Below are 72089 nucleotides of genomic sequence, written 5' to 3' on the forward strand. Positions count from 1 at the left end.
GTCAGTTAATACAGAAACACGTGACTTGTCACAGAGCAGAGGATGTGTCAGAATGCATGTCAGTGAAGGGCTAGCCATAACTATCCATTTACTCCATTCCCTTTCCTAAAGGCCCAGGGACTCTGAGAGTGCAAAGACAGAAAGAGGCAGAGGTCATAGAGGACTTGAGCAAAACAGTGTTTTCCAGGCATGGCTGTTGACTGCACACACAAATCCACAGCCTCTGACTGCTGATTTAAGATCTACACAAGAGGAGGAGGAAACCCCTAGGTGTTTTAGTATGGTGAGGATGGGTACTCAAGAGTCCTCACATCTAACAGAGGGGTGACTGACAGGTGATGGTTTCTAGCAGAAGCAGTTTTCTTTAAGGGTGTGGTCATGGTGGTAGATTATACTCCTTCATTGAACCCCACACCAACCTGAGGTCTGTTCTCAGCACCAGTGTGATAGCTCACAAGCATCTGCAACTTCAGTTTCAGGGTGTCTAACCTTCTGATGTCCATCAATACCAGGCACACATGAAATACACTCATGCAGGAAAATACTCATATACATTAAATGAAAGAACATAGATACAAAAAGAAGACTTGAAATTGGGTAGTTGGGAGGAGGGGGTTAGATTTTGGAGGAGTTAAGAGGAGGTGTGATGGACTCGTATGATCACAGTTGTATTAAACTCTTGCAGAATTGTAAAACTGTGGTGTACAAAGAACACGAGCTGGGTGAAAGATTTGCAGATTCAGTTATGGCATCTGCAAGCACCTATACACCCATGCACACACACACACACACACACACACAGATGCACATAAATAAAGAAATAGTCAAAATCCCTTCCTTAAAAACAAAATGAAATAATAAATACCAACCTAGTGTGCAAACAGCATACATGAGGACTCCGGAGAGAATTCAGCTATGAACAGAGTGATGGATCCACACATAAGAACAGGAAGAGACATTTCCACTGCCTGAGGATTTCAGTAACTTCACAACAGTAGAAAGTGACTAAGACCACAGAAGACCTGCACACAGTCAGTCACCTGCACCTGACCAACGTGTTCAGATTCTTATCCAAACAGCAGAGCACACATCCCTTTCAAATGCAAATTGACTAATCCCCAAGATAGACCACAAGCTAGCCATAAAACAAAAGATGTAGAGGCAATGTTTATGTTTATGTTTATGTCAATTTAAATTATATTATGTATACTCCTTTACCAAAATGAGATTAAATTGGAAATTAACAACAGAAATTTGAAGAAACCTTACCTTCTTGGAAATTAAACAACACACTTCAGATGGTAACTTATGAATCAGTGAAGAGACCACCAACCAAAACAGACCAAACAAGATTTATGCCTGCACAAGCTCTGCAGGGCTCAGCCACTGCTTGGTAAGTGGGTTTTCTTCTTTCAGGACCTCATGAATGTCAGGCAAGTACTAAAACGGGGAGCTAAACTCCAAGACCATATTGTATGATTATATTGTTATCTGAGAAGAAAATCAGAGAGGAAAAAACAATAAACTCAAAGTAAGAAAATAGTATAGAGAAAAGGAAATTCAGTAGTCAGCTCTTTGAAAAGATGAATAAAACCATTGTTAGCTAGAAAAGAGAGGATACAAATTATTTTTAAAAGAATTGTAACTGGAGACATTGTTACAGAACTTAGATTCTTGAGATTTCTGGGTAGAGGTTGATGTCAACAAATAGACAAAAATCTCAAACAGCAGATATTACCAAAATTCATACCAACATAGATCAAACTGATTCTATAAAAGTTAAGGAAATTGAATTTTTGATTTTAAAAATTACTTTTCTTACTGCTGTGGCCAATACCAAAGAGGCATGTTTTGGGGTTGGTCACATTGCAGCTGCAGTCAGGAAACAGGAAGAAACAAGAAGAGCACTGGGTTATGAACCCTCAAGGGGGGGGTCACTCTCTTGGCACATCCTGTGAGTCTCATAAAACCTCAAGGCCCCCACACACCCAGTGACTCACTTCCACCAGCAAGGATCTTTCCCACAATACAGTATTGAAGGGGAACAACCTTTGAAATCAGCACCACAGATGAGGACCAACTGTTTGAAACTGGACCCTACTGGAGAGAGTTCAAGCCACAACAGTGATGATGAAATACCTCTCCTGAAGGAAAACAGAGCTGTCCTGATGGGTTCTGCCATAGTTTAGAAAGCAGCAGAGTAGTCCCCCTTGCTTGTGTATTCAAGACCTTCAGTGGATACCTGAACAGAGGGCACTTGTACACTGCAGAAACAAGCTCTGGAGTTTAGGTTGCTTCTTCAAAGAGACTAGCACAATTTTTTCTTTTCTTTTTTTTTACTCTTAACAATTTCATAGATAGAAAAATTATTCATAGCATAGTTCTTGGCATACAGGTTTTTTTCCTTTTTGTTTGTTTGGTTTTTGGTTTGTTTCACTAAATCAAAAACTTTTTTCTCCCTCTCTCCCCCTTCCTTCTTCATGTCTTTCCTTCCTTCCTCCCTGTCCCCTTCCTCCTTTCCCCCCTTCCTTCTTTCCTTCCTTTCTCCATTTTTTCTTCCTCCATTCCTTCCTGCCTTCTTTCCTTGTACTTAAAGGAAACATGCTACAGATGTTATTTTGGATATCTGAACTACTAGAATCAGTATTCTCATGCTTTGTGGGGGGCATTCCTGTATAAATACCGGCTATTTATTTAGATATAAGAGCCAGCTTATGCAGATGACCTCATAATGCAGCAACTGAATAGTACAGTGACTTTATACTTTGGATACACTAAGAAGAAGTTGTTTCACATCCTGGGTGGGAGAAAGCAAGGAGATCAATATTTCACTGCACCATAGAGAATAGTACACAGTTATGAAGTGTTTCTGAAATTGTGTATTGTCTAAAAAAAACCATACATTTAAATTCTACTATTATATTTAAAGGTAAAAACTTTCCCTTTGAGATTGGGAAACAAACTATCATGTCCATTCTTCATACTTTTATTCAAGAGTGCAGGTTAATCAGGGAGTGTAGAAAGATAATATCCTCATAAGACATACTAGTTTGTTACCATTTGTTATTTTCTTTTCTTTTTATAAACAGGATTTCACTATGTAATTCAGGCTGGCCTTGAACTCCATATGCATCCAAGCCTAGCCTCAACATACCAACTGCTGCCTCAGTCTCCTGATGATCTATTAGATTCACAGGTGTGTGGGATCATTCATAGCTCAGGGAAATGAGGCATCTAACTCATTATCACGTGCCTGTGCACACATGTGGATGCTTCTGTTATGGGATCTGGACATGGCTAATCCAGAGCGTCAAGACTCTAAGCAGTCACCTTTCCCCTCGCTGGATCTTCAATGCCATTTATATGCAAACATTTCCATATCATTTTACAAGAGAAACTACTAGGATCAATTTACAAGATTTGTGATGTGTAATGAAGACTATATGAAAATTCAGTTTTATTTCTCTATAATGACTTTAGACCATCTCAATGTAAAAGTGAAATAACAATTCCATTCCAAATTATTCAAAACTAATAAAACATTAGAAACACATGAACAGAAATGTTTGTGACCAACCCATACAAAACTAAAACCTGTGGGTGTGAGTCTTAAGATGTATCTGGACATATGGGGAAATACAGACTACTCAATATTCAAACATGAATCTTCTCATTAATAATGTCTATGAATTCAAACTTAATCTCTATAAAATTCTATCATGCTTTTTTTAGTAGTAATTGAGAAGTTGATCTTAAAATTTGTATGGAAACATGAAGGACTTCTTAGAATATCATAAAGTGTATGAAAAATGAAGAACAAACTTGGATGATTCAGATCATCTACTTTCAAATTTTATTATTATGAAGCTACAAAATCAAGGCCATGTGATATTGGCTTAAATACAGATGTATTTTATTGATACTTACAATTCAATAGAATAGAAATAAACCATAAAATTATAATCAGCAAATATTTAACAGTATTTTCCAGGCAATTTTAATTAAGTATAGTTTTGTTTTTTGTTTTGTTTTGTTTTTTTTTTTTGCTTTTCTGATTGTTTGTTTTCTTAACAAATGGTAGCAGTTGTGCATTTTACTAAAAAAAAAAAAAAAATACATAAGGCATCGGTCATACCCCAAACTAAAAATTATTTCAAAATGGATCTATGACAGAACTAAAACTATATCCATTTCCAGAAGGAATTGTTGCAGAGAACTTTGAATCTTAGCATAGGCAAACATTTTTATATACGACATCCAAAGCAAGCAAGATGCATTAAAACCTCACTAATTATAATTTTATTACAATTTAAAATTTTGATATTTAGAAAATATCACAGGAAATAAAAAGCCACGTATTCTGAAAGCAGATTAAAACATTTATCTGGTGTGAGTTCTATCTGGAATAAAAGATTCTATTACTCAATGATAATAAGGCAATCCAATTTTAAAAGCTTGAAAGGACAGAAACTGCAGGATACAGATAGGTCAAAGTTGGTTTTGCTCCCGGGGGAAGAGGTGCTGACTGCTTTTGGACAAATAGACTTTATAAATTAATGGGAGTGTTCTAAAGCTGGAGTACACAGTGTCACTTAATTGTACATATTTATCAAAATTAATCAAATTGTACATTTACCATAAGTAATAATAATAATAATAATAATGATATTATTATTATTATTATTAAAATAATGTTTACTTTGTTTAGTCTAAAATGGCCAGTTTTACCTTCAATTGTGGATACTAACAATACTATACTTGAAATAATAACTAAAAATATAAATATTTTCATAATTTATTGGCATCTTTTTTGGAACAAAATCAAGAAAACTTTCTATAATTTTGGTTTTTCGTTTTAATTTTTTCACCTGCAATATCCATAGTTTCCCTGGGAATTTAAATAAAATCATTTGTTTTTCGTTCTCAAATACATGATTTCTTAATGTCAATGATTTCTTAATGTGAAAACATAATCTGATAATAAAATACACCTTCTGGAAACATCTATAAAGATTTTCCCTCTAGTAACTAGAATTATTTTGAAATTATCACTGGTGAAATTATTTCACTTATTTATACTCATCAATAATTAAATTTCAAAGGAAATAAGATCCTAATTGTAAGCGGTCAGCTAATGCCCTGTGCAGGCTACATTACACATCTTAAAATGTTCAGTATTTTGCAGGAAAAAGAAAACATTCATGAAAAAGACTTCTTTTGTTGGCTAGGCAGGAAATAATCTAACAATTAGGAAGAAATAGCCACAGAAATTCTTGGTTAAAAAAGGCACAAAGTGGGCAAGTATAGCATAAGATAGAAGGGAAAAAATTGATGTACATTTTGATTCCTGTGCTTTCATAGCAGAAAGAAGGATATGAACAGTTTACAAAGTTAACCATCTATTTTTGAGTACTTAACAAGGAGAGGACAAGCTTTGGAGTACCCTGTCTGTGTTTGAGGGTGAAGATATATATATATATATATATATATATATATATATATATATATATATATATATATAGAGAGAGAGAGAGAGAGAGAGAGAGAGAGAGAGAGAGAGAGAGAGAGCGAGCCTATATCACACTATAGGAATTTTGTCAACAGGGGATAAGGTAATCATTCTCCCAGCCTCGCTGACTTGTGGCTGTTCCCTGGCTCCACAGTCTTCTCTGGGTTAAAAGCCCTCGAAGCTTCCTACTGCCCCCTCCCCCATAACTTAAAAACAAACAAAACCACCTGATACATTCCTTTGTTCTTTTTGGGCTTCTCTCCCACTTACTGGGAGAAAGCAACTAATCACAGTCACTCATAACCCAGATTTTGGATCTTCCCGTGAGTGGACCTGGCATGCATAATCTTTCCTTACTTTAGTTAGATTTCTCATATGGATTACGTCAATCACCTACTTTAGATGGATCCCGTCTCTCCCTTGCTTCCTGTTAGTATGAAGGCACTGGTGATATCAATATCTGCATTCTCCACTCAAATTTTCCAGCTATCTCCTCTTAGGTACTGGTGATACACTCATCATCCCCACTCCAGGGGTTCCACTGATCACAACTTACTGTATCAATGAAAAGATTTGTGCATCAGCCTTTTTATGATTCCTCAATGTCATTAAACGCATTAAGACTCATTCCTAAATTCAGCCCGATGTAACTCCTAGGTCAGATCTCAAACCTTTCCTGGGTGTAGTCCAGTGTGTGTCCCTGTTTTCCTGTGGGTTTTAGGGTTAGGTGGTGGTGATCTCTATTAGGTGTGAATCGAATACTTTAGAACCTTAAAATAGCTGTTTGGTAAAACTAATTTCTGCTCTTTGTAAACTCAACCCACTTGCGATCTCATCCGGGTTAAACAGCAGCTGCGGTTGCACAGACTCTCTGTGTTGTCTGTGCCTCTTCGTTACTAGCTGCAGAACTAACCTGTTGGGCGGAGCTGAATCCCCTTCTTTTTTCAAGGTATACATCTGTGCTGTTGAGGATTGAATTCAGGGTAGATTCAGAAAGATAAAGCCCTTAAACAATGCTGCCAGCAAACACCCTCCGCGGATCAACAATAGCTTCTATTTAACCTGCCACTTTATTAACCATAATAAAAAAATAACCATTTTATTAACCATCTTAAACATCAAAGCATAAGACGTCTAGATGAATATTTTTGTCTACAGGAAATGCAGTCTGAGATACAAAGGGACTCAGTCTAGTCCCAGTTCTAAAATGTATTCACTTCATCCTGAAAGCTGGGAAGAGAAACTTTGCTGAAAATCTCACTTTCTGATAATTCAAGAGCACCCCCAGCCTAACCTCTCCGGAGGTGGGCACGGGCAGGACAGCCCTAGGAATTTTGTCTTAGAGCCAATCTCAAGTAGCCTAGACTGAACAAACTTGCCATGCAGTCCAGAATGATCTTGGATTTCAGATCTTTCTACCTCCACCTCCTCAGTACAGGATTACAGCTTGTTGGATTGCTAGTGGAATCACACACTGTTATACCTGTTTTTATGTGATGGAGATGGTACGCAGGACTTCCTGAAGGTTGGGTAAGCCCTTCTTCGCTGACCGAGCTATATCCCCAGTCTAACTTCCGGGCTTCCACCTAGGGGAAGATTGTTTTAAAAGTTCCGGATTAGATTCTCTCCCTACCCCCACCTTTCTCTCTTGTTCACTCCTCCCTTCCTGCCCACTATGAGAGGCTGTTTTTGTTTTTTTGTTTTGTTTTTTTTTTTTTTAATTTTAACAAATTTGCACTCCAATTTGCAATTGCTCTGTGATCCTCCAAAGTGGGGGAGTCTGGGCCAGATGCTCACGCGGTTTTTTTTTTTTTTTTTTTTCCGGAGTTCCGCCTGCTACTTCCTCTACAAGTAACCCAGGCTGGACAACTCTTTTCAGAAGTTCCCTCCTATCCTGCAGGCAGAACCGGGCTTTTTTTTTTTTTTTTTTTTTTTTTTTTTTTTTAAGCTGCAGGGATCTCTCCAGCAGAGCACCGCTGTAGGTTTCAAGCCCTGCTCCTGCTCCAGCTTCCGGTGCCCTGTCCCTAGGTGCCGCCTTGTGGAGAGCTGCTGCGCCAGCGGGCGTCCAGGTGGAGTCAATGAAGCGCAGCTTGAGGAGGATTCTGTGCCCAGAAGAAAGGAAGGAGGTCCAGGGCGTTGTCTATCGTGGCGTGGGAAAAGACATGGACTGCTCCAAGGAATCCTTTAAGGTACTGGGGAATCGGTGGTCTGGAGCATGCTGGGGCATTGTGAAAGGAGGGAAGGCTGGAAAATTCCTCGCGTACAGTTTTCTGATACTTTTGCACTCAAGTTTAGGAAGTACCGAGAATGGAAATGGCAGGAGACAGTATCAGGGCATCCAGCACCTGTAACTGCTACCTGCGTTCCTCTGTTTTTCTTTCTTGTTTGCATAACTCCATCTTGCCAGGGAATGGATTGATGCCAGAGAAGATGTTCCCGCGAAGTACTTTTGATGTTTTACAGAACTGGAATCCAGGGACTGCAGAAAGCCAGGATAAATTCAGAGTGCTTGCAGTTCCTCTTCGACGTTTAAGAAGATTTTTCGTTTAAACTGAAGTGGAACTGCGGCAGCTAAGGATCTGGTGGTCAGATAGCGATCCAACAAGTGTGTTGGGATGCAGAAAAAATTCTATCTAAAAGTGAAAAAACGAGAACTCAGCAGATGCAAATGATGCCTACTAGAGACAAGGAGGCAAGACTAGCAGCTAGCCCAATTGGGAACTCTGCAAGGGGAGACCTAGTGAGGGTCGGAGGTCCACTGTGATGGGGGCTTCTAATTCTCAGTTCTCTGGATGTTCTGACCTATAAGAAAGTCGCACTGCAAATTTGATGCAGTGGCTGCAGCCGCTCTGAAGGGCAGAGGCAGGCTATTGGACGCCTAGAAAATCATTAGCCTTCAGATAGCAAGAAGGAAAGGACTCTCTCTCTCTCTTGAAATTTCTTGAAATTAACTGTGGCTTCTCAATGCCCTCTGCAAATTCTTCTCCACCACGGAACCATGTTAACAGATCCTTATACTTACTTTTTTTTTTAAAGAGGAAAATGAAATGCTTGTGCAAACACAAACTTTCAGAGAGCCTTCTTTAACTTATAAAATTATGACCTTACAGAGCTCTTGCTTTAACTCCACATGAAGTAAATTATTAGAATACTTTTCAGTTCAGTACTTGGAAGTTTACCTGTTTCTTTAATAATCAATTCACAGCATTTCATGACTTATTTAACTACTTATGTACTGATACACACGTAGGCCATTTTTGTTTGTAGGGTTTTCTGTTTTATTTAGCGTAGATGTTTTAATCTATGACTGTAAATGTTCAGTCTGTGTGTCTAGTGTCTACTGGTAGCTTGGTCCCAACAGAGTCAAGACTCAAGAGGTATATATAACTTTAGTTTTGGCAGACATTACCCAACTGGATCTATCTGATACCACTGCGAATGTGAGTCAGAAGCATCCTACCTCACACAAACCCATGTTCCTCCAGATTCAACATCGGTGCCCACCCCACTTAAACATAGCACATTAACCGTGGCTTCTGCTTTAGTAGGAAGAACCATATCATGAGTGAATTTCAGTATTAGGATGCTATAGTTATAATTAATGTGGGACAGAAAGAAATTTTAAGATTTGAAAAAATCCTTATGTAAGTTCAGTTTTCTAGAGATTTGTGGAACACTTTCTGCTATCTAGTCTGAACATTTTCTTGTAGTTTTATTTTAGTATCTTTAGTTTCATTGATTAGGTCAACAAATTAACTCAAGTTAATACTTTTTAAAAGTACTTTGAAATTTAACCATTCTTTGGCAATATATAGTCTTTTATCTTGATTTTCTTTCCTTTCTGACCTTATTATGGTTAGACAAATTTCATTCAAGCAAACTAAAACAGATGGGTCTGTAGTCTCTAATTTAAAGGGCTTAATTGAGAAATAACTTCCCCCAAAATGATCTAGAGCCTGTTGTCTTGAACATAATCACAGAACTCAGAATTCAAGAGCTTAGGGATTACTCAAAACAGAAAACCACTAAACAGACTAAATTTATGTGTTAATCCACCAGAGTGTTAAATATATAAAATAAAAAGAAATAATGAAACCACATTACAGTTCTGGGATGGCATTGATATTAAGATAAGTGTGTTTTCCAGATGTGAAAATATGCAGTCAAGTAAAGCATTTGCCTAAATTGTTTTCAAAGATATAAATAAATAAATACCATTGCAAAACCCAACATAAAAGTATTCTACAAGGCATTTTATTTTATCTAATAATTTCTCTATGTGCATACCAGACCTGTCTTAAGACATTTCCTTAATGCCTGGTGACTCGTCAGGCTCTGGGCAGAGACAGTTTAATACCCTTTATGAGTTCATGTGACATGTTTGCAGGCTGTTCTATCACCATGAAGTCAATAGTATCTTCTACACTTATGAACCTAGTTCTTTCTCTAAAGAGTATAGAGGGTTTATGTCAACTACTTATCTATGAATGGACTTATACATTGCTCTTTTGGGCACTGCTGATGGGCAGTTACTATCTATCCAAAGAATGTCACGGTCAAGTGCTAAGATGCCTCTAAATTGATTTAGGTGAGCGCTTTCTTTGCCAAGGCAGGGTATGAGGGAGAGTTCCTAATTCTTCAAGAAATTCAGTTTAATTATTGAATATGTGTAACTCAGAGAATGACAGGATGCCTCTGTCCTATCCTGTAGTAACTAAGAGAACTTGGAAATGTTTTTTTGGGGGGGGGTTAGAAAGTGGCACATTTTGTCACTGCCAACATAAGGAGGTTTTATTTTAAGTTCCATTCTGTGACGAGAGAAGTCAAAATCAAAGTTGGAAATTTAGAGATTTTAATTTATTGTCCTCTTGTTTAGTGAATTAATCCTAATATGCTAAATTCATCTCTGCTTTATTTGATAGCTTTCTGCACAATAGTGAAAAGGGTTGTAGTTTCCTTTAAAATAACAAATCAGATTTTGAAAGCTATCTTCCATGACAAGGCAAAGAGGACCGGTCATAGTAAAAGGAGAACTCAGACAACTTTCTTGATCTTTGGAGATCTATTTCTGTGGTTTGAGGAAAAATGAAAGTGTATCATGCTGCCTTAGTTCTGTGCAAAGCTATTGCCTTGTAAAGCATTTTGGCTTGGGTCTTTGAGATGAAGTAGTTATTGAGTAAAAGCTTTTTCATTGGTTACTTTATTTATTTACATTTCAAATGTTATCCTCCTCCCCAGTTTACCCTCTGCAGCTCCCCTATCTCAATCCCCTCCTCTTTCTTCTATGAGGATGCTCCCCCACACCCACCCACTCCTGCCTCTGTGCCCTAGCATTCCCCTACACTAGGTTTGATGTCTGCAGATAGGATGGATTCCTAGGTAAGGCAGTCTCTGGATGGCCTTTCTGTCAGTCTCTGTTCTACTCTTTGTCCCTTCATTTCTTTTAGAGAGAAGCAATTCTGAGTTAATATTTTTGAGATAGGTGTGTGGCCCCATCCCTCAACTGAGGACCATGCCTAACTAACTGAGGTGTTCTCTACAGGTTCTCTCTCCCCTTTGCTGGGTATTTCAGCTAATGTCATTCCTGTCCAGTCCTGGGAACTTCTTGCTTTCCTGGGATCTGGGACTTTCTAATGGCTACCCCTAGTTCCCCATCCCTAATGCTAACACCTGTGCTCAATTTCCTGACCCTCTGTACTTCTCTCCCCTCCCATCTCCTCCCACACCTGATCTTGACCCCTTTTCCTTCCCCATCCTCTCTCCCTCCCAGATGCCACTCCTTCTGTACCTCCTGTGATTGTTTTATTCCCCCTTCTAAGTAAGATTTAAAACAATTTAGGCAAATGTTTGTAGTTGACTGTTTGTTTGTAAATCTGGAAGGTACAATGCTAAATAATTTGAATCTTGCCGCTACCTCAAAACTGCCATGGACTTCTGTGAATTCTTTCTGTTTTGTGTATTTAAACTTCTAGGAAACCAAAAGGCACCAAGTAGCCTAGTGCTTATAAAAGTCTGTAGGGGACAGAAGGGTGCCTTATCTGGCAGAGTACTTGCCTAGCATGGATGTCGATCTGGATTTTAATCCCAGCATGGAATAAACTTGAGTGGTTGTCCACACCTGCAATTTTAGCACTAAAGAAGTAGAAATGAGACAATCAGAAGTTCAAGGTCAACCTTAGCCATAAAGCAAGTATGAGGCCCACCCTGTGGATACCTGAGACTGTCTTAAAGGCAAACAAAAATCTCCATGTTCCTCTATGTTCTGTGTGAAAGCCTCTTTCTTCCATTCCTCTATAGAAAAATATTACACATAGGACTATCCTGGAAAGTAAAGCAAGAACATGTGTAGCAGACATTGAACACAGTGCATAGAAGGAAAGAGGAGGAAAGACCCACGGTGTGTCTCAGCGTCTTGTCTTAGAGTCCATTTGGGCTTGAGTACTGTCCTGGGAAGGCCCTGCTTGTGTGAGACACGGCTGCAGTGTGTTGGATTAGACAGGGAAGTGGACAACCCCTAAAGCCATTCCCAGGTGGTGGCTCACGCTCACATTCTCCATACTAGGGAGATAGAAGAAGAAGATAAGAGCTTTGATGCCAGCCTGAGCCATACAGCAAGACTGAGGCAAGCCTGGGCTATCTGACACCCTGTCTTAAAAACACAAACGCAATCAAGTAAACAAGAGCCTAAAAACTCTCACAGCACACATCCACAGCCACAGTGCACATCCCGAGCCCACGCTGCACTGTGGGTGCTAGAGAGTGAGAGGCTGCAGTAGAGGACAATGTGGTCCTGTTGGACAATGGCTTCCAGGAAGCAGCATTGGAGGGCTACAGAAGGCTGGGTGGTAATACCTAGCCAATTACTTCCAAATCCATTAGTGATTCTAGATCTAACTGTGATCAGAAATCTCATCAAACAGTTGGCGAGTAATTAAATACTTCAGTAATTATTGATTTTGAGACTTCTTCATTTCCTGTGTATAAGGCAATTGTGTGCAACTTACAAATAGCTGAGCATGGAGATTGCTTATTGCCAGGATGGATATTAATTGAAAATTATTTAATGAATTTCGTCAGGAATTGCTCATTTTCAAGAGTAGGGCAGCTGTCTTAGATGTTTGAACAAGTCCCGCAGGGGACACTGCATCAAGATGGTCCTAACTTCAGTGTGTAAGGGGAGGTTGGGTGGAGATTGACTGAAGACGGGAAGGGCCAAAAATATTTTAGATCCCTAGACTTCGTCACCCTCACATTCAAAAAACCTTCCCTTCTTACTACTTTTGTCAAGTGCCTATTAACTGTACAAGATGAGGACTTTCAGATAACATTTCTACACCTGCGTGCTTTGATCATTTTTTGTCCTCTTACTTGATGCTTCTTGCTCTACCTGACATAAACACGTCTCACCCAGCAAAACAAAGGCCCCTGGTTTTTAATATATTATTTCTTAGAGCACATTTTGTAACAGTCCTTCACAACTTTTCTCCTTTATTTCCAAGACAGATGTAAGATAATGGTCAGGAATCCAAAACATATATTTAATGTATTTATCAATGCATAGCCGTTAGCCTACTTTGTGTCTATATGTACCATGTTCTTTAAGGAGGGTATTTGCTGTAAGCTCGACCATTATGAATAATAGTAAAGTGTAAGGCTATAAGATGACTAATCTTATATTTTGAAGTTTTACACATGTTTGTTTTAGGTAATGCACTTTACATATTCCTCTAGGTGGACATTGAAGGAGATATGTGCAGATTAGAAAACTTCATCAAGAATCGAAGAAAAGTCAGCAAATATGAGGATGAAAATCTCTGCCCTTTGCATCACGCAGCAGCAGAAGGTCAAGTTGAACTAATGGAATTGATCATCAGTGGTTCTTCCTGTGAAGGTAACCGAGTGTTGCCATGAGGATTCATAACAGCATCATCCTCTTAGATTTGTGACCACCAGGAAATTTGTACCTATGTCATCAAGGGTGCTTGTGGGCAGGCTGAATATGAAGAGTGTGTCTGGGGAGCTGAGCTAAATTTGTGAGTTCTACTTTAGGAGATTAGGTGAAGAACATGACCAGCCACGCCAAAGAGAAACAATGTCAGTGTGAGGGAGTGAGATTTGGTTACTCTGAGTTTGCATATCTTGGACACATGCACAGTCAGACCTGGGAGGAGGGCCTTTGCCTAAGCGGTAGATGAGACTGAGGAAATGAATGGACATAGTTTAGGAGAACAGAGATTTCTAGTAAGAAATAGCTAAGGGGATTGACCGAGAGAGACAGATGGCAGAAGCAGAGTGGAGAGGACAAGAGAGTGGTGGGACACAACCAGGAGAGCAGTCACTGGGGTGATAAGTTAGGTGATCTGTTGCTACAAAGGCATCAAGCAGAAAGGAGGTCACAGGAAAGTCCTGCATTAGAAAGGCCCCATGTTAAAGGAGCTCAGTTATGAAGTGTTCTAGATAAAAGTCGTTTTCAAGTTGTATGCAGTGGCGTGAATCTGCCTAATCGTTTGATGCTGAATAGAATTATTGTCCTGCTTAAACAGAATGGGAGAGGGTTAGGATGTGCATGTATGCATGTGTGTGTGTGTGTGTGTGTGTGTGTGTGTGTGTGTGTGTGTGTGTGTGTTAGGCTGAGAATTAAGAACTTGGATGAATGAGAAGAGCAGTGAAAGGGATTTTTGACAAAGAGGAATCTTGGCTGCCTAAGGCTCCCACTGCTGTTGCTGGCTCCCAAGTGCGACTCACATGCGAGTGGTTATCTTTTTCCTCGGACTTAGTAATATATCACCAGTCCTACCTTATCATAGCTAGTGGGCCATGAAGAATGAAGGGCATTCTATTTTTATGCAGCAATCACAAGGCAAATAGCACCACATGTCATGGGGAGCACATTTTGGGCAATTGCAAGCTTAAGTAAATACAAGTCACATGGTACCTAGTTATGATCCGTTATAATATAATTAATCAGTTTTAATATACAGATTTAAATTATAGTAACAAGAGGATCTGCTTTTATAGATACTATATTAAACATTAACCCAATTTTTAGAGCTATAGGTACTTTCACATGATTTCAAATGGTGTCCATTGAGTAATTCTGACGTTAAAACTTTATTCTATTTCTATAGTCCAAGATAATATACCTGGCTTTATAAGTACTTGACACTGAGTTTTGGAGTGGTTAGCTATTCAAGAGGTATTAAGTACATCCTAAACAACATTTAATGTATATTTTGTTTCTTATTTAGTGCTGAATATAATGGATGATTATGGAAATACCCCACTGCACTGCGCTGCTGAAAAAAATCAAGTTGAAAGTGTGAAGTTTCTTCTCAGCCAAGGAGCAAATCCAAACCTCCGAAACAGAAGCATGATGTCACCCCTTCACATAGCTGTGCAGGGGATGTACAACGAAGTGATCAAGGTGAGCCTGGTGGCCATGGCAACGAGGCTGGCCGTGGAGCAGGGGCTAGAATCCACATCTGATACACTTCCTGTTTCAGAGTGGCTGAATTTCAAGTCCCCTGTTATGGCAAATAAAACATAACAATTATATTTATTTCTCAACAAATGATTGTGGTGATGATGAGGAGGAGGAGGTAGAGGAGTGATAGTCATGAGACAGGATAAAGTGATTGAGATGGTAGCAGTGGTGATGATGATGGTGATGATGATGGTGATGATGTGACACCAATGAGGAATATGATGATGCACTGATGAGGAAGATTGTGATAATGGTTGTCATAGTAATCACAGTTCAGCTCTTCTTGAATTTTAATTTATCAGGTATTTTAAAAAAGAGCTGTGTGTCTTTTTTTAAGTTCCCATTTAAAAAATATAAGTTAAGATAATTAGCATCTTCACTTCATAGCTGAGTGAGAAGAAGCATAGAGAGAACTGAAAAACCTTTCTAACACTGACCTACTCTTTACAGGTCCAGGCTTTGCCATTTAGTTGTCCTAGATTCTGTGACTGAAATGCAAAGGATGACTAGAATCTGAGTGAAGGCAAAACCCATAGTTAGCTAACCCATGGTCAGTTTTGTCAGATGGACAGCCTCTCAAAAGACAGATCAACATCAGACACAGATCATATCAGGGAATTTTATTGTATATTTTGTTTGTTTTTCAAGACTTGAACTTCCTCACCTAGAAGAGTCCCTGGTAAATGCTTAAAGGGTAGGTCTTATCCCACAGCTTTTAAAATACACCACATAGATTCACAGGCACACTGGAAAGTCTATCAGCTTCATCAAAGAGGAATGGCAATTACAGATGAATTACATTCTAGAGCAGTGATTCTCAATCTGTGCTTTCCAACCCTCTTGGAATCAAGTGTTTCTTTCACAGATAGCATATCAGATCTCCTGCATTCCAGATATTACATTATACATCACAACAGTAGCAAAATTACAATTATGAAATAGCAACAAAATAATTGTATAGTTCAGGGTCACCACAACATGGGGAACTGTTTTAAAGGGTCACAGCATTGGTAAGGTTGACAACCACTGTTCTAGAGTGTCATTTTTAAGTTAAGCTTTTTGGAACTTAACAATAGGTTTTCCTGTGGAAATACTACTGGAAATGGTGAACTTTAGCTAATGTGCTAACCCACGCCCGAGCCAATTGTCAATAATCACAAAAGGGAGTTCTAAGTTCCTTTTATCACAAAAATTTATTCTCAGCTGTTGGAATAGTCTGGATTGTAGCAAATGAACATACATGGAGCCCCTTTCATTTTACCCTCTGTGCTTTGGGTTTAAAGTCCACCTTAATTTTTATGGCATGATACTGTCGTTAAGTGTTGATATGCCCTCCTTCCAAGATAAGACAATGTTGTATATATTTATCTAAAAATTGTAGTTATTGATGCTGTCCTGATAAATGGTGGTTATTTGAATGAAATGGAACAATGATTGAGAAGGTGTTAGAAAGCGTCCATGGAAACAGGCTGTTTGCCTTCTTCCTAATACCTTTTTGCACCGTCATTACCATGCACCAGGCCAGGGCTTCTTCCATCTAGGCTGCTGGGTCATTAGTGCTCACAGGGACTGCTCAGTGGTGTCATGCATATCCCCAGGGAGCCCTGATGCTTTCTCTGAAGGCTCTTTTCATCCATAAATGCTCATTAACTTAATTTATTTTGGCTTTAAAAGCATGGTTTGGGAATTTGCAGGCAGGTAGTAGTTGAAAGAACTACAATTAATTGGAAAACTCTTCAGACGAACAATGGAAATAGAAGTTCAGAAATAAAGCCCGTAACTAATTTGTGAGATCAACGTATAATAGAAGCAAAAGCAACAGCAAAAAGCTAGTTGTTCTGAGTGACAACAAAACAAGTAGAAAGAGAGAAAGAAAGAAAGAAAGAAAGAAAGAAAGAAAGAAAGAAAGAAAGGAAGAAAGAAAGAGAAAAGAAGAGAAAAGAAAAGAAAAGAAAAGAAAAGAAAAGAAAAGAAAAGAAAAGAAAAGAAAAGAAAAGAAAAGAAAGCTAGGGCATGAGTGAGTTGAATTGTCTGTGCCTTATGTTCTTTGTTTTACCAACAATAACCATGTTATCAGTGTTCTTAAACACCACGGCTCATGACAACAGAAAGAAGAGGAGGTTTGCTTATAGACAGTAATTCTATCCCAGCCTACCTCTCTAGACCTTTCCCAGTTCAAAAGGCATTTTCACTGTTTGATTTACCAGTTTGTCTCCAAAATGCCCACCATTGTGTGTGGTTATAAAGTTTAAAAAAAATCTCTGTCATCTCTGAATCACCTTAAGATCTTATATACACAATATTTTCTGGGACATTTTCTAATGGCTAGGGTACAACCTTATTTCTTGATGCTCTTTGTCCTTAGGGCTTCAGCTAGCTCAGTTGCCTGAGCCATTCCTTAGATTTTCTGGATTCTTATCAAAGGGTCTTGGAGAGTCCTGTGGGGCTTCTGAATAAACATGTCTGGTCATGACTGATTTGAAGTAGTTACAGGATTCGATTGCTTTCTCTGTGACCACTGCCATTCAGAATTTAACTCAGCCCTCTGAAAGATTATGGTTGTGACAGTACAAATACATGCTGCAGATCTGTGGTCTGCAGGTAGTTCTATGAGATTGGGGAGAATGCTTATAATAGACTCAGTGGGTTCCTTTGCATTTGAATCTGGATTTGAAGAATGGAGCCTGAAGGTGCCTGAAGTCTGTGGAAGGATCTTCTCCTTCTAATTTCTCTTTACCTATAAAGATTTGTCTTGCTTGTCCTTATGCATTGAACTTCAGGTCAAGTTTCTCTTATGAATAGAACTCACTAGCAAGCCTAATTCATCTGCAGGGTACAAGGTTGGAACACTCTGTTGGGAAAGAGTTCTCCTAAGAAGCTATTGATTATTTTGAATAAGTGGAGAAAATCAGGAAACAGCCAGTTGGATAAGCTTTACCAAACAAACAAATAACAATAACAAACCCAATTCAACTGCTAGGGCAGTGGTGCATGTTTATAATCTAGCTGCACAGAGACTAACAAAGAATTGTAAATTCAAGTTTTTCCAGTATTGTTACAATATAAAGGCAATTCTGGGCAATAAGACCCTGAATGCACATTGAGAATAAGTCAACAAATAATGAAGAAGAAATGACTCAGTGGTTGTACATGCCCAGCAAGCATGAGACACTAGGTTCAGTTACCAATACAGAAAAAAAAGACTCATGTTGACATGTATCATAGTATTACCACGAGAAGAAAGCAGTTTACCAGGTGACTTCACCTACTGGCTGAGAAGAAAGTGAGTTCTTTTATTCCAAATCTTAATTACAAATATAAACTCTATTATACAGTATGCAGTAACTATGTTTATATTCATGTTATTATAATTATATATTATACAATGAATACAAGTTAAAGAGGCTGCAAGCAAACTTCAAAATGTTTCTAAAATGTATGTATGTGTGTGTATATATAGAGAGAGATAGAAAAACAGAGACAGACACACAGAGAGAATCTATATTAATAAGACAATGAACCAGGCCAGTGTTAGGAAAAAGCGCTTGCTGAGCTAGAGTTTGTGAAGCTATCGGGTGAAAGGCTGAATCTTAGGCCAGCAAATGACAAGTTCAGATTAGGTCCAGATGGGTAAAAAGATGGACAGCCACAAAGTCAGGCAGGCATCATTAGCTGGGGCCAAGCCATGCTGAGGCTTGAGGGAAGGTTACGAATCATCTGCTTGTCAATCCTTGATGCACACACCAGGTATCAGGTGCTACACTGCTGTGTGGCTATGTCATTCCAGTGTTAAGTGCCCATCATCGTGTGAGGTCCAGGAAAGGGAGCTACATCCTCTACTTGGTCTGGGATGTCTGATAAGTCCTTCTCTAATACAATTTAATGCCCCTGTGTACTCCTCTAGTCTCAATTTATCTTGATAAGATCAGCTTTCTTTTTATTTCCAGGAATAAGTAATCTATCAGTCTGTGATGGATGGGCAGTGCCAAACAGATGGAGTAGTCAATGGGCCCGATCAAGAGCTATAGTTATCCTTTTCTCTCAAAAGGGAGAAAGTACTACTTCTAAAGTTGAGACACTAAAAGCAAGGAGCGGTGTGAAAAATCACTACTTCACCCAATGCGGAGTCGCGTGGGGCATGGGGGAGGGTGGCCTGATGTCAAAACTCACAAAAAGTACATATTGTTAACTTTTATGTGAGACTTTACCCCGGTTGATGGACAGTAGTCTTGGCCAGTAATGAGCTGGTAGTTACATGGTACCAAATTTCATGAGAATGACTAATTGACATTTAATCAGAATACTAATTTCTTCAATTCTAAACCAAGTTTGAGTTAATTTATACCGAAGGCAGGTCTACACAAAGCTTCTCTGCTAAAGAGAATAGGGTTCTCGGTGGCATTCTGCCCAACTGTAGAGATAAAGAAGCCATTTCCCCTTTGTCTCTTCCTCTTGTCATTTTCCCACATCTTTCCCTCTCTCGATCCCTTCCCTCAATCCACATATTACGATGTCTTCACACATTCATTTCTGAAGACCTCAGCTAATATAAATCCTTGAGAGTACTACCCTTTCAGGGAAAGTCTTTACCATTGTGATTCTATCTCCAAATATACAATTCAAATTTGTACTAATTGTTGTCATGAAAATCATTCATTTATTCAATAGCTACTATGCATAAAATTTTATGACATCTTTTATGGAAGAGGAATTGGAAAAGGTGAGTTAGAAATGGTGTTTGGCAACCAAGTCTCCTGGGAGACATGTCACTATCTGAAAATCAGTAGATTCGGTTTTTTACGGATAATCTCTTCATTTTGTGCAGGTCTTGACTGAGCACAAGGCCACTAACATCAATTTAGAAGGAGAGAATGGGAACACAGCTTTGATGTCCACGTGTGCCAAAGACAACAGTGAAGCTTTGCAAATTTTGGTTTGTAAATCACCACATTCTGTTGCTTTCTTTCTGCGAATTAGACACAAATTTTTATTTAAGCACTTCATAGTATCTCCATAGCAAAACGGGGAATACAGAAAATAGGTAGAAAGAACTTACATGGATATACTTCTAGGATTCAATATGGACCCTAGATTGTACACAGGAGACTAAAAATGAACATGAAAGAAGACACGGGAAAAATATAGTCAGGGATTAAAATGAGTCTGGAATTCAGGCTAGAGTATAAAACCAAAATATAACAACCTGTATGACACCAAAACCATTTGATCCTGGAGCTGAAGCGACAGCACAGTGGCTTAAGAGCACTCTCTGTTCTTCCAGAGGACCCAGGTTTGGCTCGCACACTCACATGGTGGATTACACTCATCTGTAATCCCAGGACATCTAATGCCCGATTCTGGTCTCTGCACACACATGGTCAGGCACACACATGGTTCACAGACATGCATGCAGATAAAGCACCCATATACACAAAGTTTTAAAAATACAATTAAGCCATTTGATTCTGAGCTTTCAAGTAGCCAAAGATTAAAAAATAAACATCAACAAAAACACTAAATTTCCATTCCCAAGATCTGTGATGATTTCTCCAAGGGAGAGTTCTGAATTGCCTAGCTGTCCTAAGTCACAGGTCTGAAGCCAGAAAGCAGCCATCTCTCTGGAAAGTCACCCAGGAAGTAGTGAGGTACAGTAGCACTACTGTAATTTCATCAAAAAGCTTTTTTTTTTTTTTTTTTTTTTTTTTAATATTTCTGGATTGCTTGCCTGCTCTTTGGAAATAAAGCCATATGCAAAACTTTTCTGATAGTTATATATGCAAATATGTATTAATGTTTTGCTTTTATGTGAATATTAGGTATTAACAACTTAGAACAATATAACACTTCAGGAAAAGAAGGACTGTCAGGGTATCCCAGTCTCTGAAATGTTAACATGGTGGGTCATAACCCTTAGGCCTTTCCTATAAGTGATGGTATCTAAATTGTTCTAATTTACTACACTTGGTACTTGTGCTACCCACAAGCAGCTATTGTAAACTTGAAAATATCTAAATGACTTAAATAGTCTACTTTTAAAATTAAATATTTCATATGAAATTGAAAAAGGTTATGTTGATTTTGTCGGGAATTGAGGTAGATTTTTTTTTGTATCATGAAATATCTTCATCTTTTAAGATGTAAGGTCCCCATTGTCTTAGCCCAGTTCTGAAGTTATTTCTTGCCTGGACTGCATGTCCCACAGAGCCTTCGGCATGTTTTGCCATACACTCTGGAGGATGGGATAGCCTGCTAGAGACACAGAAAGTCTGGTCCACATTGCTCACTTAATTTGTGTTCCTGATTTCTCTACTTCTTCTCCAGTTAGAAAAAGGAGCTAAGCTGTGTAAATCAAATAAATGGGGAGACTACCCTGTGCACCAGGCAGCATTTTCAGGTGCCAAAAAATGCATGGAATTAATCTTAGCATATGGTGAGTTGATGCTTTCTACATTGTACATGGTCAAGAAACCTTTAAATAACCTTCTTTTGAAAATAATAGAATTTATACATGGACCTTCATGTAATTTTACATGCCCTTTCCCTTAACAAACCCATTTATTTCCATCTTAAATGGTGCATTCTTCTAAAGGTGAAAAAGATGGCTACAGCAGGGAGTCTCACATTAACTTTGTGAATCACAAGAAGGCCAGCCCTCTCCACCTCGCAGTTCAGAGCGGTGACTTGGAGATGATTAAGATGTGCCTGGACAATGGTGCACACATCGACATGATGGAGGCGAGTGTTCAGTCTGTGTAGTCTCTGACATGAGAACTTCCACACATTATTTCTCAAATGTCGTTTATATTCCAGTGGGACTGGAAATGCACATAGCACAAAGGAGTGTTGCTCCCCTGTCCATGTGGAAGAAAATATTCTCTAATTGTATAAATTTCAAAATTCCAGAGCAATATTCCAGTGACAAAGTAGATGCATAGTGAGTATAACCCACTCCAATGCCATGAGCTATAATAAGGCCTAACTGCAAAGATAACAGCGTTCATATCTCCAGCCAGGACACAAAAGCCCAATCATGAATGTCTTGGGTGATAGCTTTAGCCTAAGACGTGTATGTTTTAGCTAAGGCTCCCCTAATTTACTTCTAGTGATATGTATATAAGAATTTTGACTGAGGCTGGATCCTGATTTGATGGGAAGCAAAGACATTTCTCTATAGTGGTCTAGATCAGCCACCATAAAGGTGTTTCCTTTCAGAAGAAATCAGAAATTCCTTATTGGTTATTAATCACATGAAGCTTCTTCCTATTGTTCCCAAATTCTTTGAAATAGAAATGACCTTGCTCATATGAAGTCATTTCATTCAGCTGATTCAGCAATGAAAGAGATTCATACTCCTTGAGCAGAGAAATATATTCAAATGATTGTGATAAAAGTGTATACCAAAAGCACTTGGGTTGCTAGGGAGTGCCCTTGCTAAATAGGTCTTCATACCTCTCAACACTCTTTCTAGAATGCCAAATGCATGGCCCTCCATTTTGCTGCAACCCAGGGAGCCACTGACATCGTGAAGCTCATGATCTCATCCTATACTGGAAGCTGTGATATTGTGAATGCAGTCGATGGCAATCAGGAGACCCTGCTTCACAGGTAAGTAGCTTACATGTCAAGTATACATTGCTGGAAAAAATCAGCCATTATGGTAGTAAAGGCTCTATGGTTAAGTCATTCTCAAATTACCAGAGAGTGAAAGAATTCTTCAAAAGACCTATAGGAAATATTTTTTTGCAATGATTAAAGGATAGCTATTATCATGAAAAGTTATTCACACACAAAACCTATACATGAAAGATAAAGAATCATACACAACTGAAAGCCATAAGACCCCAAAAGTTAATAAATGAAAGGTGTCAGCCGGGCGGTGGTGGCGCACGCCTTTAATCCCAGCACTTGGGAGGCAGAGGCAGGCGGATTTCTGAGTTCGAGGCTAGCCTGGTCTACAGAGTGAGTTCCAGGACAGCCAGGGCTATACAGAGAAACCCTGTCTCGAAAAACCAAAAAAAAAAAAAAAAAAAAAAAAAAAAAAAAAAAAAAAAAAAAAAAAAAAAAAAAAAAGAAAAAAGAAAAAAGAAAAAAGAAAAAAGAAAGGTGTCAAATTTCTAAAAAACATACAAACTGATGGACAGTTACCAAAATGCCAGGTGGAAATCATACCTAATAGGGAAAATCTTGAGTCATACATCAAAGCCACAAGCCAAATGACATCAACAGGACAAATCACAAACCAAGATTCAACAACACAAGCATCTCACTTCACTTGTGAAAATACATAGAAACAAAAGTGTCAAGGTTGGAAAAATGGATCATGTAATTAAAATCCAAGCAAGCTGCCATAGTGATATAACTTTCAGAGAAGTTAGGCTCGAAGTCAAACATGAAAGGGACAAAGGTCAGAAGAGAATTAATCATGATGTTGGGTTTCAGCTAGAATTTGTAATGACCCCGAGGAATCAAAGTAAGATAGTAAATGGAACTTTACAGGACAAAGGTGCCATGGCATATTCTGGGTCAGTTATTCATCCATTGATCCAATACTGGGGTGAGTTAGAACATTCTTTAGAATTCTTTGATTCAGTTAATTTTGACATCCAGTGGCTTCTTGTAACATAGATTTAGAATATTAATATGGCTAAGGAGCAGTTATGTTAGGAAAATAGGGGCCTCCATGCTGTTTCTAGTGAACTTTCTGTGACACTCAAAGGCATGCTCTAAAACTTAGGTATATACAAAATGTCAAGAGCAGTTGAGGGCCCTGAACAGGAACAGTGTGGGATGCAATAGAAACCAGCAAGTCTTAAATCATTAGCATTAACATCTGTACTAACTGACTGATTTAAACTGGTGTTTAAATCAATATTTGTAGCTTTCAGTTATTTTATTTATTAGTATTTCTTGTGACTGGCCAAGAATATCCCTAAAATGACTTTAGTTCTCAGTGCAGTAAGTTCAGATTTCATAAGCACTCAGGAAATCTGATGTTTCCTCAGTGTTTTGCTGCAGAAGAGCCCAAACTATACAACCTCTCAGAGCCTTTCCAGAGGCTATGGATGTATTTAGGCCCACCTTGCCTGGTCCCTGCAGTCACAATTATGCCCACCAGTTCCTTCAACTAGAATAAAGGCAGATGTTGCTCCTCACTTCAGAATGATTTTATGGGAAAGAGCGGGCTCATTAAAACATGAGAAAGTGATTTTGTGTTGTATTTTGGTTTTCCTGATTTTTGAATATATTTGAAAATATTCTACTCAGAATCTGAGTTCTCTAACATAACATTGAGCTATTCTATGTCGTTTCTAAATATAGCATCTTTGGTTTGTATACTTATTTCAATAAAAACTTAATTCTCTCTCTCTCTCTCTCTCTCTCTCTCTCTCTCTCTCTCTCTCTCTCTTTCACAGAGCCTCATTATTTGATCACCATGATCTGGCAGACTACCTAATTTCTGTGGTAATTATTCAACTTACAGACTTACATGTCTAACTTTCTTAAACTAGTACTTACACTACACTTGGAATCATCATATATTATAGTATAGGTTTTTTTTTTTTAATTTTACGTAAACCACAAGTTCTTGGTTAACATATCTGTCTATTGGCTGGAGAGGTAGCTCAGCAGATAAGAGCACTGGCTCCTCTTCCAGCAGGCCTGAGTTCAGTTCCCAGCAACCACATAGTGGCTCCTAACCATCTATGATGAATTATAATGCCCTCTTCTGGCATGCAAGTGTATGTACAGATAGAGTACTTATTGATAAAATGAATGAATAAGTAAATTTTTTTAAAAAAATTTTTCTAGTTAAAATTAATTAGAAATATTTGTGCAAATAGAAATTATTTTATTCTTAGTCTCAGACTCAAAAAATATAATTCAATTTTGCAATTCTATTCTAAACCATGACCATAACATTTTGCTTATTAACTGAAATTTATATATAAAATAACATGAGGTGAAAGTTAAGGGCTTGCTAACAAGGGAGTACAAAGAAATTCTAGGCAGTTGTTTGGCAGCCAAAGCTTCTAGAAAGCTGATCAACACACTTGTAAGAGAGTGCATTTCCTGTGAATGCACAGTAGCAGACTATGATGTTAGAAGAACTGGAGTGTATATATTTTAAGTCCTTATCAATGTGTTTTGTGCCTAGAATTTATGGGTCTACTGCAAAGAAAGCTCTTTTGGGGGCCTACAAAGGAATCCTCTTAGGGTATAGAAAAGTCAACTGATGCTTTATCGGCACTGATGTATCTCTCGGGCAGATGTAGTACAGGCTACCTATGTCTCTTTTATCTTCCAAAATAAGTTTTTTATCCCTACTACCACAGCATCATCTTCCAAACCATGAAAAACAGTGAAGTAAAAAGATAGGTTGAAGATTTACTGCCAATAAAAGCCTGATATCTTTTACATTAGAGAAGCACATGTGACTCGCTTTTGACAGGTGTTTTTCCAAGCCTGTACATGGGTGGCTGTGTGCTGGTGGGTGTATTCGTTCCCACACAATGGCCAATCAGCAGAGCTCCATTCACAGCATTTACCAATCCCTGTGCCATTAGTAGTAGCTACTGAAATATTGACACAAAAGTATACAGAAGAGCTTCACTAGACGCCCTGTGTTTGTGCCGTGTGAGCTTTCTTGTCGGTGGGCTGTTGGGAGACTCATGGCTGACCCTCACCCATTGCCACTATCCTCCCATAAGCTGTTGCTGCTGCCCTCAGAGCAAAGGGAGATGCCTGATTCAAAGCTTATGCTCTTTTTACTAATCTACCCAAAGTAGAGAATTTAAGCCATGAAAAATTTAAAGGTCCTTTGTTTCCTATCACGTAGAATATAGTCTCTTAACACACACACACACACACACACACACACACACACACACAAAATAACAAAAAAGCATTTTAATGTGAATTTTAACATGATGTTTGGTTAAATTCTTACTTCCATAATTTTAATTCATTTGTCTTATTTTATATATTTTAAATACTCTAGGCACCTTTAAGTAGATGATTTCTTATTATTGCTTTAAAAATTACACAGCAATAAATATGGAAGAATCTAAATTAGAGGCATTTAAATAATTTCTTATGGTGAGAACTAAAATAGTGTCTTAAGTAAGAAGGTTTTGATCTAAGGACTTGGTTAATAGTTGATCTACTGACAGATGTTAATCAAGAACTTAAATTAACATGGGGAAACAATTTCATTGTTAAATTTATGAAAGAATATTTTGATATCTAATGGTATTTAAATTTTATAGAAATGTCATGTAATTCTATGATTATTTAAAGTTGAGTGCTCTAGTAATGGGCGTTGTATTTTACTTAGGCATTGAAAGTCTGCTGCTGTTTTTCATAGACTTAGTCTCCTTGCTGAGTGACTTGCTTTGTTTTAGGGAGCCGACATCAACAGTACTGATTCCGAAGGACGCTCTCCACTTATTTTAGCAACTGCTTCTGCATCCTGGAATATTGTGAATTTGCTCCTCTCTAAAGGTACCAATCATAATCAGACCCATCTGCTCAGATAAACAGCTGTCAACCAGCTGTCTCATGCCAGGGACATATTCTGTGCATACAAAGATTAATAAAAGACTTCCCAAGCCTATAATAAAGTTCAGTTCAGTAAAAATATTGAAAAGGTAATTCATCACAATAATATATCACATGTATAAGGCAGCTGGTAAACACCAGGAGTTGTCTGAAGATGTTATGAGCTTTTTGTCATAGTAGACATATGTATAACTGCTATCACTGTCTCCACTGCACACTGGCCTGGTGCTGTGGGGACAAAAGGGTCTGCTTATCTCTCCTTGTTAATTTTTTATGTTTAAAACTTAAGGATTCACTTAGAAATGTGAAGTCTCACAGACTTTCCCCTGTTTTTCTCACACATGCACAAATGCACACAAAGTAAATTAAACCCATTTTAAATTGTTCAATTTTCCCACCTAACAATAGTTGACTGTAAGTTAAAGACTTAGGACAGACCACTAAAGCCCATGTTATAAACCCATGAGTAGATCTGGTTTTTCTACTGTGCTTTTTTTTCAGGTGCCAAAGTAGACATAAAGGATCATTTTGGGCGTAACTTTTTACACTTGATTGTGCAGCAGCCTTACGGGCTAAGAAACTTGCGGCCCGAGTTTATGCAGGTATTCTATGTCCATGAATTGTAAACTAAATTATATTCAATATAGAATAAGCTGATTTTGTTGCCATTTATATTCTGAGAGCTCATTTTTAGAATTTCAATACTGGGTTAAAATAAAGATGAGTGTTTCTATCATAGAGGTGGGCATGGGGATAGTTGGTTGATGGTAATCCAGACTGAGCTTTTAAAGTTACAGGGATTCTGCACTCTCATCCGTAACTAGGGCCCATTGATAATCAGTCATTTTCCTTCACTGTTTCATTTGTCGAATTCCTAGTGAATGGAAAAAAAAAAAAGCCTAAAGGTGAATTACTAGTGTTTTCCCATCAGTTAGGAAAACTGCTCAACACATTTGACTGACTGATGACGCATGATGTTTAATGAGCTGGCTAATAGTTCCTGCTTAGCCATTAAGTGCATCTGAAATGTGAGGTATTTCTTATAGTAAGTAGATTTTCATGCTGTTACTGTGTTTAATACACATGGGGTTAAGTTGTTTTAAACAAAAGTAGTGTTTACTACCTGGATTAACCTTCTCATTTGCCTTTCGTATTCTCATTTTATCTCTTATAAATATTAAGTGAATGCACTTTCAAGACCCCCATCTGTTTTGTTTGGCTTAACTTAGAGCTTAGGTGCTGAGTTGTTGTTTGTGGAAACAACAAAGAGGGGAGGAGAAGGGAGGACAGGTCAAACTGCTGCCTTGGCTTCTCCCCCTGCTTGCAGGATCTCTCACATGATTGGGGACAAAACATGAGACCTCATCCGTATGGATTTTCCTCTATCTGTTTTTAGATTATTTGCGGATTTAAAATGCTCTGCTACAGAACAGTATGAAATCTACCTACAACACTGATGCAGTTGTGTTAAAAGACTCCTTTTCTCACAGATGCAGCACATCAAGGAACTGGTGATGGATGAAGATAATGATGGATGTACACCTCTCCATTATGCGTGTAGGCAGGGGGTCCCTGTCTCTGTAAATAACCTCCTTGGGTTCAATGTGTCCATTCATTCCAAAAGCAAAGATAAGAAGTCACCCCTGCATTTTGCAGCCAGGTGAGGATCAGACTCCAGGTATTTGAGCATGTTTGTTTCTGTTTTATATTTATCTCACACATGAACCTGACCTTTTCAAGTTATGGGCGCATCAATACATGTCAGAGGCTTCTGCAAGACATAAGTGACACAAGGCTTTTGAATGAAGGAGATCTCCATGGAATGACCCCTCTCCACCTGGCAGCCAAGAATGGACATGATAAAGTCGTTCAACTTCTTCTAAAGAAAGGGGCCTTATTTCTCAGGTGAGTCATGAATTCAGGGAATTGTGTATATCTTAAATTTGGACATTTTAAACTTCTCTGTAATATTTTAAATGATGATATACAAAAATCTATCTCATTTTATGTTCAAAACATACATAATTTCTCAAAGACTAAAATGGGAATTAAGTATAATTCTCAGTTGGTAAATTACGTGTATGGATCAATGACCTTACTGCAGAGTAAGTGGCTTTGGGGAGAGTATTTTTACTCTCCCCAAAATACTCTCTTTGGGGAGAGTATTTTTGGGGAGAGTATTTAGTATTTTGAAATATTTCTTTGTATTCTATGTCATTCTTTCATCTTCTTGTGGAAATACAGTGGTGTGTTTGTGTGTGCGAGCTCATGTATGTATACATATGCACACATACAAACACAAAACCACCAAGCACAAAGAGTTTCCTCTTCAGTCTAATAGATGAAGGATACAAAGAAGTAGCAATAGAAAACATTCAAACGGACTGAAACTTAATGAAACCAAACTCTAGTGCTTCAGGAAAGTTACCATGATTAACAAAATCAAGTTAAAATATGAAGCAAAATGTGCAGTAACTGAGTATCTTCTTTATAAAAGGGAAAGAAAGCCTAGAAACCCTTAGGTTCAATGTGCCATTTTCAAGCTTCCCAAAGTGAAAAGGAGCAAGTGGATCTTTGGACTCAAGGTCACCAGCCAGTTTCTTTATCTGAGCGCATCTAGCAGTGTGTGAGTGACAGCCTTTAACCAAAGGCTTTGCCCAGTTTATTTCTGCTTCTAAGGGACACAGAGCATCAGACCTGTAAAAGGGGCACATGGAGACCCAGCTCCGTAGCTGGTCCTTAATTACTGCGTTACTAAAACAACCTGAAATAGTTGCTTGTGAGATCCAAAATGAACTTCTGTGATTCATTGTATTTGCTCAAGTATCACCAATATGACACCTTTCCCTATATCTGTATCTTTAATATCTGTGAATAAGGATAAGCAACTTTGATAACACAGGATAGCGTAGTCTTAAATGCTTTGAAACAATATTAACCACCTTACAACTACAAACACTAGTGACTGTAAAGATAATAAAAATATTATGGAAACCTTTCTGATACAATGCTCAGGGAAACATGATTGAAAACTGTATTTATAAACCCATTGAGGCTTTGAAAACTAATACACAGAACACATTATACTTTAGCTCACTTGCAACAGTTTGATGATATTCTTATATCCTTTATAGTCCACTAAAGTACGGATATGAGTCACAATTATGAGTGGCAGCTGCTATGCTTGCAACTGTCTCCTATATTATAAGTATGCACTAATCATTGGGTTGTTAGGTCCCATGCTTAGCCATCAGCTGAAGCTACACTGAGCTCAGTGGTGTCACCTTCCATGTTTACCTGTGAGTGTATTTGCATGTCTTCTCTTGCCTCTTTAACAGTGACCACAATGGCTGGACTGCTTTGCATCATGCGTCCATGGGTGGGTACACTCAGACCATGAAGGTCATTCTTGACACTAACTTGAAGTGCACAGACCGGCTAGATGAAGAAGGGGTAGGTACTGGATTTCTTTGACCAAATCAGAATTTTGGCATAGAGTAAACATGCAGAACTGTAGAGAGCCTTCTTCACAGTGTTTTCACTCCTTGCTCTGCTCTCGGCTTTTTGTCAGAATTTTAAAAACTAGTCTATGAGAGGAATAAGTAAAAGTGACTACAGATTGGAGAGTGAGGGATGTGTGTGTATTGAAGCTACCATTTTATACCTGCCAAAGACTATGATCTCACCTTAAAATTTTTATTTCTCCTTAGTGAACCCAGAAAAATAAAGAGAGCAGAGGTGAGAATTCCGAAAGACAGGCACTGGACACACACAGCATAGTGATTTAAAAGGATTGATTTTAGTGTCATTTATTGGGTATTATTCTAGTTTTATGTCTGTTGTTTTGATAAAACACCCTGATAAGTAACTTGCGGGAGGGAGGGCTTTATCTGACTCACAGTTCTAGGTTACATCCTATCACTGACAGGCTTGTAAGACAGGTGCTAACACATCTGGACATCACTTCCGCAGACAAGAGCCAAGAGAAATGAATGGACCTTTGCTACTTGCTCTCTGTTCAGCAAGATTGTTCTAGCCTTACAGTGGGCAAAGACAATTCATAATCAAGACAATGCCCCCTAAACCCACCCACTGGCTGACCAGATCTAGAGGACTCCTTAACTGAGGCTCTGTTCCTGGGTTGACTCTAGTTTGAGGCAAGTTGACAATCAAAGCCATTGTAATTCTCCTTTTGTCAACTTGACATATAGATAACTGCGTCATTTAAAAACTATATACTTCTTTTCCTTACTTACTAGTTCTCACGTTTGTATTATATAAGAAATATAATCCAATTTTAAAGGTCCCAGTCCTTAAAAAGCCAACTCTTTAAACATCCAAAGTCTCTTTAAGAGTCTAAAGTCTCTTAGACATGGGCTCCTATAAAAAACAAATTACATAGTCGAGCATTCTTATTCCAAAGGGAAATGAGCTGGCCAGTTTTATGTCAACTTGATACAAGCTACCCATTCTGTGACAAAGTATGAAGCCTCAATCGCACTCCATGATCCTTCCCAATCTTTCATTTTTCATGCCTTTAAAACCTATATCCCAGCAGACAATGTTTTCATTGGCAAGTTCTGCTGAGAGATATAGCCTGTACCCCTGAACCACAACTGTATTACTCTGAGGAAATCTTTTCCTATTGTTCTAAGAAAGTACAGATGGCTTCACTTCAGTACTGCTGACCATTTATTAACCGCAGCTGATTGTTCAGCTGCAGCATGATCAACACACACAGATTCTTAGCCAAAGTATACAAATGGCCCCTGTTCCTGTTCTCAATAAACTGTTTCCCGCTGAATCATGATCTGGGCTTGCTTCCACTAACTGGATGCCACTTAAGCATTCTTATCTTCTAAGCTCCCATACCTCAAGAACTTCCCATTGAGCTCCGACTACTCAATGGCTTTCCGATCTAAAGTTCCATAACCCTCCACAATCCTCCAACAAAAGAATTCAAAGCCAGAAACGTCATGAGATCAGATTCATCACAGAAACAACTGTACTTCTCTGGTACTGATTTCTGTTCTAGTTTCATTTCTGTTGCTCTGATAAAGCATCTGGCAACACAGAAATAGGGTTTCTCAGGCTTCCAATTCTATGTTATAGCCAATCATGGAAGGGAATCAAGACAGAAGTTCCAAGCAGCTAGTTGTATTACACATATGGCCAAGAACAGAGAGAAATGAATGGATCTTGCTTTCTAGCTCCCATTTGCCCTCCTGTCTTTTCAAGTTGATGAGCCCCTGCTGGAGGAATGATGCTACCCACTACCTACAATGAGCTGAGTCCTACAGCAGCCAACGATCAGGACAATTTCCCACAGACGTGCCCACAGACCAACCTGATCTAGACAGTTCACCAATAGAAACGCTCTTCTGGGTTGTGTCAAGATGACGATCAAAACCACCATCTTTTCTTACTTATTTAGAGAACATTGAAATATACATTTCCTCAAGAAATAATTGAGATAGGCCATCATGATTTCTGTTTTTATTTTTAAAGACGTTTTTTATATGGGGAAATGACAAACCAGCATCCTTATGGCCGTCTCTGACTTCGTATTGTGCTTGTAGAACTCTAAGTCTGGGATCCACAGGTCTAACAGGTGCTAAGTCCCTAGGGGCATGTGCTTCTGTGCTTTCCATAAGAGCCTCACCTCAGGAACTTCTCATTTGTCCTTGTGAAGTCATCTTGCCCCAGAAGCAACACTAAGCAACACAAAGCAACATAAGCCATTGTGTAGCTGCCTGCGGCCACAAGTCAACTGGGTTCACCTGAAAGTGGGGCTGGGAATGAAAGGGGACAGAGGGCAAGAAGAGATGAAGCCAAGACAAAGTTCTCTGATCAAGGCTCAAAGCTTTAGTGTTCAGTTCTCAATTTAAAGGGGAAGACCCAACCCACAACCCCTCCTGGTTTCAGATGGGTGGGATAATCCATAGTCTGTTCCAGGTCACGCCAGAGATGTCTCAAGGCAAGCCCAGGGGCAGTTCTGCTTCTGTGTTCTGGGCAGCCAAGGTGGGTAACTCCACCTAGATCCTATCACTTGGTCTTGTTGTGGTAAACAAGGTCTCTCAGGCCTACCCATGGTGAGGGGAAGGGCACACCATTGAAACTCAATCTCTCTCTCTCTCTCTCTCTCTCTCTCTCTCTCTCTCTCTCTCTCTCGATGATAAACCCATTGTTTAAATGCTTCATAGTGAACATGAGCTTCAGCCTGATACACTTTTCCATTAATCATTACTTTAAGAAATTTTAAGAAATTCAACAATGATACAGGACAGCAAAACAGCCAAAGGATGCTGACTACTCTCACCCTATACCGTATGTCTTGTTTCTGTTAAAAGAACACAGCGCTGCACTTCGCAGCACGGGAAGGCCATGCCAAGGCTGTCGCAATGCTCTTGAGCTACAATGCTGACATCCTCCTGAACAAGAAGCAAGCTTCCTTTCTGCATATTGCACTACACAATAAGCGCAAGGAAGTGGTTCTCACAACCATCAGGAGTAAAAGGTATGTATGTGTCTTCTGTATCTGATACCATGGTGCATCCCTAGTCTGAGAGCAACTGAGAGAAAAGAACATGTTTTGGCTTTGAATCTACATATGCAATTGCCTACTGTTCAGTTATTGCTGACAATGGAAGCATTGCTTTACCCTCAGTCTTCATTTCTACAAATTTTAACATGGTAGTCCAATACTACATGGTTAGCCCTTTATGAGAATACTGGGTTCTAGGCACATGGAAGATTTAGCAACAAAGTTACTGTCAAAGAAAACTCTGGCCTGTCTTCTAAGACTTGCATGACATGTTCTTGTCAGCACAGATTCCCAAACTGGATGCTGATGAAGATATGCCTAAGCCTAGTAAGCTAGCTCATCAGATAATCATCATAGGCACCAACCCTGACTATGTATGTGACATATTCAAGTAGATCGAGGCTACATTTGCAGCATATGGAGTCTCAAGAAATTCATTTCCTTTGAACCACCAGGGAACCAAAGTGCTTACACATCATTGCTGGCAATGATGCAGATCTTCCATGTGAATTCTACTCATAAACTGTGTGGATTGGTGGTAGTGGCATCAGACTCATCCTGCAGATGTTATATTAGAGATCAATGAGCTCATCTTTGCTTCTTGTTATAGACTTAATTTCTGTTTGGAACATAAGTGCCATCAAATTCCATGTCTTTAGCCAGTGTTGAAGAAACAGACTCACTGAAACGCTATGGCAGGATCAACACTCACTACTATATTCAATACCTGCTATTTTTAATTCAACTCAATACATATATATATATATATATATATATATATATATATATATATATATGTGTGTGTGTGTGTGTGTGTGTGTGTGTGTGTGTGTGTGTGTGTGTGTTAAATATGGATGTAGTACAAGCTGTTAATTCTTTCAGGTTAACATAACCTTTTCTAACCTAACACAGTCACCTCTGAAAGTACTTACCATGTCACAGCTTCGGTGAGAAAGAAGAGTAAGACCTGCCTTCTTTAAAAAGCAGTCAAAGAAAGAGACAAAGCATAACACCCATTCTGGACCTCACCCACATTTCTAATTGCCATTAGCAGATTAGTATCATATTGATGAATTGACCTTGGTTCACATGACACCACTGCCATAATGAGAACATGATGCTTTAAAAATGAAATTAAAGCTTGGCTTCCACTAGAAGTACATAATCTCCAGTTTGAACAGCAATGCAAAACAGTAATGATCATTGTGCTTCTCTTACATTCCATTTACAGATGGGATGAGTGTCTTCAAGTTTTCACTCATGATTCTCCAAGCAATCGATGTCCAATCACGGAGATGGTAGAATACCTCCCTGAGTGCATGAAAGTAAGCTCCCCTAATGCAAACGTCTCTGTGGTCCTGGGCTTGGCATGCAGTGTGGCTGTTGTGCTTACTCTCAGAATAACAGTTTCTATCTTCCCAGCTTCTAAATGAGGGAAATTAGCCAACAAATGTTCTATGAGGACCTCCTTCGATAAAAGAATCCTAACAATTATTACATTTAATATATATAATAAAATTTGATAAATAGATTTTTCTCCTTCAAATAACTAAAGTTTAGAGCAAGGACACACTGGTGTTTGATAGCTGGACTGATAGTCTTTACATTTGTTACTAACATGTACACTCAGAATGCCTTCCTCAAAGATACAAGTGCCCGACTTCCTGTAGAAATCAAAAATCGTAGGTTTCCTTCTCAGAAAGCAGGGATAACCATGTTGAATACCAGTTGCTTCTATGTGCAGGAGTTTATCTCATGTGGCACACCCAGTTTCTTCTTTTTGCACACTCAGCTCTAATGTCAAGTGGCAGTGGTCATATATTATCATTCTTATGGAACTTCTTTCTTATACTAGGAATATTTTTTAATATATGTGTCTATTCAAGCATGAAGATAACAGTTTACAGCTTGGCAAGCAATGCAGAACCTGATTATGAGTCTCCTGCACTCCAGATGAATATATAATCTAGACCGACAATATTATTGACAGGAAGAAAATTATGGCACTAATTTACAATGGCCTTTCAGGGTAGCAGTTAGAAGAAAACTCCTTATTATGTTCTTCCTGAAAAGAATCATGAAGCAAAGGAAAGCATGGCAATACTTGTATATTATTTTAAGTGTGGAATAAACTCCTTTCTCGTGTACAGTCTGCTGCTCCAATATTCAGCTGGGTTTTCTTTCTCAAAGGTTCTTTTGGATTTCTGCATGATACCTTCCACAGAAGACAAGTCCTGTCAAGACTATCATGTAAGCTTATTTTATTATATTATAAAGTGTATTTTATAAAATATTCCTTGAAAATATGAAAGTGGTGCTACTTTATTTCTACAACTACAGTAGCTAGTGAGTGTTGGCTTCATAATGCATTATTGATTTATGAAAGAATATTCTCCTTACATTCTAAGTCCCCCCCCCCAAATCTTCAGTTTCTTCTAACATCAATATTTAGTGTTATTTTTAATGTTCACATTTACTTAGGTATTTTGATGAATCTCTAAAATAGTTCATATCTGATGGGGTGAGTGACCAGTTGTCCAGGAGTTCTCGCTGCATGTGTACTACCTAGGAAATCCAGTTGTCCAGGATCCGAGAGGACAGCATGAGAAGCAAGGATTTTTTCCTCAGGATTAGGAAACTAGACCACTAGATTTGGGTAATTTTTATAGACATGGGCCTAAACCAAATAATTGTATTTTATTCATGGCTATGAATTTTAAAGAAATTGAAAGAATATCTGTCCAATATATTTATTTTTATAATTTACATGATGTTCTAACTTAATTCCCTTTTCTCCATTTGAAATTACCCATAGTTATGCTAGTAAACTTTCAGCAGAAAATTAAACTTGTATATTTGATTTATCAAGCAGTGACAGGGGATTAGACAGATGGCTCAGTGCTTCTAAGCATTGCTGCCCTTTCAGAAGACCCAAAGTTGATTCTCAGCACCTTCATGGTGGCTCACAATTAATTGTCTGTAACTCCAGGTCCAGTGGATCCACTATAGTCTTCTGAAATTTGTGGACACCAAGCACACATGTGGCATGCAGACCAACATACAGGCAAAACATCCATGCATCAGAAATGAATAAATAAATAAATAAATCTCAAAAATAATTTTACAAAGAAGTGTTTATTAGACTAATATTTTAAACTTATGTCTTCCACAGATTGAATATAATTTCAAGTATCTCCAGTGCCCATTATCTATGACTAAAAAAGTAGCACCTACCCAGGATGTGATATATGAGCCTCTTACAATCCTCAATGTAAGTATAGTGTTTGTATCAATAGACTTGTTTCCAATTGAGCTTTGGATTGCTTGGATATAACATGCTTGGTGGAAATGGAGAAGCTCTGGGGAGACATCTTATAGTTCACTTTCTTTACCTGTCATGGTGTCGATGTGTGTATTTTTTTCACGATAGATTTTCTAGAATTCATCTTTTCTGGACACTAGTCTTTCTAGGTTAACATGTTCATCTGGTATGCAGGATCCTCCTAACTGGGGTCTTTGTTGCTTACCAGGGTAGTTTGGTCACTGCATTATGGTAAGAGTGTTTTTTGTGAATGAAAGTGATTGTGGGAAACTCTCTTGTCCCTTCACTCTTATTAATTTCTCACTACATATTCCTGTGATAATTAAAATGTAATTTAAAAATAGATACTAATATTAGTAACAACTGTGAAAGCTTATAATGTACACATTATTTTAATTGCTTGAATGTGCCCTACTGCAGAAATTTTTCTAGAAAGGTAAGGCTGAATTTCTTCACTGGCAGAATGAAGGCAAAGCCTTGCCAATTGACCTATAATGTCCATTTGTGCTATAACCCTGTATAATATCAACAAGATTATGACATAGTGTTGGGGCAGAAATAGAAAGAGACAGACTAAATCAAGTAGTTGCATCTGTATAAAAACGATTCCCTTTCTCTCTACCTCTCTCTCTTTCCATCTCCCCCATCCTCTCTCCCTCCCTCTCCTATTTTTGAGTTTTTATTTTTTGTAAAAATAAGACTTCTCATTTTATATAAAAAAACTTCTCAAAATTTCTAAAATAAGTATATGTTACACTCATAATGCTATAATAATGTCATAAATCAGAAAACAAAAAACTCTGTTCATCCTCAGTTGCTTGACAGAATTTTGTTTTGATGCTTTTTGACTCATTTTCAGGTCATGGTCCAACATAACCGCATAGAGCTCCTCAACCACCCTGTGTGTAGGGAATACTTACTCATGAAGTGGTGAGTATCAGCCTCCTCTTTAATTTGATCTTATCATAAGCTCTATCAAAAGCCTTTTAAATAATTTTATTGCAGTAATAGCTTGTTGTTTTACATTTTATTATTATGTTTTAGAATTTAAGAAGAATAAGCATTAAAAATCATTGAGGTTATCTTTGACATGAATACGTTTGAAATATGTGAAGGGTGTGAGGGAATTATTGTCTGAGACACAAACCAATCCTGGGTCATGAAGTTTAGTGAGCAGCGAGGTAACTGACAGGCATGCAGTACCGGTAGCCTCAACTGTAGCTAGGGCACGCAGATGGAAGACTTTCCGTGAGTTGGGCGACCCTTACATTATTGGATGCTCAGCAACTGAGATCACATCTCTGAAAATGGAGAAGGTGAGTTACAAGAACTTTGGTTGTAAAATGCAGTGAGTTATAGAATAGACGTCTGGAAATAGATCGGTGCTATTTTTTTCCATAGATGTCTTTTAAATATTCTCATTTGAGATGGATCGGTAGTGATTTGGTGATTTCTTTGTAGGTGTGCCTATGGATTCAGAGCCCACATGATGAACCTGGGATCTTATTGTCTTGGTCTCATACCTATGACCCTTCTTGTTGTCAAAATACAGCCTGGAATGGCCTTCAATTCTACTGGAATAATCAATGAAACTAGTAGTACTCACGAGGAAGGAATAGACACTCTGGTATTTTAAAACTTCAATATTTCAAAATTGAGGATTGTAAAAATTGTTTTTCCTCAGAAACAACAAGCTTATAATATCAGGACTTTGATTATTATGAATAGAGCTTCTATATGGTACACATTTTCTCTAACATCTGTCTTGGGATGAGAACAAATATTAACAAATGGTCAATAAGAGACTTTGCAACATCTAACTAAAATGCTAAGTGTGAGATTTTACAGCTTTTCTGGAATCATTTTGTCATTGTGAGGAATGCAGGAAAGAGGAAATAGGAAGAGGTATTTCACAAGTTCAGACTTTTTTTTCTTCTTTATTGGGTATTTTATTTACATTTCAGATGTTATCCCCTTTCCCCATTTCCCCTCCACCAGAAACCCCTTATCCCATCCCCCTCCTCCTGCTTCTATAAAGATGTGCCCCCACCCACCCACCTACTCCCACCTACCTTCCCTTGAATTCCCCCACACTAGGGCATCCAGCCTTCACTGGACCAAAGGCCACCTCTGCCACCTATGCCCAATAAGGCCATCCTCCCCTGCATATACAGCTGGAGTCATGGGTCTCTCTCTATGTGCTCCCAGGCTGGTGGTTTAGACCCTGGGAGCTCTGATTGGTTGGTATTGTGGCTCTCCCCATGGGGCTGCAAACCCTTTCAGCTCCTTCAGTCTTCTCTCTAACTCCTCCATTAGGAACCCCATGATCGGTTCAATGGTTAGCTGTGAGTATCTGCCTCTGTATATGTCAGGCTCTGTCAGACCTCTAAGGAGACAGCTATTTCAGGCTCCTGTCAGCATGCACTTCCTGACATCCACATCAGCATCTGCCTTTGGTGACTGCACATGGGATGGGTACCCAGGTGGAGCAGTCTCTGGACGGCCCCTCCTTCGGTTTCTGTCCTACACTTTCTCTTCATATTTGCTCCCATGAGTATTTTGTTATTCTTTCTAAGAAGGACTGAAGCACCCACACTTATAATGGGGAAGTTTTGGAAACAGATAGCAGTGATGGTGATATAAGGAAGTGAATGTGTTTAACAATAAAAATTATACATTTTATAATATAAAGTGTATTTAAGATGTAGAGTTTCTAAAATAGCAAATTGGTGGTGAGAGTCAGTGAGATGTATCATTGGGCAAAAAGCACGTATTACTAAGCCTGGTGACACAAGTTCAATACCTAGGACCCAAATGATAGAAAAAGAGAACCCACTTCTTCAAGGTGCTCTCCAATTTCCACCTTCATGCCATGACATGAATACATGCACATATGGATGTGTGCACATACACAGATACATACTACATACCATATACATGCAATAAAAACTATAAAGTAGAATTTTGTGACATGTGTACTTAATCACATTTATAAAAGTGTGTGTAAGTCTGCAGATCTATGTTCCTTTATAGCTCACTTTGCACTGCTTGACCATGCGATGATTGAAGTGTTAAGAAATTAGTTTATCATGTCTACTAAAAGAGATGGGTATTGCCATGACAATAACTTTCACTTTAATGCAATTGTAAACAATGGATAGAAATGAAATGAGAGCAAAATAAATTTTACTAGCAGGAAATTATGATGCAAATAATTATTGTCTACCTTTAAAACCCTCATAACCCCTCTGTCTTATACTTTTTGTTTCAGAATTCATTTCCAATAAAAATATGTATGATTCTAGTTTTTTTATCAAGTATATTTGGATATTGCAAAGAAGTAGTCCAAATTTTCCAACAGGTATACAATTCCGTTTGTATTTTTAAGTTATAGCTATTTTAATGTAGAGAATATTAATTAATTTGTAAACAATTATTTGGATGGTTTTGTCATACTAAATTCACACAGCTTGACTAATATAGAAACTTCATCATGTAAAAGTCACATAATTTTTGGTGAGGTCCTTGCCTAGTTGAAGCATGTAAGAAAGTGTTGCCCACTATTACTGCTTCCAGAAAGGTGTGCTTGTTGTGTGTCCACAGTGAGCCTTATGAATGCCTTAGCTGTGTTTGCCCTTGCAATGTTTAAGATATTTTGCTTATCATCAATTTTAACTCTAATACTGTAAATTCAATTTCAAATTTGAAATATAAACATTTTTACAGAATATATCCAGATCCCCTTTCAAATGGGTCTGTCTTTGAACCATTGCCATGAGTTGAATGGCCTTTCTTTTTATCGAGAAAAAGCCAAATCGTTATAAAATTTGTTGTTTGAGGTGGGGGGAGTCTTACTCTGGCTAAATCTGGTCTTGAACTCATGATCTTCTTGCCATCACCTCTGGAATGCTGGGATTATCTGTATGAGCCACACACATGGCTTGGAAATTTTTCATGCCTTTTTTTTTTTTTACTTTATTCTTATTTTTAAGATAATGAGTTAGGTACAGATTAAACATAAGAATTATATAAAATATCCAAAGATTTTTTTATTGGCCAATGAGAGAATCCCATTATTTCTGTGTTGTAGTTTTAGAATTTAAGTTTATGCTTTTTGTATATTTTTAATTTTTTAATAGATCACATCTCATATAGCATTACATTTTTAAATTTTTGCGTTGTTATATAATGTAAGTGCATGGATATTCGTATTAGAGACTAATGGTGTTAATAAAAATTGTATTTATTTACTATTATAGATTACAAATACTTTTGAATATGTATGTATATTCTTTTTTTTTTTCAGTAAATTGTCACAATCCTGACAGTTAAGTTACATTGTTGTTTCACCTTAAATGATTTAGGACACATTATCCCTTATCTTTTCTCATTTTCTTCACTGAACATTGCAAATGATAGACTATAAATTATAATACTATATAAATCTTCTTTTAGAGCTTATTGTCCTTCATCAGGGTTATATTTAAGTGGTCTACAGTATGGAAAATTTAATGTCTAGAACATTCTACTAAGCACAGCCTTGTGCTTTGGTGTGTTTTCCCCTGCTACCTCTCAGCACAGATTTCAAACATTTTTATTGAGGGACTAGCTCCCAATGTCTCACCAAAATGTGTGTCCTTAGAGGTAGATAGAGTTCAGAAATTATGAAAGCAGCATGCAGTATTTTAGAAGTTCCCTGAAGAGGAAATGTACCCTGTATATGGAAAACCAGTCAACCAATCAACCAACCAAACGACCAAACAATCAAACCAACAACAAAACCAGGTAGCATTTTACAATCCATCCATGCCAGATTTCCCCGTGTGGTCATTCTCCTTCCTTCTCTATCCAGAAAAGGAATTACTTCCTGGATTATAACAATGCTCTGGAATGGGTTATCTACACAACCAGTATCATCTTTGTGCTGCCCTTGTTCCTCAACATCCCAGCATACATGCAGTGGCAGTGTGGAGCAATAGCCATATTCTTTTACTGGATGAACTTCCTACTGTATCTTCAAAGGTAAGACCAGTGTGGATGGCATTTACATTCTTTAATAGCAAAGAAAGAAGTAGTATAGATAAGGAGAATTTGTAACATGTTTTTTTCACTGTTTCCAATTGTTTTAAATGTATTTTAATATCTTAATCCTGAAGGGTACAGGGCTCTCGAATTCAGTATGTAGACTGCAGCTTTAACTCCCCAATTAGGGACCCATTAATGATCTGTGATGTCTGAGAATGTACGGAGGGGGCAGTTCTGCAAATGCAACAACATGTTGTATAGTTAGCGGCATCCTTAACTTCTGCCCACTGACACCAGCTGAAGATCACCATCCTCAGTGTAACCATAAAGAGTGTCCAGCCATGGTCATGGTGGCCTCCATGCCAAATCTGCCTTCATCAACAAACCCAGACCAAATGTGTGCAGAAATGGCAATGAAAACATCAACTACTCTTGTTTCACCTGACACTGTTGGATAAGCATTTACTTTGGGTTAAACCACTCATGTTGTGTGAATAAAAGTGATAGAAATGTAGGGCATTTTAAAAAAAAATATTAAGTAATTCAAGAGAGGGAAAATGGGCTAAGTTAACCTAACAGTTGGCTGATGTTGAGTTAACTGTACTCTTTACATGTGTTTATAACAAGAAGTAAACGGCACAATCTGCCTTGAATCAAGGAAGAAACTTGAGCACTGAGTAAGGGGAACATGTTGATGGTTTTGGCTAGTAAGTTGAGAAATAGGTTGGGCTGGAGGCTTGGATCTCCAGGGAAAAGCTTACGCCATTGCAATCTGCTTTGCTGTAAACAGTAGTCTTGCTGACTGAGGTGTAGACCCTTGGAGAGAAAGGGCATGGGTGTGGGAAGAGCAGTGACCGGGGGAGTGCAGATTCATGCCGGGCACTAGCAGCAAACTTACTATATTTATGTTCCCTTTGGGAACATTGCTAAATTTTCTTTCAGATTTCCAAAAATTGTATTTTTATTGACACACATAATTACAAAGTACAAGCTGATGTTTGATTCATATATATGTATATGTGTGCATATATATATATGGTAGTAGGGTTTTTTTTTACATGTTGTGATTTTTTCCTTTAAGAATCTTTTTTTTTTTTTTTGACAAACAAAGAGTACAACCTAGTGGACAGAGGTTACACTTGTTGTCTATCCAAACATTTCTCAGAGGATTATGTGGATTTATGTATGCTACAGGTGAGGCACAAGGAGAGATGAGCGTAGGCTGTGCCCTGCTCTGAGGGCTTCTGCAACTGTAAGCTCCTTTATTCAATCTCTACTTGATCCAGCACAGAATTTCTGGCCGTAATCCCTTTGTTAAAGGTCTGCTATCATTTTTTTTTTTTTAAAGTCAGGTTTGTGATTATTTCTCTTTACCACTTAGAGTAAACTTCTATTCCATTGGTCAACTGAAAAGACAGTAAAACACTCTGTTCAGGGCTACACAGATAGACCCTGTCTTATAATAGAAGGAGAAGAGGAGAAGGAGGAGGAGGAGGAGGAGGAGGAGGAGGAGGAGGAGGAGGAGGAGGAGGGAGAGGAGGAGGAGGAGGAGGAGGAAAATAGATTTTAAAAACCCTGATTATGTGCAGATTTTCATTTATTGGTTTATTCCAAGATTTGCGTTTGTTTCTTTATTCTAGAATGAGTGGATTTGGTGATCTCACCCTACCCTCCTATCTGACTTACTCCACACAATGAGCAACTGTTTTAATGTTTTTACTTTTCTAGGTTTGAGAACTGTGGGATTTTCATTGTTATGCTGGAGGTGATTTTTAAAACACTGCTGAGATCCACGGGAGTGTTTATCTTTCTCCTATTGGCGTTTGGCCTCAGCTTTTACGTCCTCCTGAATTTCCAAGTGAGATATTTGCATCTCTAGTCGATTTTATTTCTAATAATTCTGAAAACACCTATTTATACCTAAATCTTAATGACCTAGTAAATTAATAACTGTATTTAAATAACTTTTATCTTGTATATCTTTTCAATGATTTTATAGCAGAAAAGTTATTTTATTAGATTTTTCTCTGTCAAAAGTTTATATTTAAGTACAAAAATTATGTTTACTTGTAACATTTGTATTTTATTAATAATTCTCACGACTGCACCTCACTAGCTGCATGTGTGAATTAAATTCTTAGCCTTACTTGTATCGTTTGATGATTAGGAAATCTCTTTTCATGCTATATGACTTTCATTTTCTGGTTTTTGTTTCTTCTTTTTTTTTAGGATGCCTTCAGCACCCCATTGCTTTCCTTAATCCAGACGTTCAGTATGATGCTAGGGGACATCAGTTATCGAGACGCCTTCCTACAACCATTGTTTAGAAATGAGTTGGCATACCCAGTCCTGACCTTTGGGCAGCTTATTGCCTTCACAATGTTTGTCCCAATTGTTCTCATGAACTTACTGGTAAGTGATGTACCTTTGCTCACTCCATTAATTACTTGAACATTTAATAGTGATATTAACAACCCCTTTATTCTCTATTTGGGTGTATTATTCAGCTTTCTGTTCCTGAGAGAAGGGACAGAAGCCAACAAACTTACAAAGATAAGGTTTAACAGCCTCTGGTTTCCTTGTCCAGAGGCATGGTATCCAGGTCATGAGGGGTTTCTTAGTCACTGCCTCCCTGCCTTCACTCTGTCTTGCCCTCACCTCTTCCTCTAACTGACCTACATCTCAAGATTTGATCTTTATCACAGTGGTAAATGGGGGAATGTGCTATCTCATTTTTCTGCCAAATCCTTTCTATGAATTTTCACTATAGAAATAGCTAACTAAATGCTGATCATTTGGAAAGTGGGCCTGTTAAATTCATTCTCATGACTCTGTAGAAGCCTTAGTCCAGTCCAGACCCATCTGCACTGCATGCTTTAATCTCTGCCGCTATCTTTAATCACTGTCATCTTGATCTTAACTCCCGTCTTCCACAGGACCATTTTTCTTTTCCTTCCCGCCTCTGAAACTCTTGTGCAGAGTTTTCCTTTTTCCTAGAACACCTTCCCATTGTAGGCCAGCTGTTTCTGATCTTTAAAATTTCAGCTCACATGTTGACTTTTCTGGGCAGACTCCCTTCACCAGTGAACAGCTCCATCCACATCACTTCAGTGTGAAGCGGATGCTGCCACATCGTCTTATCCTATGGTTCTACTTTGACAGAGAGATCTGGCCACCATTTTAAGGTTTAATTGGGAGCTACTAAATAGTAACTCTACCATAAGGACAGTGCACTCATGAGCAGGATTCACAACTATATGAACATGTATGTGGGAACTTGTTACTGTTTTTGGCCTGCCATTCCTTAAGAATATACAAAGACACTGTACAACATTGAATCCGCTACCATCATTTTAGACTTGCAGGCCCCGATGTTTGTTTGGTTTTTTTCTTTTTAAAAACCTTTCCTTCACACATCATCACATCCTGACTGCTGTTTCCCCCTCTCCCCACACAGTTTTTTCCCTCCCCTCCCTTCTCCACCTCTCCTCCATATCCCTCAGAAAAGAGCCTTCCAGGGACATCAGCTACAGTTAGAGACCAGCTGGCCTCAGCAATTTAAAGAACCAAGTCACATTGCGTATATGCCATCTGGTCCATGACATGAAGTTGCTTATTTACCATTTAGTTTATGGTGTTTAGTTATTGAATCTTGAGTGGAAAGTGAGACGAACCTTAAGTGCATGTTGGTTATGCTATGATCGATCTTTTGTCATTCCACAGATTGGTTTGGCGGTTGGGGACATTGCTGAGGTCCAGAAGCATGCGTCGCTGAAGAGGATTGCTATGCAGGTACTCATTATAATTATTAAACACACACCAAAATCAACACTCCTGTTGTTACATGTGTATAAGAATAGCTGATTTTCTAAGAACATGGTTATTTAATATGGATATTTCACCACATTAAAAAGTTCCAGCTGTGCATTCTATAATCAAAAGAGACCATGGAAAAACACCCTGGAACAATCTACTCGGAAAAATTGAGAAATTGACTACTACTTGTATCAGGTTAACTTATGGACGACTAACTACCTGCTGACCAAAAGCAACACTGATATGAGTGTGTGTGTGTGTGTGTGTGTGTGTGTGTGTGTGTGTAGGTTTGTGCAAATATGTGTATGTGGGGTATGTATAGGTGTATATGTGTCTATGTATGCAAGTATGTGATTATTTATGCATATGTGTAGGTGTATGTGAATATATCTGTATGTATGTACATGTATGTATATATGTCTGTGTGTATATGTAGTGTGCGTATAGGTGTGTGTATGTATGTGTCTATGTAGGTGTATGTGTTTATGTGTATGTGTGTTGGTATATGTGTTTATGTGTATGTGTATGTATATGTGTGTGTAAGTGTGTGTATGTGTATGTTTGTATGTGTGTAGGTATGTATGTATTTGTGTATATGTATGTGTATGTCTCTCTGTGTCTCTCTCTGTCTCTTCCTATGCCTGTGTGTATGTGTGTGTGTGTGTGAATGTTCTACAGGCTAACCTTGAACTCACTTTGTCATTCACCTTTGCCTTTAACTCATGACCCTCCTGCCCAACCCACTGAGTGCTGCCATAACCCAACTAACATGAGGCATTTTGTCTTACTACCCAAATATTCAGTTAAGAAGCTCTCCTGATATTTTGACATGTGACCACACAGTCCCTACATGTTTTATATTGAAGCGTTAACTAAGCTTATCAAGCTTTGTTCTCTTGTGTTCTTGTCTTATTTTGTTACAATTTTAATATAAAGTTTCCCAGAGTCAAAGGTTTGTGGATGAGTCTTTGGCTACTGTATCTTGAGGTATTTTTTTCCTATGGTCTAGATGGCATTGTCTTATTTAAACTTTGAATGGAACTGTGTGGTGCTTTAAGAATACGTGATGATCAGTTGGATACATGCAGTTAGAAACTTCAGCAGACCCAAGAGAAATAGAAACCCATGCTATGGTATCATGTTCTTTTCTCTCTTGTCACATTGTGCACATGTTGTGTATTAGAAAACTGTTCTGTGAACAAATATACACACAACAATAAATGAACTATGACAAAGAAAAGGCAAGAATGAAAAGAAAATTATATGGTAGCTGGCTAGAAGCACATATAACTAAGTACTCATGGTTAAGGTGCATCCTGTCCACCACTGGCCTGTCTGTGTCTTGGCTCCACACTGGCATGCAAACTTGTCTTACCAGTTGTTAAAACCAGGTAAAATCTCTTCCTAGCATACATACTGCTCTTCTGGCTGCCACCAGGGCTTCAACATCTCTCTTTCCTCAGAATGGAAGTTGACTCTAACGTTTGAGCAGCCTGGTAGCCAAAAATGACTGGGTAGACACAGCAATTAAAATATCTTCTCTCCAAAAAGGGTGTTTGCACTGCCTAGAGGAGTAGGGTGAGTGGAAGTCGAAAGATGGTGGACTTGTGGGTAGTGAGGGCCTGGAGATGTCACTCAATGGTAAAGGCTTTGGATACTGTTTCAAGATGGTGGGCTCCAGTAGGTATACAAAACACACATGCACACTCACACATGCACACAAACAGACACACGGGCGGTGAGGCATCAGTGAGACTGTTCTGAACTGGATGGATCTAGAGGAAGCACATGAAATTCTTAAGGTGCTGATGTATGACCCTTGGCCTAGAAGGATAGCTGGTGCGAGCAAGTGACATTGTTGCCCAGATGATGGCAGGCTCTATTTGCAAGGAATGAAGAGAAGAAGCTTTAGCACTTAGAAAAAGTGTGCGGCAAATGGAATGCCGCAAGTTGTCATATCAGTGTGTAGAGAATTGTTATCAGCCCACACTGGATGAAAGCAGCACTTAAGCTGATCTGATACTTACCTTGGTTCCATGGAGAAAAACTAGAGGAAAGAAAGGAGATAGAAAAAAATGGTCGATGACTTTTGGCAGACGTATCTCTTTATAATTATTGAAAAGGCATTTTAAAACAGTGGTTAGAATAAGAAAAAAAGAATAATGTAAGCAAAAGCCAGTGGTGGAGTTGAAAAGTCCCATTCTGTGTCGTATTTACTCTGCTCCCTGTAACCAGACAGCATCTAAGGACAGTGTGACACTGCTCCTTCTTTTAGATGAAGAACAGCATTGTTCAGAAATTCATTCTCTTCTTCCTTGAGCTATTTTTCAATCAATTCTCTACATGTATAACTAAGAACGGGCAGTATGGAGCAGAAGTGTGAAATGTTGCCCACAACCACTCAATTCTTTTCCCAAATCACTTCAAACTCAAGTGTAGACAGAGGACCCTGGGCTGGTACACTCTGGGAGATGTGCTCTGTACAGGGGTTCCAGTGCCTTGGGAACAGTTGCACTGTGGGAAACTTGTGTCCATGTGGTAGGTATTCTGTGGATCCAATTTTCTGCACAGTGCTAAGGACTTTAGTCACTCCATAGATATTTATATCTCTGATCAAATTAGGAGAGGAGATCTGCAGAGCACACATTACCTTTCAGCGTGGAAACCCACTAGTGAGCAAAGGAAGACGTGCTGCTATAGCCTACCAGAGTCATGCATGCTCATGGGCCAGATCCACATTCATCTTGTGGCTCATGCTCCCAGACTCCCAAGACTATTTGAAGGAGGAAATCTGGCAGTTCCTTTGTAATCAATGAAGAAAGTTAAAATGCCATGGCCTTCATCTGTTGTCCAAAACTGGGCTTCACTAAGTAATTTTCAGTTGACTTTGACTAACAATAAAATGTTATCTGTGACAAGTATATAAGGCAAAGAGAACATTACCCAGAAGACCTAAGGGAGAATTGGACTCAGCACAGTATCACAATAATCAATACAATATATAACCAGAATGATAATCAAAGAGTAAGACAATACAGAATTTTTGAAAATGAAACAAATTTACTGTATATAAATGGTGGTACACAGCAGAAAAAATAAACAGGAAGCCAGATAGAGAGAGAGTCTTACTCGGGGCACACTGAGGCTGTGTACTCAGGAAGGTCTTTATGTCGGACCTCGCTGAATCATTGAACCAGTCAGAGTCATCATTGAAATCCCAGACATTGAAGAGCAGTGTGGCCTTAGATTAGAAAGAAACTGGTGTTGTGTGGTTATCACAACCAACCTATTCAAAGAGCTGCCCAGACCTAGAAAAGAGTAGAAGATACATTTGGTGAATACAGGCAAAATGAAACTTGGAGGGCTCGGTGGAAGACCACGTGAGCTCCTGGCTGAGCATATGGAAGACCCTGAGTTGGATACCCAGTACTGCCCCCGAAATAATAAACAATATGACAATTAAACTCAACACCAGCTCAAAATGGAAACATTAAAGAGATGAAATACGGTATCTACAAATAGAAGTTATGGTCTATATATATCATAGAAACTTCCGCACCTGCTAATTTAACAACAATAGCAGCAACAACAAACCCAAGGAAGGAGCATGCCAGTTCCATTTTTGGTTTGTTTTCCTTTTGATTTGTGCATTTAACTGTTCTTGAATATTCATTTTGTATCTCCCCGGCTAAGCAATCCTTCCCCACCTGTCCTGGGTACATCATACCATTCAGACTCCCAGAAGCCCTAGCCTCATGGGATTGTAACAGCCCAAGGGAGTACAGGCTATCTCATTCTTCTTTGTATCACCAATGTGGATTCCCACCCCTGAACACTAAACTTCAGCTTGCTTACATTACATCCTTCAACCATTTGTTTCACACTACATGTGGGTTGCTTTCTGGTCCCATGAATGAGGTGAGGGAGAACAGCTAGGTCACTGAGCTAAGGAAGGTGGCATGAGACGACAGCCTGGTCAGCTCACTCACTCATTATGTATAATTTGGGACACAGGAATCCATTTTTTAAAAGTTTTATTTTAGATGTGATTGTTTTAGATACTAATTGATAATTCTATCAATAAATCCTACATGCATTTTAGGTGGAACTTCATACCAACTTAGAAAAAAAGCTGCCATTATGGTACTTACGAAAAGTGGATCAGAGGTCCACCATCGTGTATCCGAATAGACCCAGGCACGGCAGGATGCTAGTAAGTAGGACTCTTTTTTTTTTTTTTTTTTTTTTTTTTTGAGACAGAGTTTCTCTGTGTAGCCCTGGCTGTCCTGGAACTCACTCTGTAGACCAGGCTGGCCTCGAACTCAGAAATCCGCCTGTCTCTGCCTGTAAGTAGGACTCTTAAGGAAAAGCATACTAAGTAAGGTGCGTGACATCCACTCATTGTGCTATTCTCGGCAGTCCCCCAAGAAGGCTTTGAATCAACTCTGCCTGTGGGAAAGAAGTGGTTGTAATTTTGTAAATGTGCAACACATTATATGAAGGTATCAGGATGCTGGGAGGGAGAGAGCTGTTTTGCACCGCAGCACATGAGAGATGCACATCTGGGCACAGCAAGCCCAGGCAGGTAGATGGGGCTGCTTTACCATTTTAGTAGCTGTCTTTCAGGGCAGGTGTTCAGTACCTCACTTGCATTTTCTGATCATTTGCCACAAACACTTACATGTAGGTTTATATTCAGATGTGTGCATCTTGGTGTTAATATAGAATGCAAAATAAAGAACACACAATGGAGAATGTCTATTTAAAAGACATGTTAAAAAAAATCAAAGGGAAGCCAGGACCATGGTCTTCTGTAGGAGAGAATAGACAGATGTACTGAAAGTCAAAAGTCCCAGATCCTAACTCTGCCAGGCCCAGGCGGACAACATCTTTATACATTTTTAAATTTTTCTTTTACCAATGACTTCACTGTAGCCTTTGGCCTGATGGTTTCCTGGGCAGACAGAAAAAAATGTCCTATCAAGCCTGACTTGGGGGATGAACTTTGATGCATGCACATGAAATAGTTCCTGAGTTTAATCCACCTTTAGTAACTACTGTGTTTTACCCACAGCGGTTTTTCCATTACTTTCTTAGTATGCAAGAAACACGACAAGAAGTACCAAACATTGACACATGTTTGGAGATGGAAATATTGAAACAGAAATACCGGTATGTATTTTCCCATCTGTCTTCATGTGAGAAATTGGGTACAGGTACAATATGATCGTGGTCTTTATTTTTGTATATGTAATTAGGCTTTACTGAGGGACATTGCACATGCAGTCAAAACCAAGAGACATTGTTTTGGACTCAGTTTATTTGTGGCCACTCACCAACCAGTTTGCCCTCCCAGGAGCAGATGAATGAGAATTAAGAGCCAATTTTCTTACTCCTCGTTCATTATCATAAACTGTATTCCTCATGAGCCATCTGGGTTCATATAACAGAACCCTAGAAGACTTGAAGAATTCTTGGAATAGCTGCCTACCGGGCAGGAGATATCCATGAGGGCTCTACGATTACCTGAATTTAGATTGCCCATCAGCTATTTAGTAACTGTCCATGGGAGGACTGCTTAACCATTCTATGCATGTTTCATATCCGTGACTGTAAACAAGAGCTAGTCACAAGCTAGTACTCTAACTTAGGGGAGATCACTCGATCTTCTGGAATGCGGTGGCTACTATGAGGTTACCAGCTGAGCAGAATATTTCTAGTCCCAGTCAGAGGGGCTTAAAAATGATTCAGTTCATGACACACACATGTTCTTACAGGCTGAAGGACCTCACTTCTCTCTTGGAAAAGCAACATGAACTCATCAAACTTATCATCCAGAAGATGGAAATCATCTCGGAGACAGAAGATGAAGATAACCATTGCTCTTTCCAAGACAGGTTCAAAAAGGAACGGCTAGAACAAATGCATAGCAAATGGAATTTTGTCTTGAACGCAGTTAAGACAAAAACACATTCTTCTATTAGCCATCCAGACATTTAGTGGGGTGTCTTATGGGAGTGGGAGACTGCTTTACTGATTTCAGTGAATTTCAGGTTGGAAGAGGGCAAAAAAAAACAGAAGTTTGACTAATGTCACTGCACAGGAGTTTCTAGTTCCTGGAACCTTTCCCTATTATATGCTCATATTTTCTGTCAATCACTGTGCTGGGAACATCCTTTCTGACACGTTTAAATTGAACTTTAATGAAGGGTAATTTCTTCTGAGTGAATAAAAAAGCAGGGTTGTTGGAATACACATTATAAAAGACAAGAATTAATGTAACTATTATGGCAGGACACAAGTGTCAATATTAGATTTCTACTTAATAACTACATAATACAAGATGCATATAATCCCAAATATTATATTTAATCTCCTATCACGATAAGCCTTCCTGTGTTAGAACCTACTATGATTAAATATCTGGCCCTACTATGATTAAATTATAGTCACCCTCGTCCCATCATATATGGCATCATTTTGAGCCATATAACAGAAGTCCCAGTTAGTAGATTATGATAAGTATAAATGTTACAACAGAAGTGTGTTCCCTCCATGTATATATTTATCAGTTGTGAGGTTTAAATGAGTAACTTTGCCCACAGGCTCATGTATTTAAGCCCTTGGTCCCAGTCAACGCTGCTGCTTAGGGAGGCCACACAACTTGCTTGTTCTCTCCTTTCTGGCTGTGGATAGGAATGTGGTCAGTCAGACCCTGCTCCTGCTGCCCTGCCCTTTTCTCCATTGTGGGCTCTTTCTGAAACTGTAAGCAAAAACTCACTGTTTCTTCCTCAAATTTCTTTTGGTCACGGTATTATATCATAGCGACAGAAAGTAACTTATATACCAATGGTCTTAATAAAGAGTAAAGCCTGTATGGTCATTCCTCGGGAACAGCAGTATTAATTTGTATTGCATTGAGCTTTTTGAAATTGGAAATGCGCCCTCATTGGATCGCCATTTTTATTCTCTTCTTGTATAATTCTTGTAAATTCTTGTGAATTTATCAGATAGCCCAGCTCTGAGCATCATAAAGTGGTTCTCATCTTTATTCCTTCATCAACTCCAGAAGATATCTACCCTATGAACATAACTTTGATTATGCATGTCCTAATGTTATGTAGATAGTGTTGTTTTGAGTGTTTTGTGTCTCTATTTGCTATTCTTTTCCAATGGACATTATGTTTAACTTACAAGATAACTTGTGCCATGTGTCCATCTAGTGTAGGTCCTCAGATAGCTCATCTTATTTTGTAGATTATTAGAATTACCTGGTCTAAGAGATGGTGTATCTTAATGGCTTCTACCTTCTCACTCCCACATACATTCAGTGCAAGTTCAGCACTCAGTGTTACATAGCAATTTGTCATAGTCTAAACCCAGACATGTTTACGTTCATGGTCCAACAAAACACATGCAATGGAGGTAGTGTTCTATGTGCCTTCATCTTTGGTGCCAAGTTCTCTGCTTTCCCTTAAAGTCCAAGAGCTACAATTTCCCAGTTCAGGAACAATAACCAAGCACCTATCCATTGTACCATGAAGTCCTTCACTATCCTCAAATCTCCACACAGTACCATTATTCAGGGCTACTGAGCACCATGTGAAAGAAACACTATGCCTCATGTTACGGGAGACACTGAAGTATGCAGGTTGACAGGTTACAACCTCAAAAAACATGTAGCAAACTCCTAAAGTTTACAACTAAGTGAATGCTCCTGAAATTCTCTCCTGCTGTTGCCTCCAACACTGTTTCTTTTGCACACTCCTCTCCGTGACTGCATCTTCTTTCCTGATTGCTGCTGTGGTGCTTCCGCCTCTGCTCTGTCCTGACTCTGATCTCTTACACACCGTTCTCTTTCCAGTGACAATATCACCATTACTCTGCATAATTGAGGTGACATAGTCTTTCTTCTATTCAATCAAAACCTAGGCTTATATCTCCATAGTTTTTCAAACTAAACACTCAAAACATTGAATTTAGACCAGATCTTGACTTCCCACTTTCAACCAAAAATACCAATGTTCTCTCAGGCTCTGAAATTAACATGCATCAAGATATGTTAAGGTGTGCTTCCAAAAAAGGATATCTAAGTCTTTATAGCTACACTGGAGCAGTATCTACACAGTAAAATACTTTGCTAGTGTCTCCATAGCTCTGGGTTCTTTCCCAGTATTAGTAACTAAAGAACAGAGGTCATAAAGCTCTCCCTCCACAGACGTAATACAACATTCTAGACCTAGTTTAGCCTCTTCTTCTGGTAGGTAATCACCCTTGATTCACAAGGTTCATGATTCCCATCGTTTTCCTCCTTTTGTCTTCTGTACAGTCTATTCTCTCTCCAAGTCTTTCAAAGCTTAGTTTAGGTGGTATCTTGACATCGAAGTCCTCCTGAATGATGCCCCTGGTCTCTTGTGGATTGATATAGATGTCTCTTCTACTTCTGCCTATAATGGTGATGATGACCTGCCTCTGATCCATAACCAGGCATGACATAGGCTTGTTCTTGTTCACTTGCATCTTCAGTCTTAGGTGATACAAAGGATGACACCTTTCTTTGCTTTTTTTCCCTCCTAGCCTAGTGTGGGATCTAGGATAACACCTAGATGCTCAAAAAAATAAAATAAAATAAAATCAAGAACATAACAAGTACAAGCTAGAAAAAGAAGGTAAGGAAACTGCCTCAAATGTGGTTCGTGCCCTTGTACTATTGGGCCGGCAGACTTCTTCCCGAGGAGAGGCAGTGGCATGGCAGACACACCGCCATGCTTTCTCTTCTTGCTGCATCAGTCTGGGTTATTTTTATTGCTTGTAACTATGGTGGGAATGAACAGCAGAGAGAATTTGTACTTCAGAATAGGACAGTGTGTGCCTTTGCATGGACTCTCGTCCCTAATTGCCTCATCTCTGCAATGATGTCAATAACATATGTTCCAGTGGAGCATTAGCAAGATTAGACAATGTGTACACAGGTTACCTAGCTCAATATGTCTCATTTAAGAAAAGGGGTGCATCAGATAGAAGCAGACATTAATTATCCTTTAAATTTCCTTGAAAGTTAATCAGCATCTTACTCTCGGATACTCCTAGACTCCATTATCCAGGCTATAATATAATTCACACATTTCATGAACATTTTTATCAAAATAAAACATTTCAATGTTTTTAGCCTTACTTTTGCCTCAGACTCAAACGAACAAACACTTCTGGACACCAACTCTACTACCTACCACCACTGAGTGTTCCTTGAAACTCATTCATGAAATATTTATTAAAATAACACATTTAGGGAAAAAAAATCAACACAACGTATACATCATTACTGAAAAGTATATACCATCATACAAAAAAAGGGACCTTATTTTGGTAAATCAATTTCTAATTATAGCAAGTTTTACTTTCAGAAATAAATCTACAGACCAATATATTTTAATTCATCCTTAAAGACTGGCATGATGAGCAAGGAGTTCCTTCCTTACACTGTCACCTACCAGTGCTCTGCCACCAAGTCACCAACAGCAATGTGTTCTACTCCCTTTTCTTTAATTACCTTCATAGTGTGCCTTCAACTGATCCTTTCAGTCACACTCAATTAATTTAGCTCTCAGCAACTCTTTGAGGCGTTCTCTTTCTCCAGTTTCTATTAACTTTTGGCTAATCACTGCTCTCATCTGCACATCTTTATTCATTGCTCTAACCACACTCCTCGGCTGCCTGGACTTAGACTCTCAGTAGCACAGGTAACCTAAGCACCCAAAATGTTCACTGAGTGTTTGAAACCATCTGAGAAACTTTGCTATGACCAGATTAAATAATGGTAGCAAAGGAAAAGCTTGTGAGGGTTCCTATGTATGAGACACTGCTAGAAACCCATGCCTTGACTATTCAGAGTCTCAAAACCTCATGTGTGTGCTATAATGACCACTCCTGCTACCTCCAGACTGAAACCCTTGCTTGAAGTCACATTACTGAGAGAGGAGCATAGCCATACCTTTCCAGATTTTGAGTTCTCATTGTGCACCTACATTCTCTCCTAAGAAATGAGCAAAAGAACATTACTTCATGAGTGGCTTCATGCTTAGGTTGGACTCATGCAGGAAAGCTTTTATTATAAATGTGGCTATTGGAAGGCTAGGAGACAGAGGGCATGCAGACAGTGACAGCAAGCATGAAGGTTTCCCTGAACAGAAACTTTCTAGCCCCTTCCACTCTATAGCTTGCTGTCAGATAAAAGCACATGTCTTGCAGAGTTGCCTGAAAGATTAAATGAGTCACCACCAATACAGTATTTCAAAACTGACTCGGCACATAGCACTCAATAAATACTAGCCAGTGTGGAAAATATATTATTTGCAAAGATCTGAAGGATTACTAATTTATTTAAAGATTTTTTTCAGTTTTGTTCCAGATTAAGAAAAATAAGATCTATGCAAATCCAGCTTAAAAAGTCAGTGATCAAATCCTATTTCAGTGTCTTCCAGCATGGTTCTGAATTTCACACGCATGATTTGATTCAGGTACCAAATATCCCACCACTGTCTCATCAGGCTGACATGCTGTTCTGTAAGCTGTGAAAACTCAGAGGCAAATTGCTTCTTTTAATATGAGTAAAGTAGACTGCATCTCCCTAGACATCTGAATTCACGGGACAGTAATTCATAAGGAGGTTTAAAAAGATAAAGGAAGTCTATGAAGAGAAAGCACATCATCTGAGAACTAGGTATAAATAGCAGTGCTTACATTGTACCTCCCAGGCTCTCTGTTCAATGTGTTTAAGCCACAGTTTTATTTTAAATAATATTGTAAATAACTTGGGCCAGAAATGCAGTTATCATTGAGTGTAGAATAACATAGGATTCAGGGGAATCTCATGGAAAATGATTCACACATTCACAAACTATCACCAGTGAAGCTCAAACTCCCAAGACCAAGGCTCCCCTCCTACCTGCAGATTGTATCTTCCGTATTGATCACTGACAGCTATTCAAAGGATCAAGCTGTTTGCACTTCACAGTTACCGGTGCTGAAGAGAGTGTGGTGAGCATGTTAACCCACCTTGCTTTTCATAAAAAAAAAAAAAAAAATCAGTTTTACTGGAAGCAAAGTTAAGTACATAAATACGTATAGAGAATACATTTAAAGTATTAGATAATCAAGACTATAATTTACACAAAACACCTACTAATACACATATAAACGCACACTATATAAAACTGAAATTAGTAAATAAACTAGGGTCCACAAAACATTATCAAGACTAAGTAACTCAAAGGATCATTTATGACAATAAATGGAAAGAACACAAATTGAAGACAAAATATCCTCCATTTGGGTTAAGAAATACAGTTTCCAGAGTCTATTAAAGAAAGGTATGTAAACAAAGACATGTACATAGCAGAAGTATCAAAAGGGATTTGTTGCAAAGAACCCGAGGGAAAGCATGAATTCAGATAAATTATCATGTACACTAATGAAGGCTGTGCTGATAAAGAATTCGTGTTATCAGCCCGTTGCTTTCAATAAATTATGAAACTATGGCAACTTAATTCTGGTAGAGATGAGTCACATGTAGAAACACATGAAAACTCTCATCACTCTATGCATTAGTCAAACCCCAGCTCCATGCTTAAGCACCACCGGACCTGCACAGGTTATTAAAACACTGTTGCCAAGTAGCCAGGAGTGTCCGCTAAGATGAGGCAGTCAGCAGGGGGTGTCAGCTGCTGGACTGATATACGTGTTCAAACTAGACCACAGCCTGGCCAGGAAGCTGTTCTCTCTGGATGAGCAGGACTTATGGCTTCCATCAATAGATGGTTGTATTTCCTAGGTAAATGTCACTTCCTCCCCTGACCCGGCTGTGTCTCTTTCTATCTCTGTCTACATTTTGATCTTCCAGTTTTTATCACTTGCAAACCAGAGTGACTAATGAGAGTTTAATTTTTTTAGCCATAACCTTGGCCCAAATGGCAATGAAGGTCTGTAACACCATCCCTGAGTCCTTTGTCACCTGAGTCATCCCATGGCTTGACTTCAGCTGCATGAGATCTACCCTGCTTAGCTACTTAAATGTAATCTTGTTGCTCTTTCATTGTAACCCACTCTTCAAATGGCTTTCTCCCTGGTTCCCTCACTTCATGCTCAAGGGCACACTTGTTTAAGCTATATGAGGAGGAAGAGGAGGAGGAAATGTCCATGGTATCATGATGTTTCCCCAGTATCAGATATTTCTTCCTGTCTCCATTATGTTCTTCTACCTTGCAATTTCAGCTGTGTGGGGAACTAACAATGGTAGCTTGTTAGACATGTAGAACTTCAGACCTCACTTTAAGCTGCCAGAGCAGACTCTGCAGTTTAATGAGATCCACACGCAGAACTGTGTGCATACTGCAGTCGAAGAAGTGCTATTATTGTGGGGGTGCCCAGGGATGGGGTGGATAGGGTAAGGGGTGGAGGTGTGTGGGATGGGGGAGCAATAGGACTGGGGGAGCAGACCTGGATCAAGAGTGTGGTCAAGGTATATAGCCAAACCCTGGAAGTCTTATCCTTAGATCGGCAGGGGTAGAGTCAATCCACTCTGCCCAGGAGCTGCCCGTCCCTGTGGGGAACATGTAGCCTAGGAGAAGTCAAGTAGAAGGGTAGCCAAGCTAACCTTCTTCCCTTATGAGGTCATTCCATCAGCACCTGGTATTCCTCCTTATGCTGTGAGTTATCCATAGCAGCCTTCACCCTCCCCCGCCAATTCTGTACATTCACCCCATAGCCCTTGTTCACCCCTGAAATGTTTAAATAGCTTTTGTTCCCCCTATTAAAATAAGCTGCCTCACTAAAGCTGCCTCCAGAGACTCACCTTCACTGCCTTCTCTGCTCTGCCACCTGAGGTCTCTGAATCCTCTAGAGTCTTTCACACCCTCTGTACTTCCCATACCTTGGTTCACAGGCACTGCATGCTGATTTAACAAGGGACTCATAAAACCTAAAAGGGCTGGCAAAGGATGCTTAAATCTCAGCTTCACATGTGTAAGTTCTGAATTCCAGTATCAGCACCACAAATAAAACTCATAGAGATGTTTCCTGAGCACTTTCAGCTTTCAGTCAGCGAACTAGTAACAATCACCCTCTCACGGTGAATCAGCATCTATTATCTAGTCTATCAAAGACCTGGGTAGAGCACAAGGGTGAGGACAGAGTGAGCTGGCTCTCTGCTTGAGCAGGAACATTTTCCTGTCCTGAAACACTTGGCCCCCCAGCACCGGGGCTTCAGACTCAACCCACAGCATACTTACACTCAGTGTCCTTGTTCTCAGTCCTTTAGGTCTGGAAGGCCTCTATGAACAGCAGCTCTGGGGAGGTTTTAGTCTCTGCAATCACATGAGCCAATATCTCACGCTATGCTATGACTTGTTCTATGGATCTAGGCAAATTGTACTGGTTCTGTTTCTCTGGAGAGCCCCGATACAGGAAGAAAATATTGGACAATGCCTTCATCCATTCTATGCTGCTGTAATAACAGCACGGATAGTATACTTCCTAGTATACAGAATTATGTTCCTGGGGTTCTAATTACAAGTCCATTGCCAAGACGCCAATACTTAATAAGGTTCTGCTTACTACATCATGGCACAGTGAACGGGTAGCCGGTGAGAAAGAGGGCAGGAAGGTGTCAGGCACGTCTTGTTACAGCATCAGTGATCCCCCTCTGAAGGTTAAGCTCCCATGGATTATTCTCCTCCTTAATATTCTATCTCTTAGTGATATTACAAAGAAAACTAAATTTCAGCTTGAGTTTTAGAGGGAGAAAACACTCATATTAAAATAAATAGAAATGTCTTTAGGAAGAATAAGACTGTTTTCTAAGAAGTGAAAACCTTGAGGAGTCTGAGTAGGTTAATTGAACAGAACAAAAGATTTTCGTGATCCAATAACTCTGTTAACAATAGAAAAGTTCCTTCTACCATTTGTTTCTCCTTCTGTATCCAGAAAATAGAAGAGGATTCAATCTTCAGCTCTGCAAAGGTCCAGAAGTATGGTGACAACATGATATTGTATGTCTCATACTGAGTTTCATTTCTGTCGAGTTATCATGCAGCTCTCTCAAAAGGAAGCCAGGGAGAGAGAGAGAGAAAGAAAGAGAGACAGAGAGACACACAGAGAGAAACTGTTTACCAACACAAATTACTTATATTGGTATGAGTAAATTATTTTCTTTTGCTCATTTCTGGGTACTTTCAATATCGTATTCTGTTGATATTTTCATCCAGTAAGTTCACTAAGACAAATATAGTAGAATATGAGGAGCTCACTAACTAGAAAAGTTTGAAACATGTTTCAATTCTTAATTATTTGAGGTGAACAGTTTATTATTGTTAGGAAGACATAAAAATAGAATTAAGTAAGCTTTCTCTAAGCTCCTTCAGAACTCAAATATCTTTTTAAAATCTCTTTTTGTGTGTCTCTGTTTCTGTCGCTGTCTCTCTGTCTCTGTCTTTCTCTCTTTCTCTCTCTCTCTCTCTCTCTCTCTCTCTCTCTCTCTGTGTGTGTGTGTGTGTGTGTGTGTGTGTGTGTGTGTGTGTGTGTGTTACAGCACCATGGGGCATATGGAAGCCAGAGTAAAACCTCAGGTATCAGTCCTGTTTGAGATAGGATCCCTTGATCACTTATTGTTCTGGTACACTCTGTATACCAGGCTCACTGGCCAGCAGCTTGTAGGACATTTCCATCTCTGCCTCCATCTTGCTATCAGCATCCTGGGACTACATGTGTACACTGTTGTAGGCTCATGCGGGCTCTGAAGATCTGAACTCACGTTCTTGTACTTTCTTAGCAAGTGCTCTACCCACTGAGCCATATCCCTAGCTCCAAGGTCAAACATTTTTAATAAAATATTACAAAATTGTTCTTAGTTAAGCAAATGTTTATTTTATCTTATTTAAGCAAATATTTAACCTTCAGTTACAAAAATGAAGCAATATTTTTCTTATTCATTTCTTTAATTTGTTTGTGAATTATAAACATACTGTTTTGGCACCTCATGCACTTGGTCCTATGAAACTGTGGTATCTGAAGGCAGAGGTCACAAACCAGGCTGGTACTGGTGACAACAGCCAGAGAACACAAAAGGAGAATAACTGGGATCCATAAGCTACGAACTGTGCCTACTTTAGCATAAATCTCGTACTCCCAAAATGCAGACATCACAATATAACACTCAACATTCCAGAAACATGGTTCATATGTTCCATTTTAATCCAGATGTGTAGGTCTGCAAAATGAGTTGAAAGATGAAATAATATAGTAAACTTCTTTCATTTGGTTAACACTAGATGGCAGTGATTGATAATAATTATTTGGATATGAATGTTCGATGGCATTTTTTAACCTCATCACAGATGGATATGAAATATCTTTATTCTAGATACAGAAAACAATGTTACCTAATCCATCTTTGCTGTTTTTTGTGTTGACTTAGCTAATGTCTTAGTCTGAGGCTTGACAGGTATCCCAGACCCACTGTCTCACAGAACCTCAGATATGACTATGATAATGACATCTATATTACTTCTTTCACTTAAGACAGTTTTCTAGCATTTTTCTAGAGAGTATCTATTTTGAAGTTTAAATTCTGGATGTCACCAAAGGTCATATTGGTTTCTATCCTGTGGTTCCTTCAGGGATAACCTCACCTATCCAAGGTGAGGTCTAGTGGGAGGAAGTTGCACATACAGGGGCTCCTAGGGCCCAGGCTCCCTTCTCTCACTCCCTTTTGTGTCTTGACCACCATGAAGCAAGGGCCTCTTCTGCTAAGCACTCTTTAGGTGTTCCTTCTGTTGCAGCCCTGAAGCAACAGAGTAAGCTGGTGATGGACTGAAGTCTCTGAAACTATGAGCCAAAGAAACCTTTTATCTCAAGCAACAGAAAAGCAACTAACAAAGATTTGTAGTCAGTTTCGTACACAACATCTTAGGAAGCTCCAAATTGGTCTTCTTAGTGTCAAAATTTTCCTCTTAAAAATTTATATACATATATATATATATATATGTATATAATTTATATATTTTTATATATAATTTATATATTTCTAATATACATATATGCATACAATAGTATGCATATGTAATCCCGGTGTGCCTATAGCTAGATGGGAGGCAAAGATGGAAATGTCTCTACAAGCTGCTGGCCAGTGAGCCTGATATACAGAGTGTACCAGAACAAGTGATCCTGTCTGTCTGTCTGTCTGTCTGTCTGTCTCTCTCTCTCTCTCTCTCTGTCTCTCTGTCTCTCTCTCTCCCTATCCTCTCTCTTTCTCTCTCTCATATATGCATATATTATGTCTCAATATATCACATATATGTGTATACATTAATATTATTTTTCATTGAGAAAGTTGTACAACATATTTTGATCGTCCCTCCCCCTCCCCCAAAGTCCTCTGAGATATACCAATTTTTCCTACTCCCCTCAACTTCCTGTCCTCTCTTTAAAAAAGACACTGTCTTGTAGAATTATTTCATTTCTCCCTTCCCTACAAAAACATTTATATTTCCTTCCATTTCTAAATGACACCTTCTATATAGAACTCTACAAACTTAGGCTATCTTCCTGTGATGTAGCACCATCCATGAATGAGGCCTTTGAAAGACTTGAAAGCAGCAATGTAAAAATGTTGTGTCTGAAAACATCCAGAGAGAAGAGTGAGCAGAAATTTGTCTTATCGAGGTGGAATACAGAACACAGAAATCAAAAGAAACAATAAAGAAAGGCTGGGAATAGCTTAGTTGGTAGGGTGCTTGTCTATCATGTGTGAGGGTCTTGGTTCAAATGCCAACATTGTAATCTTCCTATGTAAGAGATGGAGGCAGGAGGATTAGAAGTTCAGTTAGATAGCTATGCAGCTAGCCTGAACTACAGCTCCTAGAAGAAGAGAAGGAGGAGGAGGAAGAGGAGGAAGAAGAAGAGGAAGTTCCCTAGTATGGACCATCTCTGCTGCTGATCAGTTTTTAAATTCAACATTCTATATCCAAGCTGATGTTTGTGTTGGTTGTTTTACAACTCAATAGAAGTCTTTTGGGGAGGGAACTTTGCAGGATGGAAGTGTCTGAATCCTTTCTGTAACATCCATGTGTGTCCATAGAAGTATATGCCCTGTTCCCACATGAGGTTATACTGCTTCCTCTATACTCTGCCCATTAGGACTTCAGAGTCTATTTGAAAGCAGCGTTTTCTCAGTAAAGAGTTAAAGTGGATTGTAAAACGGAGTGAGGAAATACTACTTGCATCTAAAAAGCATGAAGCTTAGCTGTATTTGTGGCTCAGCAATGATACCAATAGCTTCAAGGTGGACACAACTAGAAAAGAGACAGCATTCAGGACTGATGGAAGTATGTGATACCATGCAAGAGTGATAACTAGATCACAGAAATAGAAACTATGAAAGGTCATCAGTTAATTGTTAACTACACTTTCCACCCAACCTGACCTGTTTATCTCCTGCCATTGTGCACCGGCCTGGCTTACTCATACATCTAGTCAGAGGATTGCAAAACACTCTCAGAATGTGTGGTACCTGCTCCAGGTCTGCAGATTCTCCAGGCCAGGTCAAGTTCTTCTCTGTTAATTCTTAGACTATCTCCATGCTTTGCATTTCTGAAAGTCTGACCACTCTGACGCCTGAAAATACAAAGATTACTCGACATCATGTCAAAAGCAGGAAGATTAGTCAGAAATGAAAACTGAGCATCTCTTGAGTGGTTTCTTTGATGACAAAGGGCTTTGTCACTCATAGGAACTCTCTGAAAGATATTGTAATACAAAGTAAAACACAGGCCACTCTTAGTGCCAGGCGGCAGGGCTAGGGTGGAGTCAGGGTAGGGGCTGTGCTGACAGGGAAGGTATGAAGTGTCTGCACGGCTCAGTCTCCTCTTCCCCCAGTTAAATTGCCAAAATGCTAAGGCAACTGACATTTCTTTCAGTTTGACTAAACTTAGATTCAGAGACATGAGTCATTTATGATAAACTTGAGGATGCAGAGAATTCTTATTTATTTTATAAACTCAGACCTTTTCAGCCTACTGTTTAATTCAGCTCAATAGATATTACTAAGACTTCACATGGCCGAAAAAGGAAGCAGATACACTGTGTGACAGGCAAGGAGAAGGTACATCAGTGTGACAGGGAGCACACAATGCCAGCAGCCGTATTCGTAGGGTATGTTGGAAGAAGTGTGTAAACAGAGCAGAGGAGCACAAACGGAATGAAGGAAACCGGCAAGGTCAACCTCAAGGAAGGTAGGATAAACACAGCTTGCTTAAAACGGAGAGGGGCCCTGGAGCATCAGCTCTTGTGGATACAAACAGCTTAAGTCTGATTCCAGTCTTGGTTAGCAAGACTCTTACCTTGAATAAACAGGAAATTACAATCATGAAATGTACTGGCAGATGCTCTATACTCCTTTGACACTGCACACTATGGATTTGTGGGTGCATATCTTACCACCTTAAACAGTCTGCCAGTGGGTCTGTGTTTCCCAGCACTGCATACTCGGGAATTATGTTGAATGAAGGAAATAACTTACCATTATACTCAAGACCTTGAGTGTAAACTTGCTATGTCAAGTTCCCTTCCTTGGGAACTGTGGAGATCTGTTTGTGAACTTCTAGTAAGATATTGAGTTCCTACTTATACAGATTAAATGCCTAAGTGTATCCTGGACTTTGTCACACCTGTGGATCTGAATGACACTATCATATCAAGGAAGTCAATTTGAACAGAAAGCTTCTTCTTTGGGGTCCTTGATACCTGGATTCTTTCAGGGATTCATGTTTTCATCCCAGATGACAAATTTGTCTTTCTTCAGGAGTCAAACACTTGCCCTGTGCTTCTGTTATGAGTCTTGGCTGGGGGAATTGTCACTGGGGGGTGTTTGGAAGAATAAAGGCTCAAGGTGATCCCCCAAAGGTTCTTGGGGCTCCTTCAGACCTGAGTGACAGAGGGTGGTCTGGTATTCTGGGTTGCAGATTCCAGATTCGGCGTGTGTCTGTTTTTTCTACTTAAACAGTCTGATGATCCCTGGTGTCATCTGCATTCATAGAACCCCATGGGGCCAAGGTGCTCATTTCCATCAGTCTGATACTAGAGACCACTATCATGTGAAAACAGAGACTAAAGATATTCTATCTAAAGAAATATTGACATGTACATGTCTTATCAAAAGCCCTAAGAAGTGGCCCAATCTTTCCCAATGAATTCTTCAGTACAGCTTGCTATCTATCAATCACTTGTGCCTACCACACACAAAAAGAACAACATCCAACAACACCAGTAAAACCATATTATCAAAGAAGCACAAGTAGCATAAAACTAACTTAACTAGCTTTAGAAAGTTTTTTTACATGCCCTGCCTATAAGCACAGTCCCAAGCTGTTACCATTCCCATGCCATGGGCATGAAAGAAATGAAACAGCACCTTCCTTGCTGGTCATGAAGACTCCTGGTGCTGCCTCTGTTATCTTCTGCACCTTGTGGGCATCATCCCTCTTCTTCCTTGCTCTCAGCTGGGACAGAATGACGTTGTTCAACACGTACAAAATGGCAACGTAGCTTCGAGTAAAGCCAATCATGTGCTGGGTAATCAAAGTGCAAGTGCATTTTGTGAACCTCTTGATTAGTTTAACCTTTCCAAGATCCACTTTAGTAGTCGACTGGACATTCGGAAACCATTGACTCTACATCACAGATGTTTGCCCATTGTCCATTCCAACATGGTAAAAAAGAGAGAAGCCGTGAATAATGAGTGCTCACGCCTAACTTAGACAGTCCCTCTGCCATTGATGAATCATTCTAAAAGCCTTATCTTGTATTTTTAACAGAAAGCTCAGGATCTGTTTTACTGGAGTTGTTTATATATCTAATCAGAGTAGATCAGGAAATGTGGCTGATAGCCTGGGCCTGCCTGAGACACATAATATTTGTGGGCCAGCGTTAGGGGGACCTTTCAGTGTGGAGGTATGATAGATGGGGTGTGTGTGAGGCTCTGTTTAGACTGAGAGAAAGCACACTGGTGGCCACATTCATTCTGAGCAAATCCGTTTCCTTCACGTGAGCTGCTGTGAAAAGCTTTCTGACAACACTGGCGAGAGGATTAAATAAGCCAGTTCTTCACATGCCTCTCACGTGTCCACCGGCCACAGGCTGGGAGGGCTCCAGCTTGATAATGAGATGGGAAAGCAGAGCACAAGGACACCCCAGGCTCTGCCTACATCAGGAACTGCATGAGCTGAACACTACAGCACAGCATTTCACATCAGAGAGCTTTTGTGCCATTGGTTATAAAATGGATGTATCAGGGTTCACAAGAAAACCAAGAGCAATAGGAGGTGGAGCTGCAGATAATGTCCGGCTATCTAGAGTGAAATTATGCTAAGGAATCGGAGTTTGCAATGAGGGGTCTCACAAACCTGAAAATCACAGAGTCAGCCTGCAGGCTGGACAGCCAGGGAGGAGCCGATGGAACTGTGCAAGTCTGCAGGCAGCACAAAGACAGAAGTCCTTCCTCTTTGAGGTGTCTCAGTCTCACCTTCAGTCCTTCAATCTGATTCAAAGAGGTTCACTGCACTGTACAGCATCACCATTGTGACTTAGCCTCTACAGATCACAACACTTCCCTTAAACGTTTTGCTTGTTGGGTTTCTTGTTTTAGGGAAATTAACTCACAGGGATTTATATTCTATAAATACATGTTCTGCCTCAAAATTATACTCCCAGGCCCTACTAAGTAGAGTTTAATGTCTATAGCATTCCTGTGTATCAAAGTCTGGACTGACATTGAAAGACACTGGGTAAGGTGGGCAGCATGGCTGGGCAAGTTGAACAACATACCAACTGACAACGAATTATAATTTTTGGAAAATTAAATGGTAACATCTGTGAACTATAAACAGAACACATGGGAGCAGGTCACTCAGTGTCTGGCCTTATGCCCTAAGATTTTGAGTAAATATGACTTATAATTTAAAATTATGTTTTAAAATACCGGAAGCCACAAGTTATCTTTGGCTATTATTCAGTGTTGGCATCTGTGTCCGATTCTTTCTCAGCTGTGTTCTGGGAACCTTTTCTAGTGAGCCTCCTGTGACCCTGGAAACTGAAGCAATGCCTGCTTCTATCGGATACATGTTAATAAGTGGCCTCGATTTTATTTGAAGCTTACCTTCTGCTCTTGAGAAACAACTAAGAACTTTGTGGGTACAGTCACTGAAACTTTTCATGAATGTTTTCATGACCTGTGGCCCCAGCGACTTGGAATGTGCAGTAAGTTGAGGATCCGTTTAATGTTGTCTTGCAAAGTGCTTACACCAGGGTTAGAAAAAGCAATTTAAGAATGTGACTTCCATGTACGTCTTTTTCTCCCTGGCATAAAGTTCAGCCTTAAAGAGGACTTCATTGTTTCCATTTCAAGGTCCTTCTGTGAGTGGAGAAAACCGGCAGGCAGGGTGATTGCTACCTTTCTAAGATTTATTAGGAGTCCAGGAGGGCTCAGTAAACTAGGAAGGTAGCTGCGCTATCCCACGGCACTCAAGACTGATTTAGTTTCATGTCAATTCAGGACCTGCAACCACAATATGAGCTGTAATGTTATGAATTGCTCTTTGGAGCAGCTGACCTCACAGGTGAGGCAGTCAGAGGGCGGAAGAGCAGGGGAAGGCGCAGCCCCATGATAGCTACACCCAGCATATACATTTCCCTGAAGTGCTTGAGTAGTCATTTGTCCCTAATTTCACCCACAAAGTCCATTCCTTTCCCTGTTTCTTTTCTACCTAAAATATCTTTTCTCCTCAGAGTTAGAAACTGGATTATACTACTACAGTGCATGAAGCTTTTGTTAGGAGGGTTACATGACATTTGCCCGTGTGAAACTCAAAATAAATTAAGGATAGCCTAGTCACATCTTCTCTTGTAGTAGTGTTCCTGATGGAGATGTTTAATCAAATTGATGTTACTAAGAGCACAAAACTAAAACAGAAGCACTGGGTTCTTAAAAGAGCGAGAGAAGTACTCTAGTTTCACAGCAGTGATCGGGTCATGCCTCGCAAGGAACAAGTGCCACGTGATGTTATTGAAGGGAAATCACACACTCAATATCAAAATCCACCTCCTCAAAGCTAATTTATTCCATGACAACAGAGCTTTGTCTATAGGGGTGAGGAAATCCCATTATTCTCCTTTGTCTTTTGAAATCAGATGGGATCAAACATGTAAGGACAGCCATACCTTGATGATGTAGGATAGTCACGATGGTCCATGATGGTCCATGCCTCAAGATGCAAAGCTGTGATGAATTCTTGAAAAAGGAAACAGTTTAAGGGTTGGCAAGATTGCTCAGTGGATAGATACACTTTCCACACAATCCTGATGAGCTTAGTTTAATCCCAGAACCTATGTAGAGGTAGAAGGAGAAATTTATTCCACAGAATTGTCCTCTGACCTCCACATGCACCTCTACCCACATCATGCACATATACAGAAAATAACAATAAAAGGTTTGGATAAAATTCTTATGCAATAAATGGAATAAGTCTAAAAGCAAACTAGCAAAACGATATTTTAATATATATATAGTCCACCAGCTATAAATCTATATTTGATGTATATCTTCTACTGTTTGTTGTGTTCGTTGCAATGCACGGATTAATACTTACCCACATTCAGGTGTAGGCTTAAATTTTTCAAAATCTGCTATAATAAGGGATCTATAATTAATTGTCCCTTCCAGCCTACTTTCCAAAAGGTAGGGGAGAGAAGATGGCAAATATGACAAGGGAATGTGGGCTTGTTTAGAAGTAGTTCTTTGGGGCAATTCCAGTCTCTGTCAGGATACCAGCAGTCCAGTTCAGTAGTGTCAGGATAGCAAACATGAATTAGCAGCAGAGAATTGCCAGGCTTTTTTATTTCCAGGTGAAGATTCTTGTTATTCTGTTTACTTTTAACAAAATATTAAACTTTTATGGAATTCACATTTTCATGGTTTTGAGAATCAAATAAGCCCATAAAATACCACCAAAAGAATTGCAGCCCACGGTCTCACAGTGTATGCCTTTTCCAACTTTAATGGAGAATATTAATTTGGCCCTCAGTTTAGTGGTAGCACCCCCACTTGTAGTGAGCTCCTTGCCCCAATGCCTCATCTACACTAGTATAATCAGAACGCCTGGCACATTGGTTAGTGTGGCACTCTATTACACTCGTGTCTTCATTACACATTCCTTGTTACCATTAAGAGCTTACTTTAAGATATTTCCTGGACTTTAACTTTGTCATTTGCCCCAACATCTCAGGAAAGTATATAACATAACTGAAACTCCCTTTTATCAATTGCTGACATTATGTATGTGGAGCCTTTGTTATCTATTTAAACGTGGGTCTAGATGTGAAGAACAAAAGTGAACCATCACTTCTTAAGATGCTGCTATGTGCAGGAACTCTAGGCATGTAGCATGTGTGATCTTCCTGTCACCGGCTGTAACCTCCAATTTCAAGGCTTATTGCATAGGTTAAACACAGTCCTTCCCAATGCCATATAATACTAGGGTATCAGAACCTAGGACTGTAGGAGACCAAAGCCCATGTGCTTAGCCACAGCTTGATAGTCTGCTGCTTCTCAGCACCCTAAAAATAGGTAGGCACCATCAGTAGGCAACGACATATTCCCAGCAGAGCACCAGGCGGCCTCAGGAATGGGGCACCTGTGAAGAGAAGCTGGCTGTTGGCCCAGCTACACCTACCTTGTCACAGAACAAGATTTCATATCAATTGCCATCAATCGGAAAATAATTTTCAGGGGCTCGTGATGGTAAGTGAAATTTGTATTAAACAATCCTCAAAAAAAAGCAATGGGGTTGTCTAGAGTGGTATGCAATCTTTCTAAAGGAGACCCACATATGCTGGTTTTTATTTCTTTTAATTTTGGGAAATTATAATTGTATTATTCTTCTCCTTCCCTTTCTTTCCTCCAAACCCTCCCATGGACACCACGCCTCCCTTTCCCTTTCTTAAAATTCAGGGTCTCCTTTTTGTTTATTGTTATTACATACATATGTTTACATATGCATTTAGGAATAGATGTGTGTATTTAGGAATATATTATTTATATTCTGTTATATATGTATATATTATTATTACTACATTTCCAGTGTCATGGATTATTAGAGTAGCAGAAGCAAGTCTGTATGAGACCAGAGCCCATGTGCTTATCCACAGCTGACAGTCAGCTGCTTCTCAGGGCCCTAAAAATGGGTAGGAGCCACTATCAAGATATATATAAGGTATAAGGACAAATATTTAGTATAGAATATATTAATAGAATGTAATATATTGTTAATATAGTAATATAAATTTATAAATATTAATATAAGTTATATTGATAATATTTTATAAATAATTATATGTGTGTGCATATATTATATATGTATATATACATATAATATATATACATATAATATATGTATATATACACATATATTCCTAAATACACCCTGCTCAGTTCATATAATGTTACTTGTTTGCATGTTTTCAGAGCTGACCATTTGGTATTGGATACTCAATTAGGGGACCCTTCCCTGGAGAAGACCCTGCCTCATGCTCCCAGTATTCTTTAGCTGCCTAGAATTCTTTGTGTAGGGTCCCTTTCCTGTTAGTCAGTGTGTCTATTGGTGTCCATTGATATCGTTCATGTTCAGGTTATGTTTAAGCTGACACTTTATAGATGAAGCTTGATATTCCTAGGAGATACAATCTCATGGCCAACTTCCTGTTCTCAGGCTATTACAGTATTTTCTTTTTTGTTCTTCAATGATCCCTGATAATTATACCATGCTGATTGTTGTTGTGGTTCATAGGTGTCATAGCTGAATGGGATGTTTGTTATCAACCTCCTTTGGAAGCTTTCTGGACCCCTGTGTGAAATGCGTTATCAGAAAGAAGGTTTTCAGGTCAGAACCAGCTCAGGTCCTCTGGACCCTAAGTCCAAAGTTCATAGTGTCACAGAAATAGAGATTTACTGTCTACCTCTAGGAAGCAACCATGGGTAATCATACTAACTTATAATGTTGGAGACTCCTGAGTAACAAGTCAAAAAGGGACTTCTCATGGCTGGTGTTTGGGGGTTTGTTATACAGGCAATGACTGGGAGTGTGGGCGTTGTCAGCCCAGATAAGAAAATGTCACTTAAACTATCTATGTGATCTATATACTGACTTATATGTATTGTAGAAATTCTTATGTAGCTTATGATATGGTTTCTCATGACAGTTTTAGTCATCCTTACTGTTCTTTAACCATCCTTATTTTGTATTTGTCCCTCTGCTTCCCCAGCCTCCCATTTCCCCATGTCCCTCTTCTGATTACTTGCTCTCTGGTATTCCCCACTCTTTCACTCCATTCTTCTCCATTCAATGGTTCCTTTTAACTTCCTTGCTTTCTGCAGTTCCTCCAGGTTATAAACTCCCATCTGAAGACTAGGAGCTAAGAGCCTCAGGTAAGTCTATGGTGTTTGAGTTTCTAAGCTGGGGTCCTTCACTCACTGTGGTCTTTTGTAGTTTGTTGGGAGACTCCTAGCAGAAAGCAGCTATCATCTTTGCAAACATCTCAGGCAATATACCCTGACAAAAGACTTGTTTTTCAACAGCCTACAACAGCTGAGCACATGCTGATAAACATCTTGTTTTTCTCACATATCTTGTTTTGCTGTTTAGTGCCCCCCAGCTGCAAGGCACACAAGGTATCCACGGCTGCAAGGCACATGGCAAAATGACTTCAGCTATGTTCCCCTGCTTGTCCACAGCCTCAAGGCACATGGAAAAGCAGATAAATACCCAGGATTTCCTTTCAATAAAGGTGACTTGATCAGACCCTCTGTTTTGTCGTGTCTCTTGCCCCTCCATCCCCACTCTCTCTCTTGCTAGACCCTGTTGACTGACCTGCAGACCGGTGCAGCAGTGCAGGCCGGGATGGTAGTTCTTGTGAAGTTCATGATTTCATCTTTCTTTTTAGGAGACTAGTACTCCCTAGTGTATAAGCAACACATTTTCATTATCCATTTGTCAGCTGAAGGACATGTAACCTGTTTCCACTTCCTAGCTGTTGTGTCTGGAACGATATTGAATGTAGCCAAGGAAGTGTCTTGTCTGTGCCATAGAACGTCAAATCTGTTATGTATTTTCAAAGGACTGGTGTAGCTCGCTCATACAGTAAATTTATTTTTCGATTTTTAAGGACCCTCCACACTGTTTTCCAGAATGGCTAAATTAGTTTATAATTCCACGAAAAATTAAGGTCCCCTTTCCTGCATTCCTTCCAGCAGTTGGTGGTGGTTGTTTTATTGAATTTTGCCGTTCTAACTTGGGTAAGAAAGAAAAAAATAGCAACTTGGTCTCAAAAAAGAATACCCAACAATTATAAAATATTGTTTCTAATGGGCTTTAGAAAAATATATTTCTTGAAAATATTTAGATGGAGACTTTTAATGACTTCCTATCTTTATAATAGATGGAATACTAACTATTTATAATATGAGTATATTCAATGCACACATTATCCATGCCCAATCTGTTTTCATTTGAAAATAAAAAGAAACATTCCAAAAAACAAAGAGGGTTTCAATTATTACTGTAGTACCAGATGTTTTTACAAGAAAATTATACATTTTATTACCTTATCCTTTCATTTACTAAGAAAAACACTGTATTACTTAATTGGAATGACATATAAAAGATCTGTATGCCCCAGAATGTCTCCATGTCATAGGAATCATTGTGACTTTGCCATTGCTCCCTCTCAT

General features: G+C 39.0%; 1 protein-coding gene across 1 annotated transcript; it reads left to right on the top strand.

Moving 5' to 3' along the window:
* Nucleotides 1–7511: 7511 nt before the first annotated feature.
* Trpa1 (transient receptor potential cation channel subfamily A member 1) lies at nucleotides 7512–52397 on the top strand. Its single transcript, XM_076924324.1, has 27 exons — nucleotides 7512–7698; nucleotides 13241–13400; nucleotides 14758–14933; nucleotides 19819–19926; nucleotides 21315–21423; nucleotides 21583–21728; nucleotides 22462–22598; nucleotides 24407–24455; nucleotides 26396–26495; nucleotides 27054–27154; nucleotides 28043–28212; nucleotides 28293–28457; nucleotides 29891–30005; nucleotides 32903–33069; nucleotides 34328–34421; nucleotides 35287–35346; nucleotides 36269–36367; nucleotides 37278–37348; nucleotides 37880–38045; nucleotides 39690–39779; nucleotides 41271–41440; nucleotides 43172–43301; nucleotides 43673–43855; nucleotides 45167–45235; nucleotides 49362–49472; nucleotides 50334–50431; nucleotides 51037–52397. The coding sequence occupies exons 1-27, from the start codon at nucleotides 7588–7590 to the stop codon at nucleotides 51257–51259; spliced, it is 3378 nt and encodes a 1125-aa protein (XP_076780439.1). The 5' UTR covers nucleotides 7512–7587; the 3' UTR covers nucleotides 51260–52397.
* The last annotated feature ends 19692 nt before the right edge of the window (nucleotides 52398–72089 follow it).

The sequence above is a fragment of the Arvicanthis niloticus genome, chromosome 25, assembly GCF_011762505.2.
Source record: "Arvicanthis niloticus isolate mArvNil1 chromosome 25, mArvNil1.pat.X, whole genome shotgun sequence".
NCBI lineage: Eukaryota > Metazoa > Chordata > Mammalia > Rodentia > Muridae > Arvicanthis > Arvicanthis niloticus.

What these genes read in the sequence shown, in the direction of transcription:
- Trpa1 (XM_076924324.1), top strand. Translation starts at nt 7,588, where the DNA reads ATGAAGCGCAGCTTGAGGAGGATTCTGTGCCCAGAAGAAAGGAAGGAG. An exon ending in GAATTTGCTCCTCTCTAAAG is followed by an intron (nt 26,496 to 27,053) that starts GTACCAATCATA and finishes CTTTTTTTTCAG; the next exon opens with GTGCCAAAGTAGACATAAAG. An exon ending in AAAGGGGCCTTATTTCTCAG is followed by an intron (nt 28,458 to 29,890) that starts GTGAGTCATGAA and finishes CCTCTTTAACAG; the next exon opens with TGACCACAATGGCTGGACTG.